Source organism: Gopherus flavomarginatus, chromosome 20, assembly GCF_025201925.1.
Source record: "Gopherus flavomarginatus isolate rGopFla2 chromosome 20, rGopFla2.mat.asm, whole genome shotgun sequence".
Taxonomy (NCBI): domain Eukaryota; kingdom Metazoa; phylum Chordata; order Testudines; family Testudinidae; genus Gopherus; species Gopherus flavomarginatus.
Window position 1 is genome coordinate 818812 of NC_066636.1, and position 68961 is coordinate 887772.

General features: G+C 64.3%; 3 protein-coding genes across 4 annotated transcripts in view; all 3 read right to left on the reverse strand.

Moving 5' to 3' along the window:
- GRIK5 (glutamate ionotropic receptor kainate type subunit 5) overlaps window positions 1-607 on the reverse strand; it is a 30922-nt gene extending 30315 nt beyond the window's left edge. For both annotated transcript variants that reach the window (XM_050930465.1, XM_050930464.1), the window contains exons 1-2: window positions 484-607; window positions 24-188 (exon numbers count right to left, since the gene is read on the reverse strand). In XM_050930465.1, the coding sequence (XP_050786422.1) occupies window positions 24-188; window positions 484-568 (250 nt within the window). In that variant the 5' untranslated portion in view covers window positions 569-607. The remainder of the gene's footprint in view (window positions 1-23; window positions 189-483) is intronic.
- Window positions 608-17311: 16704 nt separating this feature from the next.
- ZNF574 (zinc finger protein 574) lies at window positions 17312-20809 on the reverse strand. Its single transcript, XM_050930467.1, has one exon. It carries the CDS (start codon window positions 20607-20609, stop codon window positions 18063-18065), a length of 2547 nt encoding a protein of 848 aa, XP_050786424.1. The 5' UTR covers window positions 20610-20809; the 3' UTR covers window positions 17312-18062.
- Window positions 20810-31009: 10200 nt separating this feature from the next.
- On the reverse strand, window positions 31010-59754 carry POU2F2 (POU class 2 homeobox 2). The gene is given in 17 exon segments (XM_050930469.1): window positions 31010-34634; window positions 36289-36362; window positions 36634-36708; window positions 36710-36806; window positions 37422-37494; window positions 45356-45532; window positions 47899-48047; window positions 48608-48749; window positions 49323-49484; window positions 50609-50700; window positions 53814-53919; window positions 55025-55222; window positions 55521-55634; window positions 56511-56567; window positions 56855-56889; window positions 57112-57177; window positions 59724-59754. Coding segments are annotated over 17 exon segments (1983 nt in total). The 5' UTR covers window positions 59752-59754; the 3' UTR covers window positions 31010-34296.
- Between the last annotated feature and the right edge of the window lie 9207 nt (window positions 59755-68961).

A 68961-nucleotide genomic window follows, 5' to 3' on the forward strand; every position in this document is an offset into this window, starting at 1 on the left:
CGCACGGCCCCTCGCACACGTACTGGTGTCAGTGGTCTCGTACTGGCTGTCGCGCTGCAGTTCGAAGATTTCGACCTCCACGCGGGCCTTAGCCGGCACCTCGATGATGCTGTTGATCTGCTCCCGGGCCAGGGCCAGGGCCAGCCGCTCCCCGCGCCCACATACCGTCTGATCGTCCAGGATCGCAGCTGGGGGGCACAGAGCCGGGGGGCACATGGGTCCAGAGACACCACCCACACCCCTCCCCCACCACTGAGCTCCCCCCATCCTCAGCCACCTTCCATGGCCCCCCACGCATCCACGGCCCCTCACTCCCGACCCGCAGCCCCTACCCCCCAGCCCTGGGCTTCCGCCCCTCGCTCTGCTGGTGCCCCTCACTCCTGACCTTCAGTCCCTGCCCCCCAGCCCTGGACTTCCCCCCCACTGGCTCTGCTGGTGCCCCTCACTCCCGACCCGCAGCCCCGGCACCCTGGGCTGCCTCACCCATGCGCAGTGACGACAGCACCTGCAGGCTCAGGTGGGCGAAGCCGACGATCAGCAGCAGCAGCAGCGCGGGCGACGTCGGCATCTTCCACCCTCCTCATGGGGAACGTCGCCGCGGCCCCGCTGCCACCTGCGGGGGGGGGGAGAGCCCAGGGGCGGGGCCTGGGGCAGTCACATGGCAGAGCTCCCCCCAGTGCCCCCCCACAGCGCCCCTCGTGACCCCCCACTGACCCCCCCACGGCGCCCCCCACTGACCACGCCCACAGCGCCCCCCACTGACCCCCCACAGCTCCCCCCACTGACCCCGCCCACAGCGCCCCCCACTGACCCCATCCATAGTGCCACAGTGCCCCTCCACTGACTCCCAGCCCACAGTGCCCCTCGTGACCCCCCCACGGCGCCCCAGTGCCCCCCCACAGTGCCCCACTGACCCCGCCACAGTGCCCCCAGTGACCCCCCAAATCCCCGTCTACTGACCCCCCACAGCGCCCCAGTGCCCCCCCACAGCGCCCCACTGACCTCCCCACAGCTCCCTTTACTGACCCCCCACAACGCCCCCCAGTGCCGCCCACAGCGCCCCCCACTGACTCCCAGCCCCACAGCGCCCACTAACCCCCACAGCGCCCCCACTGACCCCGCCCACAGTGCCCCTCGTGACCCCCCCACGGCGCCACAGTGACCCCCCACAGCGCCCCACTGACTCCCGGCCCCACAGCGCCCCACTGACCCCCCACAGCGCCCTAGTGACCTCCGCCCCTAGTGACCTCCCACAGTGCCCCAATGACCTCCCCACAGCTCCCTTTACTGACCTCATCCATAGTGCCCCAGTGACCCCCCCACAGTGCCCCACTGACCCACCCACAGTGCCCCTCGTGACCCCCCCACAGTGCCCCCCACTGACCCCCCACAGCGCCCCTAGTGACCCCCCACAGCGCCCCTAGTGACCCCCCACAGCTCCCTTTACTGACCCCATCCATAGTGCCACAGTGACCTCCCAACAGTGCCCCCCACTGACTCCCAGCCCCACAGCGCCCCACTGACCCCGCCCACAGTGCCCCCACTGACCCCCCACAGCGCCCCCCACTGACCCCCTCTACTGACCCCACCCACAGCGCCCCTAGTGACCCCCCCACATCCCCTTCTACTGACCCCACCCACAGTGCCCCTCATGACCCCCCACAGCGCTTCAGTGACCCCCCCACATCCCCCTCTACTGACCCCACCCACAGCGCCCCTAGTGACCCCCACAGCACCTCTAGTGACCTCCCACCGTCCCCTCTACTGATCCCACACACAGCGCCCCAGTGACCCCCACAGCACCCCTAGTGACCCCCACAGCGCCCTCTACTGACCCCATCCACAGCACCCCCTAGTGACCCCCATAGCACCCCTAGTGACCCCCCACAGTGCCCCAGTGACCCCCCACAGCCCCCTCTACTGACCCCATCCACAGCGCCCCTAGTGACCCCCCACAGCACCTCTAGTGACCCCCCACAGCCCCCTCTATTGACCCTACCCACAACGCCCCCTAGTGACCCCCCACAGTGCCCCAGTGACCCCCCACAGCCCTCTTTACTGACCCCACCCACAGCGCCCCTAGTGCCCCCCCACCATCCCCTTTACTGACCTCATCCACAGCGCCCCCAGTGACCCCCACAGCCCCCTCTATTGACCCAACTCACAACGCCCCCTAGTGACCCCCCACAGTGCCCCAGTGACCCCCCCACAGCCCCCTTTACTGATCCCATCCATAGTACCCCCTGTGACCCCCCCACAGCCCCCTTTACTGACTCCATCCACAGTGCCCCCTAGTGACCCCCCACAGTGCCCCAGTGACCCCCCCACAGCCCCCTTTACTGACCCCATCCACAGCGCCCCTAGTGACCCCCCCACAGCCCTCTTTACTGACCCCACCCACAGCACCCCTAGTGACCCCCCACAGCCCCCTCTACTGACCCCACCCACAGTGCCCCCTAGTGACCCCCCACAGTGCCCCAGTGACCCCCCCACAGCCCCCTTTACTGACCCCATCCACAGCGCCCCTAGTGACCCCCCACAGCCCCCTCTACTGACCCCACCCACAGCGCCCCCTAGTGACCCCCCGCCCCAGAGTGCCCCTAGGGACCGCACCCCTACTGACCCCCCGCCCCACAGCCCCCTCTACTGACCTGCCCACAGCACCCCCTAGTGACCCCATCCACGGCACCCCCTAGTGACCCCCCAGCCTCCTCTACTGACCCAGCTCAGAGCACCCCAGTGACCCCCCCACAGCACCCCCTAGTGAGCCCCCACATCCCCCTCTACTGACCCCGCCCACAGTGCCCCTTAGTGACCCCCTGCCCCCATTGACACTGCCTCACAGCCCCTCCAGTGACCCTCCTGCCCCACAGGGCCCCTAGTGACTCCTCCTCTGAATACTGGGGGGGGGCTCAGTTTCTGGCCGACCCTCTGTCTCCTGGCAACTAGTGGGCAGGCCCTTCCCCCTGCCACGGGATGCTAAAGGTGGGGGAGAACAAAGGGGTCAGGTGACCTCCTGGCCCGGGAAAGAGACACAGTCCAGAGAGGAGGGGCTGGAGGGGGTGGTTAGTCTGGAGCTGGCTGGGGTCGAGGAGTGAGGGCAGACGTGGGGGGTCTGGCTCACTGCCCCCCCAGAATGGACGCGGCCGAGGGGTCTGGTTCGCTGTATCTACAAGCTCTGTGTTAGACCCTGTTCCTGTCATCGAATAAACCTCTGTGTTACTGGCTGGGTGAGAGTCACGTCTGACTGCAAAGTGGGGGTGCAGGACCCTGTGGCCCCCCCAGGACCCCGCTGGGGTGGGCTCGCTGGGGGAAGCGCACGGAGGGGCAGAGGATGCTGAATGCTCCAAGGAGAGACCCAGGAGGTGAAGCCGTGGGAGCGTCTTGCCCTGCAGACAGTCTGCTCCAAGGGAGAGGAGGCTCCCCAAAGTCCTGACTGGCTTGTGGGGAGCAGTTCCAGAGCATCGCCCAGGGACTCTGTGACACTCTGCCCCACAAACTGCTCTACTGACTCCCCGCCCCACAACACCCCCTACTGACCCTGCCCCACAACACCCCCTACTGACCCCCTGACCCACAGTGCCCTCTACTGACCCCACCCCAGTGATCCCCCAACCCACAGTGCCCCCAGTGACCCCATCCACAGCCCTCTCTACTGACCCCATCCCACAGCACCCCCTACTGACCCTCTGCCCACAGCACCCCCTACTGACCCCACCCCAGTGATCCCCCAATCCACAGTGCCCCCTAGTGACTCCACCCATAGTCCCCTCTACTGACCCCACCCCACAGCATGCCCTAGTGACCCTCTGCCCCTATTGACCCCAACAGCACCCCCAGTGACCCTGCCCCACAGCACCCCTTAGTGACCCCCTGCCTCACAGAGCCCTCTACGGACCCACCCCAGTGACCCCCCCAACCCACAGTGCCCCCTAGTGACCCCACCCACAGCCCCCTCCACTGACCCCACACCACAGCGTGCCCTAGTGACTCTCTGCCCCACAGCACCCCCTACTGACCGACTGCCCCACAGCGCCTCCTAGTGACCCCCCTGCCCCATAGAGACCTCTATTGACTGCACCCCAATGACCCCCAACCCACAGTGCCCCCTAGTGACCCTCTTCCCCACAGCACCCCTTGTTTGCATGCAGGGGGGTGGGACTCAGTGTCCCCGGGTGTTACTGGTTAACGAGGGGAGGGGAGAGGGAGTTTGTTGGGACACAGGACCAGAGAGGGAACTCGGGACCCCGGCCGCTGGCCTGGAGGATGGAGACCCCAGCGCCTGGTGACCTGGTGACCCGGAGACCCGGCTCAGGAGTCACAGCCGGTTCTGGCCAGTGGGGACAATGGGCTGCGGGGAGAGGACCCCGGTGACCTGACCAGCCGGCTCCAGCCAGAGGGCCAGAGGGGGGCTGAGAGGAGAGGAGACCCAGGGGACCCAGTTTATGACCCTGTTTCCCTGGAGAGAAGCCAGTGGACAGAGGGGGCTTGGGGCCGGGATATCGGAGGCCCAGCTGGGAAGCAGGGGGGCTCAGGGCTGGAGGGGGAGCAGGCAGAGCCCCCCTGGCTGCAGGGGGACTGGGATGTGCTGGGCTGAGGGAGGCCAGGCCTGAGGCTGGAGAGTTTCCTGTGCTGGGTTCAACCCTCAATAAACCTCCTGTGTTATGCTGGGGGAGAGTCACCCCAGGCTAGAGAACAGGGCCGGAGGTGGGGGGGATCGTCCCCTTCGGGGGCGAGGAGGCCCCGGGGCCCAGAGCGAGGGGACTCCCTGGGGGGGCCCATGGCAGAGACAGACGTGCTAAGGCTCAGAGAGGTGCGACTCCCGGAGGTGGAGGGGCCTGACCCCGAGAGAGAGTGGCCCCCCGAGAGGGGCTGTCGCACTGAAAGGGGCACCCCCCACGGACAGCACGGGGCCACGAGTGGGAATGACCTGGGAGTTCGTGACACGCCTCTTACTGACCCCCTGCCCCACAGCACCCCCTGCTCACCTTCTTGCCCCACAGCGCCCCCTACTGAGCCTTCTGCCCTGCTTCCTGCCCCACAGCACCCCCCAGTGACCCTGCCCCACAGCACCCCCTACTCACCCGCCTTGCCCCAGAGTGCCCCCTAGTGACCCTGCCCCACAGCGCCCCCTACTGAGCCTCCTGCCCCACTGTGCCCCTGGCCAAGGTGACTCCTGGTGGCAGTGTGGGGGAGGGGTCTCACAGCATCTGGCATCACTCCCCCCCCAACACCGCTCCCCGTTTGTGCCGAGTCAGCAGCTCGCAGCGTCCTCACCTTGAGCAGCGACATGGCTTCCTGCAGCCAGGCTGGGCACTGCTGGAGGGAAGCTCGCAGCACCAGGGGCCCCAGGGAGGGGGCATCTCAGTGCCATGGGAGGGGGCAGCTGGGATATAGCCAGTTCCATGGGGATGAGGCCATGTCCAGTGCTGGGGTTCCCAGGGGGATCTGGGGGAGACGGGGCAGTGTCCAGTGCTGGGTTCCCAGGGGGATTGGGAGGGTGGGGACGTTTCTCAGTGTTGGGGTTCCTGGGGGGGGGATTTGGGGGGGAAGGGGCCATGTCCAGTGCTGGGGTCCCCAGGGGGGGATTCGGGGGGGACAGGGCCATATCTTGGTGCTGGGAATTTGGGGGGGACAGGGCCATGTCCAGTGCTGGGGTCCCCGGGGGTGGGGTTCGGGGGGGACAGGGCCATGTCTTGGTGCTGGGAATTCGGGGGGGACAGGGCCATGTCCAGTGCTGGGGTCCCCGGAGGGGATTCGGGGGGGACAGGGCCATGTCCAGTGCTGGGAATTTGGGGGGGACGGGGCTGTGTCTTGGTGCCAGGGTTCCTAGGGGAAATTTGGGGGACAGGATCGTGTCTGGGTGCTGGGGTTCCCGGGGGGGATTTGAGGGGCTGGGGCGATGGGATGGAGCCAATCACCCATCCGTCCATGGTCCAGGAAGGGGTGGGGGAATGGGAATCCAAGGCAGTCACGTGACCCTTGAAGCCCCACCAGCTGCATGGGGGAGGGGAGGGAGAAGGGGGCGGGGTCTCAGATAGCGTTGCCTGGAGACACTAGCTTCCTTCCTAGCCGTGTCCTGTTGCCCAGCAACAGCTACCGGCTGCCACAAAAGAGTATCTACATCTGAGCAGGGAGACGGGGCTGTGAGCTTCCCCACAGCAGTGCCCCGAGCCAAGCCCCTGGTGCTGTGAGCTTCCCCACAGCAGTGCCCCGAGCCAGGCCCCCTGGTGCTGTGAGCTTCCCCACAGCAGTGCCCCGAGCCAGGCCCCTGGTGCTGTGAGCTTCCCCACAGCAGTGCCCCCAGCCGGGCCCCTGGTGCTGTGAGCTTCCCCACAGCAGTGCCCCCAGCCGGGCCCCTGGTGCTGTGAGCTTCCCCACAGCAGTGCCCCCAGCCGGGCCCCTGGTGCTGTGAGCTTCCCCACAGCAGTGCCCTGAGCCAGGCCCCTGGTGCTGTGAGCTTCCCCACAGCAGTGCCCCCAGACCAGGACCCTGGTGCTGTGAGCTTCCCCACAGCAGTGCCCCCAGCCAGGACCCTGGTGCTGTGAGCTTCCCCACAGCAGTGCCCCCAGCCGGGACCCTGGTGCTGTGAGCTTCCCCACAGCAGTGCCCCCAGCCGGGCCCCTGGTGCTGTGAGCTTCCCCACAGCAGTGACCCCAGCCGGGCCCCTGGTGCTGTGAGCTTCCCCACAGCAGTGCCCCCAGCCGGGCCCCTGGTGCTGTGAGCTTCCCCACAGCAGTGCCCCCAGCCGGGCCCCTGGTGCTGTGAGCTTCCCCACAGCAGTGCCCTGAGCCAGGGCCACTGGTGCTGTGAGCTTCCCCACAGCATTGCCCTGAGCCAGGCCCCTGGTGCTGTGAGCTTCCCCACAGAAGTGCCCCCAGACCAGGACCCTGGTGCTGTGAGCTTCCCCACAGCAGTGTCCTGAGCCAGGCCCCTGGTGCTGTGAGCTTCCCCACAGCAGTGCCCCCAGCCAGGACCCTGGTGCTGTGAGCTTCCCCACAGCAGTGCCCTGAGCCAGGGCCCCTGGTGCTGTGAGCTTCCCCACAGCAGTGCCCTGAGCCAGGGCCCCTGGTGCTGTGAGCTTCCCCACAGCAGTGCCCTGAGCCAGGGCCCCTGGTGCTGTGAGCTTCCCCACAGCAGTGCCCTCAGTCGGGACCCTGGTGCTGTGAGCTTCCCCACAGAAGTGCCCCCAGACCAGGACCCTGGTGCTGTGAGCTTCCCCACAGCAGTGTCCTGAGCCAGGCCCCTGGTGCTGTGAGCTTCCCCACAGCAGTGTCCCAAGCTAGGACCCTGGTGCTGTCAGCTTCCCCCAGCAGTGCCCTCACTTTGGGATCCTGGTGCTGCAAACTTCCACCAGCAGTGCCCCCAGCCAGGGCCCCTGGTGCTGTGAGCTTCCCCTCAGCAACGCCCCCAGACCAGGACCCTGGCACCATGAGCTTCCCCACAGCAGTGCCCCCAGATGGGGACTCTGATGCTGTGAGCTTCACCCCAGCAGTGCCCTCAGCAGTTAACTCACCCCTTGGACCCTCAGCACTGAGACATGGCCCCTGCTATAAGGCAGCCCCAAGGAACTGCCACTCTGGAGAGACAGTCCCTGTCCCCCCTCACACACTGCATCCCAGCCCCCCCCCCCCAAAATCCAGCAACCAGACAGGGCCGCCCAGAGGATTCTGGGGGCCTGGGGCCCTCGGTGGCAGGTGGCTCTGTTGGACCTCCCACCGGAGCCGCGGGACCAGCAAGCGGCAGGGCGCCCCCCTGCGGCAAAACGTCTAGAGCCGGCCCTGTTCGGCGGTGGGGGGGCCCTTCCGTTCTGGGACCCGCCGCCAAAGTGCCCCAAAGACCCGCGGCGGGGGCCCCCCACCAGCGAATTACCGCTGAAGAGGGACCTGCCGCCGAAGTGCAGCCCGCTCTTCGGCGGTAATTCGGCGGCGTGGTCCTCAGGGCACTTCGGCGGTGGGTCCCGGAACGGAAGGGCCCCCTGCCGCCGAATTACCGCTGAAGACCGGGTTGCACTTCGGCGGCAGGTCCCGCTTCGGCGGTAATTCGCTGGCGGGGGGTCCTTCTGCCGCGAAGACCGGGAGCAGAAGCAGCTCCGGGGCCCGGCCCCGCAAGAGTTTTCCGGGCCCGCCAGAGCGAGTGAAGGACCCCGCTACAGGGGCCCGAAAAACTCTAGTGGGGGCCCCTGCGGAGCCTGGGGCAAATTGCCCCTCTTCCTCCCCCCCCCGGGCGGCCCTGCACCTGGACCCGGACCCGGCCATGCCCCTCCCCTGCAGAGGCCAGCTCCTGGGTTGGCAGGAGCCCCAGGCCCCAGCCCGGCCTGGCCAGCGACTCAGCGCCGAGTCCTCCTGCCCAGGCCGCGCCAGGGAGCCGGGGGGGGGGCACCTCGGTGCTCCCTGCAGCTGCGGGTGAGCGGCCTCGAACTCAGGGCTCGGAGGCGGGGGGCTGCCAGGGGCCTGGGGCGGTGAATGTGGAGAGGGGCCCTCTGGGAGGAGGGTTTGAGCGCTGGGAGCTGCTGAGAGGGGGGAGGCCCTAGGAGAGAGGGGGGCTGTGGGATGGGGGACCCGGGGTGGTTGGTCCCAGAGCGGGGCAGGGTGAGCATACAGACACCCCCTCCCCCCCATGACCCCCCCAGTCCCAGTGGCCGAGGGGGGCCGGCTAGAGCCTGGGGGGGGATGCTGCTGAGACCCGGCAAACTCGATTCACACAAGGACCCACTGAACAGCTAGAGCGTCACAGAGCTCACCCCCCCCAGCGGGGACAGGCCCCGTGTCCCCCCACCTGCTTCGTGTGCTCAGCCCTGGGTTTGGGGCTAACGGGGGGCACCGGGGGTCCCCCCAGCGGAAGGGGGCGATGCAGACAGGCCGGGGGAGGGGTCAGGCCGAGCTGGAGGCGCCGAGGACGGAGCAGAGAGAAAAGGGGGCGCCGGGGGGGGCTGCAGGGTGTTGGGGGGGGGCGCAGGATACAGCCAGGGCCAGACGGGCCCAGCCTCGCGGTCTCTGACCCTTGTCTCCCGCCCCCCATCCCCGCCAGAGGCCAGACAGGGTTCCCCTCCCCCAGCTCCCCCGCACCCCAATCCCCCCATTCCGCCCCCGGCCTCACATACGCGTGCGCAGAGCTTCGGCACAGGCCACGCCAAAGTGCGGGGAGGGGCACGGAGCTGCCCCCCCGGCGCCCCCAAACAGGCAGGAAAGTAGCGAGACTTACGGAATCCGTGATCGGCGCGGGCGCCCCCAGCTCTGGCTACCTGCGGCCCCCCCGGCTCGGGGTGGGGCCCCCCTGCCCGCTCGGGGCCCCCCAAGTCCGCAATCCGGGCAGCGGCGAGACGTGCGGGGGGCGCAGTGAGGGGGGCTCAGGCGTCAGCGCCCCTCATTTTGCGGAGGGGGTGAGAACTGCCGGTAGAAGAGAAAACGCCCCATGTCCGTCCGTCTGTCTGTCCGGGGGGGCCGCCCCAAATCTCCCTCGACCGCAGCCCCAGCTCGCCCTCCTGGGGGGGGGCCGGACCCCCCCGGATCGCAGCCCTGGCCTTGATCTCCGGGAGGGGAGGGTTCAAATCCCGATTTTCCGCCGGGGGGGCGATGCAGAAGATGCGGGGGGAGCGGGGGGGCGCTTCAGGAGCCCTCAATCAGCCGAGGCCGGCGCATCGCGGCGACGGTGGGTGGGGCGGAGATGGAGGGGGGCGGGGAAAGGGGAGGGGGAGGGGATGGAGAAAAGGGGGGATGGGGGCGGCCGGACCCTCCGTCGGGGGCGGGGTCTTACGGCCTGGTGGGGGATGAGGGGGTGGAGAGACCCCCCCCTTTGCATGGGGTCAGGGAGCGGCTGGGGTCTGGGGGGGCTCAGGGAGGGCTCTAAGGGGCGGCTGGCGGCGGGGGGTCTCTGGGGGGGGGTCTCCTCATTGAGATTCGCTGCGGCGCTCGCAGACGCGAGCTGAATCCTGATGAGGCCCCTCAGCGACCCGACCCGACCCGACCCGGGGCGGCCCAGCGGGGGTGGGGGGTTCTCTGGGTGCCGCTGAAGACTTGACGGGGGAGGGGCGGGAAATGGCTTCAATCACCACTAGCTCCCCTCAGGCAGGCAGGACAAAGGGAAATAGGGGCACTGCTGGGGGAAGCTCGCAGCACCAGGGGCCCCGGCTGGGCACTGCTGGGGGGAAGCTCGCAGCGTCAGGGGCCTGGCTGGGGGCACTGCTGGGGGAAGCTCGCAGCACCAGGGCACTGCTGGGGGAAGCTCGCAGCACCAGGGGCCCCGGCTGGGCACTGCTGGGGGAAGCTCGCAGCACCTAGGGCCCCAGCTGGGCACTGCCATGGGGAAGCTCGCAGCACCTGTGGCCCCAGCTGGGCACTGCTGTGGGGAAGCTCGCAGCACCAGGGCACTGCTGGGGGAAGCTCGCAGCACCAGGGGCCCCGGCTGGACACTGCTGGGGGAAGCTCGCAGCACCTGGGGCCCCGGCTGGGCACTGCTGTGGGGAAGCTTGCAGCACCAGGGCACTGCTGGGAGGAAGCTCGCAGTGCCAGGTCCTGGCTGGGCATTGCTGTGGGGAAGCTTGCAGCACCAGGGCACTGCTGTGGGGAAGCTCGCAGCACCTGGGGCCCCAGGTGAGCACTGCTGTGGGGAAGCTTGCAGCACCAGGGCACTGCTGTGGGGAAGCTCGCAGCGCCTGGGGCCCCGGGTGGGCACTGCTGTGGGGAAGCTCACAGCGCCTGGGGCCCCGGCTGGGCACTGCTGTGGGGAAGCTCACAGCGCCAGGACACTGCTGGGAGGAAGCTCGCAGCGCCTGGGGCCCCGGCTGCACACTGCTGGGGGAAGCTCAATACATTGAGATCCAAGACCAGCAGCAGGAATGTGGGACGACGGCCTTGGGGTGCAGCTCCCGTGGGGGGTTGGGGGGGGGACTGTTCTTGCTCAGAGCCACCCAGACAGACAGGGACGGACAGACGTGCCCGAGACCAACTGGATAGGGACAGGGAGTGGGGGCTGGTGGGTTAGAGCTGGTAGGGGGCCTGGGAGCCAGGACTCCTGGGTTCTCTCCTCAGCTCTGCGAGGGGAGTAGGGGCTGGGAACCAGGATTCCTGGGTTCTTTCTGGGGGGTCTGGCCCATTCTCCCCAGGGCACAGCTAGAGCTGGCAATGGGGGATCCACCGCCTGCCTCCTTTCTAGCCCAGGCTCCACCAGGCCTGCACCCAACAGCTCTTTGGCAAATGCGCAAGAGAAGTGGAGGGCAAAATGTGAGGATGCAGCCACCTCTGGGGCGGGGCGCAGGGGCTGGTTATACAGGGACCCTTCACTTGGCACTGGGATGCAGCCACCTCTGGGGTGGGACACAGGGGCTGTTTAGTACCCAGCCCATGCAGCAGTTGGGGACAAGAAGTGAGGGGGACTCAGTCCCCTGCTGGAGTCTGGTCGTGAGTGAGGGGGGTAGATGGAAAGACCAGGGGGGGACCAGGCCTGGGTGCCAGGTCAGCTCCCGACTCTGGGGCTCAGGAGCCTGGTTTGGGGGCTCCTCCGACACACTGGGGGGATGGTCAGTGGGTGAGACCTGGGAGCTCTCATGTGGGGGGCACTCGCACAAGAGCCCCCAGCAACTCCAGGGGCTGGCAACGGGGGCCCCAAGCAGGGGCAGGGAGGGGTGTCAGGGAGTGTGGGGGAGTCAGGGCCCTGCACCCCGGGGCTCCCCAGGTCTCTCAGCCAGCCGGGAAAGCAGAAGGTTTATTCAGACGACAGGAACACAGGCCAGGACGGGTCTTGCAGGCACAGACAACAGGATCCTCCCCAATTGGGTCCAGCTTGGGGTCCCAGGGGCACCACAGCCCCCTTGGGGGGTCAGAGCCCTGTCTGGGCTCCCTCCATTCCCCAGCCAGCTCCTGAAACCCCCTCCCCCCCAGCGTCTCCTCCCCCCCCACTTTGTCCAGCTTCCCGGGCAGAGGTGTCCCCTGGCCTCTCCCCCTCCCTGGGTTCTCACGTTACCTGCTCAGGTCCCCTCCCTCCGGCCAGTCTCCCCTCCCCAATGCAGCTCGTCCTCCCAGGCCAACCCCCCCCCACTCAGCATTCAGAGCCCCCAGTAAGAACAGGCCCAGTTCCTCACAAGGGGATCTCCCCTCTGGGCTCGGCCTGGGGTGGGCCCTGTGCTCCCTGTGCCCCCCACGCCCAGAGCTGGGCCCCAAACTCCCCACGCCCCCTATGCCCGGAGCTGGGCCCCGCACTCCCCCGCTCCCCCTGCCCCCCACGCCCAGAGCTGGGCCCCGCGCTCCCCGCCAGCTGGTGATATGCTGGGGTGGGGCCAGAGCACAGCCCCATGGACCATTCGAGGGTTCAGAGCCCTGCCCCAGGGCTGCCAGGAGCTCTCACCTCTCAGTGGGGCCAGGGAGGGTCGGGGGCACTCGGCCCCGGGGTCGGGGGCTCTCTGCTCCAGCAGCGAAAGGCCGGATGCGTCCCCGGCCAGGAGAGGGAGCGGGACCCAGTTGGCCGGGGCACTGGGGGGAGAATGGCCCCTTGGAGCCGCAGGCCCCCATCCCTGACTGTGTGATCTGCTCCGGGGGCCAGAGCCTGTCTGGGCGACCACACGAGATGTTCCCGGGGGGCAGGGGGGGCTCCGGCCCGGGCAACCGGACGAGATGTTCTCAGGCGGGGGGGCTCCGGACAAGATGTTCCGGGGGGGAGAGGGGCGGCTCCAGCCCGGGCGACCAGACGAGATGTTTGGGGTGGAGGGGGGGGGCCTCCAGCCTGGGACCTGGAACCCAGCATCTGACTGTTCAGTTCAATGGCCGAACAGAGAGATCTGGGAAACCAGCCAGAGCAGGAATTTCAGGGTTTCCCCAGAACCCAGAGAGAAGATTCCCTGGGTCCAGACCAGACAGTTCAAATGGACATTGCCAGGGGGGAGGGGGAGAGACTCTTTTCCAGCCGACGTCATTTGCCAAAATCCCCCCAAAGGTGCAAATAGTCTTAGGGCCCAAAAAATGCATTTAGGTGAATTTACTATAAATGTTCTGCTCCCGTTATAACCCGAGTGTGTGCCAGGGCGTGTGCACATCTCAATCCCCCCCCAACCCCAGCATGTCAGGGCATCAGGGCATGTGCATGTCTCCCCCCATGGGCATTCCTGGCGGGGGGGGCCCTGTCACGGACTCATAGATCAGGCCCACGCATGGCCCCGTGCGGTCCGTGGGGGGGGAGTGCCCCTTTCAGTGCAACAGCCCTCTCGGGGGGCCACTCTCTCCCAGGGTCAGGCCCCTCCACCTCCTGGAGCCGCACCTCTCTGAGCCTTAGCACGTCTGTCTCTGCCGTGGGCCCCCCCAGGGAGTCCCCTCGCTCTGGGCCCCCGGGGCCTCCTCACCCCCGAAGGGGACGATCCCCCCCACCACTTGCCCTGTTCTCTAGCCCGGAGCGACTCTCCCCCAGCGTAACACAGGAGGTTTATTGAGAGTTGAACCCAGCATAGGAAACTCTCAGGGCCTCAGGCCTGGCCTCCCCCAGCCCAGCACATCCCAGTCCCCCTGCAGCCAGGGGGGCTCTGCCTGCTCCCCCTCCAGCCGAGCCCCCCTGCTTCCCAGCTGGGCCTCCGATACCCCCGGCCCCAAGCCCCCTCTGCCCATTGGCTTCTCTCCAGGGAAACAGGGTCATAAACCAGGTCCCCATGGCCTCCTCTGGCCGGAGCCGGCTGGTCAGGTCACCGGGGTCCTCTTCCCACAGCCCATTGTCCCCACTGGCCAGAAACGGCTGTGACTCCTGAGCTGGGTCTCTGGGTCACCAGGTCACCAGTCACTGGGGTCTCCATCCTCCAGGCCATCGGGCCGGGGTCCAAAGTTCCCTCTCTGGTCCTGTGTCCCAACAAACTCCCTCTCCCCTCCCCTCGTTAACCAGTAACACCCGGGGACACTGAGTCCCACCCCCTGCATGCACCCCCTGGAAAACACAGAAACCCCAAGAAACCCCCCACTTGGTCACAGCCCCCTCCATGCAGGAGCCGCTGGGGCAAATGTCTCTGTTCCAGCCCAGACATGGCTGCCCCCTGCCCTGCCCCCATCTGGTGCCCCTTCAGCTAGAAAAATGGGGTGTCACTGTATTAAGGTCCCCCCAGTTATGACCCATTGGCTTAGGAGCCTCGTGCAAATCCTTATGTGAGCCCCATGCTATGGAGAGGGCTAGGTTGTATTGTGTGTGCACATTGCATTAGCACATTTGCTAGGGGATTGTGCATTGCACTAGTGTGTGCACAAAGGGTGAGGATGTGTTGTGCACAGGAGTCACAGTAGCATGTTTGCAGCAGTCAGAGGTTGTGTATGTTGCACTAGTATGTGTCCAGCAGGCTGTAGGTGTGCAGTGCACAAATGTGTGTGCAGCAGGCTGAGTATGCACACATTGCACTAGCATGTGCAGCAGGCCAGGTCTGTATGCATTGCACCAGCAAGTGTGCAGCAGACTGACGTTGTGCAATTGCACAAGTGCATGTGCAATGGGCTGGGGTGTGCACATGTGGGTGTGTAATGCACTAGCAGATGTGCAGCTGGCAGGGGAAGGGGGCAGCTATCAGTGAACAGGAGAGGTGGGGATATAGGTAAGCGTGTAAGAGCAGGCACAATGCTGGCACACAGGTGTGCCCCACCACTAGCCGTGCAGGTGAGCATGTGGCTGGGTGGCAAGGGGGCACATGGAGCCAGGCGGGGGGCACTGCAGAGCCATGCCCCTGAACTAACACAGGCAGAGCTGGAGCAGGTCCCTCCCCCCAGCCACCCCTTGGCCAGCAGCTATGCTGGTGAATCCCCCACACCCACACCTCAGCCCCAGTCAGAGTGTGGCGAGCAGCCCTGGGAGCGTCAGACCTTCGGGTGTTCCCCCACCAAGCCCTCGGCCCCCTGGTTCGGTGCCCACACGGGCAGAGGGAGCCTGGGGAAGGCCCGGGGGGCAGGAGAGATGTTGCTGGGTGGCAGGTGTTGTATCTCCGAGGGTTGTGTCACCACGTGAGATGGTTAGTGACAGCTGGGCACCAGGTGTTGTGTCACCGTGGGGTGTGTTAGCAGCAGTGTGATGCGGCAGTGGCTGAGAGTGTCAGGGTGTCATGTCACTGCAGGGTGTGTTAGTGGGAAAGACAGTGACAGCTGGGCACTGCGTGTTGTATCTCTGAGGGTTGTGTCACCACGTGAGATGGTTAGTGACAGCTGGGTGGCGAGTGTTGTCAATGTGGGGTATGTTAAATGTCCACTGACATCACACTGCTGCTGAATGAGGATGTTGTGTCACCGCTGGTTGCATCAGTGTGCACATGGTTAGTGACAGCTGGGTGGCGGGTGTTGTCACCGCGGGGGGTGTTAGCTGCAGTGTGATGCATCGGTGGATATCGCAGAGCGTTAGGGTGTTGTGTCACCATGGGTTGTCAGCCTGTGAGATAGTGACAGGTGGGCGGTGGGTGTTGTCACCGCAGGGGGTGTTAGCGGCAGCGTGATGCATCAGTGGATATCGCAGAGCGTCAGGGTGTTGTGTCACCGCGGGTTGTCAGCCTGTGAGATGGTGACAGCTGGGTGGCGGGTGTTGTCACTGCAGGGGGTGTTAGCGGCAGCGTGATGCATCAGTGGATATTGCAGAGCGTCAGGGTGTTGCGTCACCGCGGGTTGTCAGCCTGTGAGATGGTGACAGCTGGGCGGCGGGTGTTGTCACCGCGGGTTGTCAGCCTGTGAGAGGTGACTGCTGGGCCGCGGGTGTTGTCACCGCGGGGGGTGTTAGCAGCAGCGTGATGCATCAGTGGATATCGCAGAGCGTCAGGGTGTTGTGTCACCGCGGGTTGTCAGCCTGTGAGATGGTGACAGCTGGGCGGCGGGTGTTGTCACCGCGGGTTGTCAGCCTGTGAGAGGTGACTGCTGGGCCGCGGGTGTTGTCACCGCGGGGGGTGTTAGCAGCAGCGTGATGCATCAGTGGATATCGCAGAGCGTCAGGGTGTTGTGTCACCGCGGGTTGTCAGCCTGTGAGATGGTGACCGGTGGGTGTTGTGTCATCACAGGAGGCGTGTGCAGCGCAGGGGGCGTGGGGGGAGCTCCACTGTACAAGATCCCTCTCAGGCCTGGGAAACGGCCCCCTGCCAGGACACTCACCTCCCCCCCATACTCCTGTCCAGGTGGGGAAAGGGGGAGGGACACAGCACAGGTGGGGGCAGGGAAGCAGGTAGGGAATGAACTAGTGCCCCCCACTCCCTCCTCCTGCCCCCTCCAGGCCAGCGTGGAACAGCCCCACCCGGTGGCCACAGGAGGGACAGCGTGGGGGGACAGGCAGACACGGGGAGACTGCCGGGGTCTAGCTGGTACAGAGGGGCTGGGGCCCGTTGTTCCGGCCAAGGCCGTGGGTCGTGCGTCTCTGCGGCTGGGGGGGACCCGTGCCTGATCAGCAGCAGGGGAGCTGGGAACAAGGGTGTTACAAAGCTGTAAGGGGCTGTGGGTGCATCATGGGGGGGGGGGATTGCTCAGCTCTGGGACTCAGGAAACTCCCCCCCCGGACAGGTCTGGACTAGAGTTTGCCAGGCACCTCGGCCGAGGGTCTGGAACGGGGACAGCGGCATCGCGTTGGCCTCTCTCCTCCCGCCTGCGCTGGACACAACAGGGGCCGCGGAGCCTGGGCCCCGGCTGAAGGGGGAACTGGCCCATCCAGCGGGGTGAGAAACCGGCTCCATCCAAATCCTGCCCAGGGTGAGAAGGGATCAGATTGCGACCGGTCGCTGGCTTTGGGAACCGCCTGTGACCCTCTGTGCCGAGCACCCCCCTTTCTGTGGGGAATGAACCTGCTGGTGGCACCTGGCTGAAGGCCTGGGGGAAGCTGAGCGCGGGTTACAAAGATGGGGCGTCTCCTCGCCCCAGCGAGGGTCAGGGGCTGACAGCTCAGGGGTGCCCCCCCCGTCTCTGGGGGATTTGGGAGTGGCTTGTGGGGGGCTGCGCCGGCTGACGGCCGAGTGGTCACAGTGCCCGGAGGGGTTTGCTGCGTGGGAGCGTTACGCGGGCCCAGTCGTACCCCCATTACAGGCTATACCTCAGGAATCCCGTCACACACGATACATCTGTCCCCTCCCAAGCCCCCTCACAGGAAGACATCCTCCCCACCTTCTCCTGCCCCCCAGCAGTGGGGGAGGGGTTTCAGTACAACAGGACAGGGCCTTGCTAATGGACCCCCCCACCCGTCTCACGGCCCCAGAGAGCCCCTAACCCAACACACACCCCTACCTGCCCTTGGGTTGCTCCTGCTCCAGCCCCCCAGGACACGCCCCCAGCTCCAGCCCCCCAGTTCAGCAACATGGAGTGTTTTCTAGTCCATCCTCCCCCAGGACCAGTCACTCCACATTGTTTACTCATGTTTAATTGTAACACAGATACCAAAATGCCCCCCCAGGGAGGGGTCCAGTTAGCAAAAGTAGGGGGGGCTGTTATTTACGTGGGGAGGATGGCTGGCTGGGGGGGGGGGTCAATAGAAAAAGTGAGCTACTTGGGGTCAGGGGGCAGCTGCCACAGCCTGGCATGGGGGATGGGGCCGGGTTGTGGGGCGGGGGGTGTTCCTGGAGCTGCAGCCACATGGCAGCGAGGACACGGCCCCGGGTGGCAGCCAGAGAAGCAAATGGAACTGCCCTGGTGATAAGTGTGGCCACGAAGGGGAGCTGGGGGGGAGCGGGGAGGCAGCGCCGTGGCCAGGATCCACTTGGCCCCGGGCACAGGGACGTGGCCACGAGAGGGAGCCAGAGGGGGCAGCGCCGTGGCCCCAAGGAGCCACGTGGCCCCAGGCACACGGACGTGGCCACGAGGGGAAGCCAGAGGGGGCAGCGCCGTGGCCAGAGGGAGCCGCGTGGCCTCAGGCACAGCGCTGTGACTAGGAGGAACCATGTGGCCCTGGAACGTGGCCACGAGGGGGAACCAGAGGGGGCAGCGCCGTGGCCCCAAGGAGCCACGTGGCCGCAAGGGGGAGCTGGAGAAGCAGTTGTCGCCACGTATGACCCAGCCATGGCTAGAACAGAAGCCGTGTGGCCACCAGCCAAGAGCTTCAGCATGAGCTGGGTGGGGTGGGGAGGCTCTGTCCGCGCCGTGGCCCCTTCTCCCGGCTCAGACCCCTCCCAGCTGAACATTCTCCAGGCGGCCTCCCGGGGCGCCCTCGGGCTCGGTGGCCACAGCGGGGTAGATCTCAATCGTCTCCATGATGGTCAGGGTGTTGCCGTAGTCCGGGGCGGTGGCGGCTGCCATGGCGGCCGCGGCAGCGGCTTCGGCCAGGGCCTCCTGCTCGTTCTGCAGGCGTTGCTGCTGGTGCAGCTTGCGGTGTTTCCACAGGTTGGAGAAGGAGCGATAGGCTTTGCCGCAGTCGGCGCAGTGGTAGGGGCGCTCGCCGGTGTGGATGCGCCGGTGCTCGGCCAGCCGCACGGCGATGGTGAAGGCCTTGCCGCACTCCTCGCATTTGAAGGGCTTCTCGCCGGTGTGCAGCCGCCGGTGGTCCTTGAGGTGGGTGGACTGGCGGAAGGCCTTGCCGCAGTCCGGGCAGGGGTAGGGCCGCTCCCCGGTGTGGATGCGCCGGTGAACCTGCAGCGAGGTCTCAGTGCTGAACAGCTTCTTGCAGTCGGCGCATTCGAAGCTCTTGGGGCAGGTGGCGCGGCGGGGCGGGGGGGGCGGCGGGGGCGGGGCGGGGGCCGCCTCCTCTGGGGAGGCCACAGCCCCCCCATCGTGGAGCAGCTCATGGGCGCGGAGCCGGGCGGCCGAGCTGACCTTCTTCCCGCAGGTGGGGCACTCGAAGCGCCGGCTCACCTTGCCGCACTTGTGCTCGCGGAGCTGCAGGGCCGTGACGAAGGCAGCGCCGCAGCCGGCGCAGACCTGGGGCTCCCGCCCGGCGTGGCTCAGCTGGTGCACGTCCAGCAGGCGCCGGAGCAGGAAGGAGCGCCCGCACTCCTGGCACTTGTAGGGGTACTCGCCTGTGTGGTGGTAGCGGTGCATGAGCAGGCGGTAGGGCCGGTGGAAGTTGATGCCGCACTCCTGGCACTTGTAGGGGTAGTGGCGGCTGTGCACGAAGAGGTGCTGCTGCAGGGTGGAGGACTGGGTGAAGGCCTTCTGGCAGATCTCGCAGCGGTAGGGGCGCTCGCCCGTGTGGGTCAGCCGGTGGCGCAGCAGGTTGGCCTGAGAGTTGAAGCTCTTGCCGCACTCCTTGCAGTGGAAGGGGCGCTCGCCCGTGTGGGTCAGCAGGTGGTTGCGGACGTGCGATTTCTTCTTGAACATTTTGCCGCAGGTCTGGCACTTGTGGCGCCGCTCCAGCTTGTGCACAAAGCGCTGGTGCCGCACCAGCTGCAGGTGCTTGGAGAAGACCTTGCTGCACATCAGGCAGCGGAAGCTGGGCCCGTTGGCCTCCGCGTTCTCCACCGAGTAGATGATGGCCAGCGGCACAACGTCGTCCGGCTTCTTGGGCGCCGGCGGGGCGGGTGGGGGCTCCGGCGGGGCAGGCAGGGGCGGCTCCGGCGGGGGGGCCGGCAGGGGGCCGTGGGAGCGGCGGTGGTAGAGGAACTTGGTCATGTTGAGGAAGGCCTTGCCGCAGGCGCAGCGGTGCAGGGGGTTGGGGGAGTGCCCGCGCCGGTGGGCCAGCAGCACGGCCTCGGTGTCGAAGGCCAGGCCACAGTCCAAGCACAGGTAGTGCGACTCGCCGCTGTGCTCGCTCTGGTGCTGCCGCAGGGCCAGCGGGGTGGGCAGCACCTTGCTGCAGAGCGGGCACTGGAAGGCGCCCTGGCGGTGGCACTGCAGGTGCAGCTGGAGCTGGTGTGCCGAGGGGAAGAGCTGCTGGCACTCGGCGCACCACGGCTTGGGCCGGCGCGGCGCGGCCGCCGCCTCCTCAGGCCCGTTCTTCAGCTCGTAGCTGTGGTCGCTGGCGGTGATGCTGGGCTCCGAGGGGGCGGGCGCGGCTCCGTTCAGCACGCCCACCGGCGCCGGTTGCGGGGGCTCCGCTGGGCAGGCGGGTGGCTCTGCCAGCTCCCCGGCGGGCGCAGCGCCCAGGTGCGTGGCCTGGTGCTCCAGGAAGTCCTTGGGCGTCTGGAAGAGCTGCAAGCACTCGCCGCATTCGTAGAGCAGCAGCTGCACAGCGCAGCCGTCCCCCCCCGCCGCTGCCCCCGCCTCCTCCGGCTTGCGGTAGGAGTGCTCCAGGTCCACCAGCGCCTGGCTCTGGCCGGCGGGTCCCGCCTCGGGGGCGGGGGGCTCCGGGGGGGCGCGGTGGGCCTGCCGGTGAGCCAGCCACAGCTCCTGGCTGAGGAACAGGGCCTTGCACTCCACGCACTCGTAGTGGATCTGGCTGGAGGCCGGCAGCTTGGCAGGCGCCTCCGGCTCCTGGCTGAGGCGCTTCAGGTGCAGCTCCTGGTGCTCCAGGAGCTCGCCCGGGGAGAGCAGCAGCTGCCCGCACTCCAGGCACTGGTACTGGCTGCTCTCCTGCACAGCCAGCGCCTGGTACAGCCCGGCCTCGGCCTCGGCCTCGCCCGCCAGCCCCACCACCTCGTAGTGCTGCTCCGGGCCCAGGTGGCTCTGCTGGTGCAGCAGCGCCTCCTCCAGGGAGCCGTAGAGCTGGCTGCACTCCGAGCACACGTAGCGATGCTCCACGAACAGCAGCGTCTCCTCCGCCGGCTCCGCCATGCCGGGGCGGGGGGCCTCACCTGCCGGGGGGGAGAGACGGGGTCAGAGATGGGAGGTCCGTGTGGGGGGGGGTGACACAAGGGGGGACCAGGGCGTTTGGGGGAGGATGACACACAGGGGGTCCCAGGGAGGGGGTGACACACGGGGGTGCTCCATGGAGGGGGTCCATAGGGGGTGACACAGGGAGGCCAGGGGGGTGACACACAGGGGATGGGGGGGCTCCATGGGGAAGTGACACACAGGGGGCGGGGGGCGGTCCGGGGGGGTGACACACGGGGGGGTCCCTGGGGAAGTGTCACATGAGGGTGCGAAGGGTCCATGGGGGGGTGACACAGAGGGTCCCGAGGAAGCTCGGTGAGGGGACAACACAGGGGGCTCCGTGGGGGGTGACACGCGGGGGATCCCGGGAGGTGACATGGGGGGGCCGGGGGCTCCGTGGGGGGGTGACACGTGGGGGGTCCCAGGAGGTGACACGCGGGGGGGCCGGGGGCTCCGTGGGGGGGTGACACGCGGGGGGGCCGGGGGCTCCGTGGGGGGGGTGACACGCGGGGGGGCCCGGGAGGTGACACGCGGGGGCCGGGGGCTCCGTGGGGGGGGTGACACGCGGGGGGGCCCGGGAGGTGACACGCGGGGGCCGGGGGCTCCGTGGGGGGGGGTGACACGCGGGGGGGTTCCGTGGGGGGGTGACACGCGGGGGCCGGGGGCTCCGTGGGGAGGTGACACGCAGGGGGTCCCGGGAGGTGACACGCGGGGGGCCAGGGGCTCCGTGGGGGGTGACACGGGGGGGCCGGGGGGGTGACACACGGGAGGGCCGGGGGCTCCGTGGGGGGTGACACGGGGGGGCTCCCGGGAGGTGACACGGGGGGGCCGGGGGCTCCGTGGGGGGGTAACACGCGGGGGCTCCGTGGGAGGGGTGACCCGGGGGGGCCGGGGGCTCCGTGGGGGGGTGACGCGGGGGGCTCCGTGGGGGGGTGACACGCGGGGGGGCCGGGGGGCTCCGTGGGGGGGGTGACACGCGGGGGGGCCGGGGGGCTCCGTGGGGGGGGTGACACGCGGGGGGGCCGGGGGGTGACACGCGGGGGGGCCAGGGGGCTCCGTGGGGGGGGACACGCGGGGGGGCCGGGGGGCTCCGGGGGGGGGGACACGCGGGGGGGCCGGGGGGCTCCGGGGGGGGGGACACGCGGGGGGGCCGGGGGGCTCCGTGGGGGGGGACACGCGGGGGGTGACACGCGGGGGGGCCGGGGGGCTCCGTGGGGGGGTGACACGCGGGGGGGCCGGGGGGCTCCGTGGGGGGGTGACACGCGGGGGGGCCGGGGGGCTCCGTGGGGGGTGACACGCGGGGGGGCCGGGGGGCTCCGTGGGGGGGGTGACACGCGGGGGGGCCGGGGGGGTGACACGCGGGGGGGGCCGGGGGGCTCCGTGGGGGGGTGACACGCGGGGGGGCCGGGGGGCTCCGTGGGGGGGTGACACGCGGGGGGGTCCCGCGCTGCGGATCCCCCCGAGGCTCCTGTCCCGTCTCACGCTCACGGGGGGGGAATCTGCCCCCCACGGTCCCGCCCCCACGCGGGGGCTCCGGCTCCACGCGGGGGGGGCCGCGGTCACGCGCTGCCCCTCCCCCCGCGGCCCCGTCTCACCTCCTTGCAGGCCCCGCTCGCTCTCGCTCACTCGCTGTCAGCCCCGGAACAAGCCGCCTGTCCATTGGCCCAGCGCTGTCGGCCAATCGCGAGGCGCGTTACTTATCGTCCGGCCAATCAACGCGCTCGGCCCGCAGGCACCGCCCCTTCCCGCGGGGAGCCGCGTAGGGAGGTTTCGCAATGACGTTAGGCCCGAGTCAAAACGAGGCTGCTCCGCCATGTTGGCAAGAGAGAGAGTGTGAGCGCTTGGGTCAAACCAATGTGAAGGGGCAGAGGGGGATTGGATCGAACCAATGAGGGCTGTGGGGGCTGGTGGGTTAGAGCGGGGTGGCAACCCCCGGGTCTCGGAGGGGAGTGGGGGCTGGTGGTCAGAGCAGGGGGGGCTGGGAGCCAGGACTCCTGGGTTCTCTCCCCGGCTCTGGGAGGGGAATCGGGGCTGGTGGTTAGAGCAGGGGGGGCTGGGAGCCAGGACTCCTGGGTTCTCTCCCCGGCTCTGGGAGGGGAGTGGGGGCTGGTGGTCAGAGCAAGGGGGTCTGGGAGCCAGGACTCCTGGGTTCTCTTCCCCGCTCTGGGAGGGGAGTGGGGGCTGGTGGTCAGAGCAGGGTGGGGCTGGGAGCCAGGACTCCTGGGTTCTCTTCCCCGCTCTGGGAGGGGAGTGGGGGTGGTGGTCAGAGCAGGGGGGGCTGGAAGCCCGGACTGCTGGGTACCCTCCCCAGCTGGGGAAGTGCTGCTGGTGTGCTTTGAAGCCCCCTGGGGCTGGTCCATACGTGCCCCTCCCGCCCCTCAGCCAGGGGAGGGGGCGGAGCTTGTCCCTAGGCAGTGGGCGTGGCTCCTAGAGACCTGCTCAAGCCCTGCCCCCAGGAACCCACAGCGATGTCGGGCCCCAGGCAGACGGGCATAGGCAGGGAGTGGGGGTGAAAGAAGACAGAGACCTGGGGGAGGGGACGGTACCTGCATAGATACCTGTAACCTTGGGGCAGGAGTTGTGGGGGTGGAGCTCAGGGGCGTGGCCTGGGGTGGTGCCAGACAGACACCTGGGCTCGGGGGCGTGGCCTGGGGTGGTGCAAGACACCTGGGCTCGGGGGCGTGGCCGGGGTGTAGACAGACAGCTGGGCTCGCGGGCGTGGCCTGGGGTGGTGCCAGACAGCTGGGCTCGGGGGCGTGGCCTGGGGTGTAGACAGACAGCTGGGCTCAGGGGCGTGGCCTGGGGTGGTGCCAGACACCTGGGCTCAGGGGCGTAGCCTGGGGTGCAGACAGACACCTGGGCTCGGGGGCGTGGCCTGGGGTGCAGACAGACACCTGGGCTCGGGGGCGTGGCCTGGGGTGGTGCCAGACACCTGTTCTCAGGGGCGTGGCCTGGGGTGGTGCAAGACACCTGGGCTCGGGGGCGTGGCCGGGGTGTAGACAGACAGCTGGGCTCGGGGGCGTGGCCTGGGGTGCAGACAGACAGTTGGGCTCGGGGGCGTGGCCTGGGGTGGTGCCAGACACCTGTTCTCAGGGGCGTGGCCTGGGGTGGTGCCAGACACCTGGGCTCGGGGGCGTGGCCTGGGGTGCAGACAGACACCTGGGCTCGGGGGCGTGGCCTGGGGTGGTGCCAGACACCTGTTCTCAGGGGCGTGGCCTGGGGTGCAGCCAGACAGAACCCCCTTGCAAAGGCATGGATGCACCCGGGCTCTGTAAAGAGCTGTATTTCCAGCGGGCAGGAGGCGCACACAGACAGGCGGACAGCAGCCAGGCTCTGTACATTTCTTTATTTCCCCGTGGGCAACACACTCAGTTACAAAAATGTCATTAAAAGAAGCAAAAAACCCACGAACAACAAACGAGCTGGGAGATCAACTCACACAGACAGCACCCCACTACCCCCGAAAGGGAAGGCGCAGGGGAGCGGGAACACCAGGGGGCAGAAGGTTGTGGGGATCTGGCAGGGAAGGGACTAGGACGAGCACAAGAGGAAAGCTAGGTCCTGGGGGTCGGAGGCAGAAGGAGCTGCGGGGGGGAGCTGCAGGACGGGGAGACCAAGGAGGTGGAAGTGGGGGGCAAAGGGAAGCAGGGACCCATGGAGATGGGGGAGGGGCGGGAGGATAGGGGGCTGGGGTGAGCAGGACAGAGACATTAGGGGAATGGAGGGAGATAGAGAACCTCATTCTGGACTGGGGGGTTCAGCAGAGGATGCTACGACGTGGCCTCTGTCCCAAGGCTCCAGCCTCCCCCACCGGTGCTGGAAGGGGTGAGAAGCCAGACTCATCTCACTGCGATCCCTGCAACTGCTCTAGATACACCCTGAGCAAACCCCGTGGCAGAAGCAGAGCCTCCTACCACACAGGGTGGGACAGAACCCAGGAGTCCTGGTTCCCAGCCCCCAGCTCTAACCACTACACCCCACTCCCCTCCCAGAGCCAGTGAGAGAACCAGGGAATCCTGGCTCCCAGCCCCCTGCTCTAACCACTACTTCCCACTCCCCTCTCAGAGCCAGGGGGAGAACCCAGGAGTTTTGCCTCCCAGCCCCTCTCCACATGTCAACCAGGGACCATGGCTTCCTGATGTAAGGCCTTGGGCTGGGGGGAGCCCTATTCTCTGGGAAGGGGCAGAGTACAGGGGCAAAGGGCCCTTGGGCAGGAGTTGGAGAAGAGAGTGAGATTGTGAGACAGGAAGGGCTGGCAGAGCAGAGGGAAGGGGCAAGAACAGAGGGGGTGGGGGAGGGAGAGTGGGGGGAGGAAGAGAAGGGGCCAGGGCAGACAGTTGTGAGGTGGGGGAGGGACAAGGGAAGCCAGGAGAGGGGGCCCTGGGTCCCAGAGATGAGGAAGGTGGCAGAGGAAGGAGGGGACGAGGGAGCCCCGTCACCTGCCAGCGCCCACCCTTCCCACCCCAACGTAAGCCGGAGTAGTTGAGGAGGGGGCGAGAGACAGACGGACAGACCCACAGAGGTACCCGGCACTCACTCCCACGCTCAGCCCTCCCCCGGCCAGGAGAAGAGACGCTCACATCCCCCCAAGAGGTCTCGTCACCATCATCCTCCCGCTTTGGATTTGGCGGGGGTGGAGAGGGGCCAGGGCCGCGCGCAGCGAGTTACTGGGGACGCCTGGGAGTTTTTAAGTAATTTTGTTTATTTTTTTTATTTTTTTTTTTTAGCATTTTTGTCATTATTTTTATGCATCCCGACTACGATTCTTTCCCCGTCTCTTAGGAAAAGGGAGCAGGGCTGCGTGTGGTGAACGGAACATCTTTGGTTTTTACTTCTCCTAACTTCTACCCTGACAAAGCGATTCCTCATTACTCAGGTTCCCGCGTTTGGCCTTTGGGTTCAAGCAGCGTTTAGGACTTTGCGGTTTTTTCTTTCGTTCTCTAGTCAAAGCTGAGCTGAAGCTCTGCCCCTCCGGGAGGCAAGGGGTTAAATCTACACCAAGATTGGAAAAGCAGTTTGGGTCCTGGCCTCAGTCACACACCAGCAGCTTCGCTGCTCTCGCCACTGGGACATTTTCAAAAGCCCCTAAGTCTCCTAGGAAGCTAACTCTGTCGCAGCTCCCACGCTAGGTCAATTCAGGAGCGACTGATCCACTCCAGAGCAAACCCAGTTCCCAACAAGGGAGTTCCTCCAAGTGAAGTACATTGATTTCGAAACTCCTGTCGGCATTTCCAGAGTGAATTCCACTAAACTGAATTAAGTCCACTTTCACTCTGAATAGCAGCATCCACACGAGAATTTGAACTAATCCGCTTTAAATTCACACCTTTAGTTAATTTGGATTAATTTGCCTGGACGTCCCCATGTAGACAAGCTAAATCCATATAAATGTGAGGGGTTTGCATTGTTCTCCTGAAGCCAGTTAAATGCACGCTTTCCACTGGCTACAAAACCTGCTGCGTGGGAAATGCACTGATTTACCAAAGTGGATTTCTAAAGCAAACTAGTTAAATGAGAACACCTCTCTTCTTTGGAGTTAAACCTGCCTGAAACAGCTTCATCTTAAATCAGCACCAAACCAGATGAACTCAGTACCAAGCCAGGTGAATTCAGTATCAAACAGGGTGAACTCAGTACCAAACTGGGCAAATTCAGTGCCAAACTGGGCAAATTCAGTACCAAACCGGGTGAATTCGGTACTAAACCCAGTGAATTCAGTACCAAATCCAGTGAATTCAGTACTAAACCAAGCAAATTCAGTGCCAAACCAGGTAAATTCAGCACCCAGCCGGGTGAATTCAGTGCCAAACTGGGCAAATTCAGTACCAAACCAGCTGAACTCAGTGCCATATCAACCCCAAGGCCTTATCCCCAGGGGGAAAATGTTTCCCTGCGACTTCAGTGTTTTCAGCACGAATGTCTCAGCCCCCCAACACAACAGAGCTCTTTCTGCTCCTCCAGTGACAAGCCAGCTACTTTGGAAGCCGGCCAGGGTTGAACTTGTCTACATGGGGAATCTGAGCCAAACAGCTACAGCACTGCAGCTCCCTGTTCGTGTCTTTTTCCAGGTTTAACTGAACCCACTTTCAAAGGGATACAGCTGCCCCTGGAAAGAGGGAAATTTACCCAAGTCTTCACACATGGAGCTAATCCGGAATAGCGTGAGCGCCTCCCATTCACACCCTACCTTAGTCCAGACTAGCTCCCCAGCCACACGCCTTCCATAGTGCCAGTTGTTCGAACTGGGCACTGTCCTGAGTGGATACCTGGAAATGGGCTTAAATCCATGTTACGTCAGAGTTTCTGGGTTAAGATAAATGGAGCTGCAAATCGATCTAAGAGTTTGACTAGGGGTTTGTCTACATGGGAACCCTCAGTGGTAATCTGAATGAATTTTGAAAGGGGATCAGCTGAAGTCCATTAAACCCCTTGTGCGACGCTCTCATTCCAAATATAAGTGGACTTCATTTGGTTTAGTTTAATTCACTTCCAAAATTAATGCACGTTACATGGCTTAATTTGCTTCTAAAATTAATGCACTTCAGCTAATCCATTTTACATTCACACCTTTTGTTATTCAGATTAACTTTCCTGGGTATCCCCATGTAGACAGACCCTAATTTGCTGTGAACCTCCCTAGTTTTGGCTAACCCGGAGCAATCTGTGTGAGGACTAAGCCTTGGGGTAAATGGAAATACGGCTTGTGTCTCTTTCTTCCTCTGGTCGGGGGCCTGGCCCTGACCAATGACTCGACTTGCACGGGACTCACGTTTATGTGAGTTAAGCTAAATCGGGCCTTGGCACTTGCAGGGGACGGGACCCAAGCCCCTGCTGAGACAGGGGCCCCCCAGGCAGCTCTTACACCGTCACCGAGGTCAGCAGTGCCTGAGCCCTTGGCATTTTGTCTAAAAACAAGCAGTCGAGGAGGGAGGTTATTACTCAGGGACCTTTTAAATTGCCATCAATTGCGGGGAGTGGGGTGGGGTGGGTGGAAGTCGCCTCACCCCGCCGGGCAGAAAAGCCCCCCACACCGTGCAGCTTCAGGGGGAGGAACTGGGGGGGAGGGAAACACTCCCCCCCCCCCGCCAACATCCAGGAGGCTGCTCTGGTATAAGACTTTGGTATCTCTTCTTCTGCCAGAGAACAGCAAAGAGGAAGTGCTATCTTGGAGGGGACGAGAAGTCCCGCCTCGACACAAAGAGGAAGTCCTGCCCTGACGCAAGGAAGTGCTACCCTGTATGGAAAAGGAAGTTCTGCCCTGCTGTCAATATTCTCCGCTACGGTGAATGGGACGTCCTTGCCGTTGTGGAACAGGAAGCCCTAGCATGCAAAGAAATCTCAGTTTCTGTGCCAAGGAGGAAGTCCCACCCTGCCACCTCTGCTTTGCTCTTACCCTCTCCCACCTGGTTCTCAATCATGTTGCTCAGAGGCACCTTCACCCTGCCCCAGGAACTCCTTTCCCCCCACACAACGAGCGCTGGTGGCTGCCATGCTCACACAAGCCATTTTCTCCAGCACCCCCCTTGGACGCAAGCCCCTCGGACAACCACCTCCACAGTCCAGCCCCATATCCAGGGTGAACTGGAGAGTGCAGGTTTACAACCATTAGAACTAAAGCTAGAACAATCTGCACAGCAAGCTGGGAGAGCTAGGCCAGCCAGGAGAACTCCTTGTTACCTACATCCAGGAGGAATTGGAGCAGCTTGGGAAAACGCCGAGGCCTCGGTGTTACCTGGAGGGCAACCTGGAATGGCAACAGTCACGTAGAACCATCCAGCTTTTCTTGGAACATCTGATGTGACTCATAGGTTCTGTTAGTACTTGGAGACTCGAGCATAACCTAGGATGATGAGTCACCTAGAATGCCCAAACTGAGACACAATACTAAGTTTGACCTGAAGAGCTCAGAACTGCTTAAAGAATCAAGAGTAATACAGAACACTAAGCATCACCTAGAACATTTAGCACATAGCCAAGAACAGCTCGATATGTTAGAGCGCTACTTAAAGAATCAAGTGTCATCTAGAACACTCCCAGTGGTTTTGAACAGCTGGAGTAACATATACCCTGCAGTTCTGCTTGGAGAACTCAGGTCCTATCTGGAATATCAAGTGTCACCTAGAATGCCCAACATGACCCAGAACAGCTGGAGTGATCTAGAGTCTCCAATAAAACACAGAAACCTTATGAGTAACTTGGAGCACCAAGAGTCACCTAGAACATCCAATGCATGGCCCAGAACAGCTAGCATGACCTGGAGATTTCAGAGTTGCTTAGAGAATCAAGAATGACCAAGAAAATCAAGTGTCACCTAGAACAGCCAGCACGTGTGCTAGTTCATGCCAGAAGCCCAGGACATGGCACATCACGGAGCAACCTAGAATTCCTAAGTGTAGGAGGCATCTTGGATCAGCAAACACTCAGTGATTCAAAGTCCATTATGGCTCCATTGACCCAGTTCTAGCATGAGAATTGTACAAGGGCCAAAAATTTTCCCTCCCTTCTTTCCTCATCACACAGAAACCATGGGAGAGTTTGAGGGGGAAGAGTTGTATTTCTGGCGGGGGGCTTTGGCACTATGAATACAGTTCCCCTTCTTCCCCCCACACCTGCTGACAGGGTCCCGATCCCCTTTAACTCGTCTTTGGTTGCAAGATTTTTTTTTAATTAAAAACTATTTTTTTAAAAATGACGACAGGAAAAACAACCCCCCTCACAGAACAGAATATAAAAAAGTCACTCAGAATATCTGTTACATTATTATTATTAATCTTTCAAGTCACTTCTAAGTCCCACAGTTACAAATAAATTAACAAGACAGGATCAGACCCTGGAAGATTAAAACTTAAAATGTTTAAACACTAGGAACTGACTACCTTTGGCAAAGTCATCGCGATTTTCCACCCCTCCTGGGTCAGTTACTGTCAGAGGGCGGCAGCAGGGAAGGGTTCGGATGCTGGCACTGCCCTCTCATAGTGTCCGGAATGGGCATCGCCCTGGCTCACAGACCAGTGGCAGATGTTTCCCCCAGTCCACGTGGGGAGGGGGGTGCAGCGAAGCACCATCATCCTGGGGTGTTACTCGAGATCCCCCACCTGACGTGGCTGAGTCTGGACAGGGGATGTCTAGGTTGGGGGATGGACTGGTGGCCTTGGTGGAATCCTCCCTCCCCTGTCAAGATTCCTCCAGCCCTGCGCCCGCACCACCACCACCCCCAAACAAAAAGGAAAACCCACGAAGGAAAGGAAATGGAGGGTCGCTGCTGGGGGCTCCGCGGGACGATGGGAGAGGTCGCTGCTCCCCTCCCCTGTCCGGCACACACCCTAATAAAGCATTTCTATTTGGTTTATCTTTAAAGTAGATGAGGTATATGGCAGGCTATCTCCAGAGAACTTTGTGGTGGGTCCCACGGCACTGTGGGGGGGAGGGGATCCCCAGCCCAGCCCCTCCCTGCCACCCCCCCAGTCCTGACTGGCTTGCCAGCACGGAGGTGTGTACATCAATATTTGGTTTCACAGCTATAGTTTAAAGCTTGTTTGGATACTTATTCTCAACACCCTCTCTGGGGAGCAGCAATGGGGGGCTGGCTCAGGAGAAGTAGCGGGGCCATGGATGCATTTCATAGGGATTCATGAGCCTCCCATCACAGCCTCTCTGGCAAGAGGTTCAGTTATGAAACTGATGGGAACCATCATCTCGCAGGGAGATAGTGGGAGAGCTGGGGAGAGAACCCAGGAGTCCTGGCTCCCAGTCCCCCTGCTCTAATGCACCAGACCCTGCTCCCCACCCAGAGCCAGGGAGAGAACCCAGGAGGTCTGGCTCCCAGCTCCCCTGCTCTAACCACCAGACCCCACTCCCCTCCCAGAGCCAGGGAGAGAACCCAGGAGTCCTGGCTCCCAGCCCCCCCTGCTCTGACCACCAGCCCCCGCTCCCCTCCCAGAGCCGGGGAGAGAACCCAGGAGTCCTGGCTCCCAGCCCCCCCTGCTCTAACCACCAGCCCCCGCTCCCCTCCCAGAGCCGGGGAGAGAACCCAGGAGTCCTGGCTCCCAGCCCCCCTGCTCTAACCACCAGACCCCCTATGAAATGCAGTCCCAGTGGAAGGGATACCCCATGGCTCAGGTTAGCCATGGACAGACTCACAGACACCATAGAAATCCCATGGCCCCCTGCTCCTCCCATGACAACCATCCCACTTGCCCTCTTTCTCTCCTCTTCCCCGTTAGGTTTTGGGGTCGCCCCCCGCCAATGCCGAGTACCCAACACTCCCTGTTCCGCTCCTGGAGATAGGGTCATTTTTGGTCTAAAATCCTTTTTTTTTTAAACAATTTTTGGTTTTTTGGGTTTTTTTTGTCATCTCAAACTTTTTGCGTTTGGGTTTTTTTGTTTGTTTTTGTTTTTGTTTTTTTTTCATTTTTGTCGTTTTTTCTATATACAGTAAGAAGCAATAAAGCAGAACATAGAATTTCTCTCTATAAAAAAAGGGCAGAGTTCCCTCTCCCTCTCCCCCCCACCCCAAACCAAAAATAGTCCCAAAAGAAAGAAAGAAGAGAGTTCACTAAAACAGTTACATTCCACCTAGAAAACTCGTTCAGGCAGCACGTCCGGGAGAGACCAGCCACCCCAAACGCTGTTCCTCTCCCATTGAGATGAGAACTGCAACTCTGGGGGCTGGCTCCCTTCCCTCACGCACCTTACAGGGTGAAAAACAGCAGTTTCAAGTCTGGGTTTTTGGTTCATTCTTGTTGGGGTTTTTTTGGTATTTTCTGTGTTTAAACCCAGGTGTTTCGGTCCGTTTCTTTGTAAAGCAAAGTTTCACAGTATGTTCATTTTGTGTTGTCTCAAACCCACCTGAACTCTATGACCAAAGCTAAAAGCAGGAGCTAAAATGAGGTCAAGATTCTTTTTTTTCCTTTAAAGAAAGGTTTGTTTGTTTTCAATGTTTTTTTTAAAACTTTTCCATTCTGTTCTTTAGTTGCCAGATGGCATTTTCTCATGGCTAACTTCCTTCTCTGAAAGGAGCAAGACTTTGGTTCGCAGGCGTTGAAAAAACAAAACAAAACAATCACACACGAAAATTAATCCAACTAAAAAAGGAACAACCCAAAGAAAAAGTTGTCTTTGTGTTTTAAAAAAATCAAACAATATCTCAGCGTTTCGAGAAGCCGTTTTTTAAAGCTTTTCCGACCGTGGGGAGGGGCGCTCAGAACTCTCCGGAGCCCAATCCCATTCTGGCGATTTGGTTTATTTGGAACTGGTTTTTTGTCACATAAACCAGGGCTTCTCAACGCAATGTCCATGAGGTATTTTTTTTAAGACAGAGAAAGAGCGTTAGGCCATCAGTCTAGTCAGAAAAAGTCAACATGCCCCTTTAGGTCCATTGTTTAAAATCGTTTCTTCTTCAATTCAAGGGTTTTATTTGAGTTTTCTTGGGTCACTTCGTTATGAATTTTTTTGGTTCAAGGTTTTTTCTCGCATCCCGAGTTGCTGCGGTGAGAGCAAACGTCTTCATGCCGCTGTTCTTCTGTATATAGATCCAGCGATTTTTTTGGTTTCTTTTGGAAAATGTAAAGAAAGCTGAAATTCCCGGTTTTCTGGGTTTGTCTTTTTTTTTTGTCAGGCACTGGAATCTGATTTTTTTTTTCAGAACATAGATATAAAAATAAGAATAAACCATTATATGTCCTTCCCCTGCTTCAGAAAAATAACCCCAGAGATACCCACGCTGAACGGAAAACCGAACAAACGGAATGGAAAACGACTGGTAGAAAAAATTAAATTAGCAAACCTCTCTGCTCCAGTGCTGCCTGCCCTGGGAGGGTTAAAGGCTCAGGTCCCAATCCTGCAAAGTGCTGAGCACGGGAGTTGCCTGCAGCACTTTGAGTAGCCCCGTTGACAGCACCGGACCTACACAAAGCGTGGAAGTGTCCCCACCCGCCAGAGTCTTTGCGAAGTCGGGAGCCGGAGGGGGTTGCATGAAGACTGTGCAGCGGTTTAAGCAGAGGGGTGACTTTAAAGCGATGTAGCCAGATGGCTGCAAAGCCCTGTCGGATGAGCTGATTCCAGGCTAAATCAGGCTTATTTGGGTTTCGCTAGATTCAGAGCAGCTTGAAGCTGCACTGCAGACACATGGCAGGGTCACGCTAGGACTCCCGCTAAGCTACCCTGGGTCGTGGATTCCCTCGGCTCCGAGAGCTGCCCAGCTGGAGGCTTGTTACAGATCTCTCAGAAAGGCACCCAGGCTGGATCCACCATGGCGCAGCCCCCACCGCCCAGGGGTGCGCACCCCAATGGTTAATACCTCGCACTGCTAATCACTGCGCCTTCCTGGAATTTCTCCAGCGTTAATTTGGTTCTTGCTCTGCCTTTCTCTGCCAGATTAAAGGTTTTCTCCCCGTGAAAGTACGTAGATGCTGTGATCACGTCACCTGCCTGGCTCCTTTCGGAGAAGCCCCTGAAGTCTCTCACTACCAGGGTTTTCACCAGCCTGCGGCTCCCTGTTTGATTTGGAAAAGCAGAACCCTGCCGGTAAGTCTGTGCAGCTGGGGTGGTTTGGTTAAACTGAAGCACAGCGTCCTCATGCAGGCCCGGCTCTGATAAATGCGGCAGGCAGATCTGAAAACCCCTTTGGAAACATCTTCCCGAGTGCTACAGAAAAGCCACCTTCCCGCCCAGTTAGTTCTTTACAAAAATAAAAGCAAATTGAAAAAATAGAGATTTATCAAATCGAAAGCAAAAGCGAGTTTGTTAAGAGCGTGACTCTGACGTGAAAAGAGCCTCCCACCCATCTCCCACTACCCCCTTCCCAGATGGCAAATAAAAATAAATTCATAATAAATAAAAGGTTTCAAAAGACATTCGACCGGACACAGAGGTTAGAAAAGTTTGTAAAAAGCCTTTGGGCGAAGCTAGGACTGGTCATGGGTTGGGGTTTTTTGGTGTGAGATTTTTTTTTTTCGTATTATTTCCCCTATTTCTTCATTCTGTGCAATCAAAAAAACCCACCTATTTTTTCTTACGTTTCCCTCCAAAAAATGTCCAAGAAACACTCCGAGAAAAATCAAATAAAAGGAATTGCAAAAACCAAACCCGCTGGCTGAAGAGCGACTCAAGTCGCCCGTCTGGCCAGCCCCCCACTTTCAACCAACGGTAAATCAAAGGCAAGATTGCCATTGAGAATCACGAGATTTCAAAAGAAACGAAACAAAACTAAACACCGCAATCCAATCTGGGTTCTTTGCCTTCTGCTTTCGGCACCTTCGGGGGCACGACCGCAAGATTTTCTCCAGGCCCATCAGAGCTGGAGATTCAATTTTCCTCTCCTTGCTTCCTTGAGGAAAGCTCCAGTGCTGCTCCAGCGTCGTGCCCCCAGGAGCTGGGGCTCTGGGGAAAGCAGCAGATCCCACGCCAGACTGCGGCTGGGCCTGTTTCTTGGGCGTGTCGGAGGGAATAAGACATTCCAAGCACGTCCACGAATTGCCAATGCCGGGGGAATTCGGTTTGGGTTTCTCCATCTCGTCCCTTGGTTCGGCTGCTCTGGGTTATTTTTGGTTGATTTCTTCATTTGGCTGCTGCTGACAGTTTTGCTTGCACTCGTTTCTTGCTGCCTCCCCTCCTTGCGCGGCACCGGCGGGCAGCGTCCTGCCGCCCCTCACGCCGTCTTGCCGTCTGGCTCGGAGGCTGCTGGCCCGGTGTGGCCCGGGGGCGGCCCGGCCGCCTCGCTGGAGGAGCTGCAAGAGGAGCAGGTAGAGGAGGAGGAGGAGGAGGAGGTGAGGCTGGGGGACTTGCTGGACAGGGAGGCGGCCACGGCGGCCGAGACCAGCCCCACCCCCCCTGGGGTGGCGCTCAGCAGGGGCAGCCCCGCGTGGTTCAGGAAGAGCGGCGAGGTGACAATGCTCTGGCTCCCCGGGGTGCTGGCCGTGGTGCCCAGGACCAAGTTACCGCTGGCGTCAAGACTGGTAATGGGCAGGGTTCCACCACTGGCCAACGCTGCGGAGAGATTAGCGGATTAGCTGGAGAGGTCACCCCTCATTCGTTGCCCCCCAGCCAGCCAGTTCCTGCCCTGGGGCTGGGTGGGAGCCAGCGCCCCCTAGAGGGGATGGGCCCCGTGCCCCATTCGCTGCCCCCCAGCCAGCCAGTCCCTGCCCTGGGGCTGGGTGGGAGCCAGCGCCCCCTAGAGGGGATGGGCCTCGTGCCCCATTCGCTGCCCCCCAGCCAGCCAGTCCCTGCCCTGGGGCTGGGTGGGAGCCAGCGCCCCCTAGAGGGGATGGGCCCCTGCCCCATATGCTGCCCCCGAGCCAGCCAGTCCCTGGGGCCAGGTGGAAGACGGCGCCCCCTAGAGGGGAAAAGCCCCTGCCCCATTCATTGCCCCCCTGAACCAGCCAGTCCACCCTGGGGCCAGGTGGGAGCCAGCGCCCCCTAGAGGGGATGGGCCCCGTGCCCCATTCGCTGCCCCCCTGAGCCAGCCAGTCCCCACCCTGAGGCTGGGTGGGAGCCAGCGACCCCTAGAGGGGATGGGCCCCCCCACCCCATTCCTTGCCCTGCCCAACCAGCCACCCCTCCTGCCCTGGGGTTGGCACCTCTTAGAGGGGAAAGGCCCCGTGCCCCATGTTCTGCCCTCCTGAACCAGCCAGTCCCTGGGGCCGGATGAGAGACGGCGCCCCCCCAGAGGGGAAAGACTCTGCATCACATTCCTCACCCTGCCCCACAACCAGTGAGTCCCTGGCGGCCCCACGGCCGGGGGGGAAGCGTGTATGACACAGGACACAGTGTGCGAGGGGCGGTTAGTGAGTGGATGAGATGGATGGTTACTGGTGACTACGGTGCCGGCGACAGGCCATGGATGGGATGAGGGGGACCCAGACTGAATGAGCAGGCAGGAGTGTCTGGGGTGCCGCCGGCCGGCCTCGCACACTCCTTGCACACTCAACTGCCAGGACGACACACGCACCTGGCCCCACAGGCACACTCCCCGCATGCGCACCCCCGATCCTCACACACACAAGGATCTCTGCACACTCCCAATCCTCACACACACACACAGATCTCTGGACACGTCCGCCCTCCTTGCATGCACACTCCCAATCCCCCCCTCCCACATGGATCTCTGCACACGTCCGTCCTCCTCACACGCACACTCACAATCCTCACACACACATGGATCTCTGCACACGTCCACCCTGCTCGCACACACATGGATCTCTTCATGTCTGCCCTCCTCGCATGCACACTCCCGATCCTCACACACACACAGATCTTTGCACACGTCTGCCCTCTTTGCACGCACACTCCCAATCCTCACACACACTCACAGATCTCTGCACACATCCGCCATCCTCACGTGCACCCACCCGATCCTCACACACACACATGGATCTCTGCAAACACCCACGCTCCCCGCACGCACACTCCTGATACACACACCTTCCAGATCTCTGCTCTCTCAGGATTCCTTGCACATTCACACCCGGCCTGTCCCTCTTGTGCCCCTGCACACTCTAACCCTCCGTTCCTCCCAGACAGACCTGGCTCCAGATATGCTCCTGAGCCCTCACACTCACACCCCTCCCTCACACACACCCAGGCACGTCCGCTCTGGCCGGCCGGCAGAGCAAATGGCAACATGCCTGCTCGTGCCACAAACCTTGGATGGTGGCCAGCGGGTTGGTGGCCATTAGCGCCGGGTTTAACCCTGCGTTCACCCCTAGCACTGTGCTTCTGAAATCAAACCAGATGCAGGAGGTTAGGCCAGGGAATCCCCCAACACTCTCCCCATGGCACTGGCCCTCCGTGGCCAGGGGGCACGAGCACCCCACATCACTGGTTAGAGGCCACACGCCCTGGCTCCAGGCCCCTCGGCAAGGGTGCCACCCCCCCACCCATGGCACAGGAAGCACCTGCCCCCTTGGGGGGGAGTTACTGTGCCAAAGTGGAGCAGTGTCGTCCCTCCCACCCCCTTCAGTCCCTGTCACAGCCCTCCACCACTTACCCCGTGCTGGGATTCAGGCCCGACAGGCCAATGGCCGAGTGGCTGCTGCTCTGGGGGCTGGGGTTGGCGCTGTTGGGGGGGGGGCGGCGTGGCGGAATTGATGGTGGGCGGCCCCCCACCCATCCCCGTCCGGCTGGGGGTCAGGGAGCCAACTGCTGAGGATAAGGTAGTCACTGCAAGAGAGAAGTGGGGGCGGACGGGGGGGGGATCAGGAGAGGGAGCGGCTCATCCCCACGGGTCTTTGTTTGTATAGGCCCTATGGAAACACAGCGCCTTGGTCTGCCCACACCCCCCATCTGAGTTTAGGTAGGAACCATGTAAACACTGGCCTTCAAGTGCTCATTCAATCTACTCCCTGTTGGCCAGGTAGTTTGTGCAGCTCCCAGGTAAACACACTGCCCTGTTGGCTCAGTCTCCTCCCATTTCTCTAGGCCCTTCTTAAATAAAGGGCTTCAATCTCACTCTGCTGACTGAACAAGGTCCTGTTTGTGCAGGTCCTACGTAAATACAATGCCTCAGAGCACCCCCCCTCCCTCCCCAGCAGGGTCCTGTTTGTGCAGGTCCTATGTAAATACAATGCCTCAGCCTGTCCCCCCTTCCTCCCCCCCCCAGGGGTCCTGTTTGTGCAGGTCCTACGTAAATACAATGCCTCAGAGCACCCCCCCTCCCTCCCCAGCAGGGTCCTGTTTGTGCAGGTCCTACGTAAATACAATGCCTCAGCCCCCGCCCCACTCCCCAGCAGGGTCCTGTTTGTGCAGGTCCTACGTAAACAAGGGGGAAGGCCACACCTGTTGTGCTCAGACTGCTGGAAGCCTGGGAGAGCGGGAGACTCACGCCGGGGCCGGGGCCTGGACTCGTCACCTGGGCAGAGAGACAGCGCGTCAGGGTCACGAGGCGCCCACCTCTGGGGTGAGCTGTAGGGAACTCCCCACGGGCAGGGTCGGTGCGTACCATGTCGGGGCTGTGTGGGGTGGTTCGTACCATGTGGGGGCTGCACAGAGAGGGTAGTTCATACCATGTGGGAATAGTACCATGGGGGGGGGTACATACTATATGGGGACTGTAGGCGGGTACGTACCATGTGGGGGCTGTGCGGGGTACATACCGGAGGGGGTCACACCATGTGGGGGCTGCACAGAGAGGGTAGTTCATACCATGTGGGAATAGTACCATGGGGGGGGTACATACTATATGGGGACTGTAGGCGGGTACGTACCATGTGGGGGCTGTGCGGGGTACATACCGGAGGGGGTCACACCATGTGGGGGCTGCACAGAGAGGGTAGTTCATACCATGTGGGAATAGTACCATGGGGGGGGTACATACTATATGGGGACTGTAGGCGGGTACGTACCATGTGGGGGCTGTGCGGGGTACATACCGGAGGGGGTCACACCATGTGGGGGCTGCACAGAGAGGGTAGTTCATACCATGTGGGAATAGTACCATGGGGGGGGTACATACTATATGGGGACTGTAGGCGGGTACGTACCATGTGGGGGCTGTGCGGGGTGGTTCGTACCATGTGGGGGCTGCACAGAGAGGGTAGTTCATACCATGTGGGGATAGTACCATGGGGGGGGTACCTACTATATGGGGACTGTAGGCGGGTATGTACCATGTGGGGGCTGTGTGGGGTGGTTCGTACCATGTGGGGGCTGCACAGAGAGGGTAGTTCATACCATGTGGGAATAGTACCATGGGGGGGGTACATACTATATGGGGACTGTAGGCGGGTATGTACCATGTGGGGGCTGTGCGGGGTGGTTCGTACCATGTGGGGGCTGCACAGAGAGGGTAGTTCATACCATGTGGGAATAGTACCATGGGGGGGTACATACTATATGGGGACTGTAGGCGGGTACGTACCATGTGGGGGCTGTGCGGGGTGGTTCGTACCATGTGGGGGCTGCACAGAGAGGGTAGTTCATACCATGTGGGGATAGTACCATGGGGGGGTACCTACTATATGGGGACTGTAGGCGGGTATGTACCATGTGGGGGCTGTGTGGGGTGGTTCGTACCATGTGGGGGCTGCACAGAGAGGGTAGTTCATACCACGTGGGGATAGTACCATGGGGGGGTACATACTATATGGGGACGGTAGGCGGGTACGTACCATGTGGGGGCTGTGTGGGGTGGTTCGTACCATGTGGGGGCTGCACAGAGAGGGTAGTTCATACCATGTGGGGATAGTACCATGGGGGGGTACATACTATATGGGGACTGTAGGCGGGTACGTACCATGTGGGGCCCATAGCGGGGAGGGTCAGTACGTACAGTGTGAGGGCCATATCTGGGGTGGTAGGAGCCATACCTCGAGGGGGACTCGGTACATACCACGTGGGGACGATAAGGGGAGGGGTCCATACATACAATCTGGGGAAGGCCCTACTGTGGAGGTCAGTATGTACCATGTAACAGCCATACGGGGGGAAGGTGTCGGTACATACCATATGGGGGCCATTCCCAGGGTGGGGGGGTTGGTAGGTACCATGTGGGAGGCTGTGCCCAGGGTGTTGGTATGTACCATGCAAGGGCAGTACCTGGGGGGAACACTCAGTACCTACCATGAGGGGGACATACCTAGGGGGTTGGTGTGTATCTTGTGGGGCCATACCCGGGTTCAGTATGTACCACGTGTGGGCCATACACGGAGGAGTCAGTTGGTACCATGTGGGGGCCGTAACCAGGGGGGAGTTGGTACGTACCATGTGGGAGCCATACCCAGAGGGTCAGTACATACCATGTGGGGGGCCGTACCCGGGGTGTCAGTACGTACCATGTGGGGGCCGTAGCCGGGGTGTCGGTAAGTACCATGTGGGGGGCTATACGAGGGGAGTCGGTACATACCATGTGGGAGCCTGTACCAGGGGAGTGGGTACGTACCATGTGGGGGGCTGTACCAGATACCCAGGGTGTCGGTACTTACCATGTGGGGGGCCGTACTGGGGGTGTCAGTACATACCATGTGGGGGCCTGTACCAGGGGAGTCGGTACGTACCGTGTGGGGGGCTGTACCCAGGGTGTCGGTACGTACCATGTGGGGGGCTGTATGAGGGGAGTCAGTACGTACCATGTGGGGGGCTGTACCAGGGGAGTCGGTACTTACCATGTGGAGGGCTGTACCCGGGGTGTCAGTATGTACCATGTGGGGGCCATAACCGGGGTGTCAGTACGTACCATGTGGAGGCCGTACCTGGGATATCGGTACGTACCATGTGGGGGGCTGTACGCGGGGTGTCGGTACGTACCATGTGCGGGGCCATAGCTGGGGTGTCGGTACGTACCATGTGGGGGCCGTACCTGCTGTGTCGGTACGTCACATGTAGGGGGCCGCACCCGGGGTGTCGGAACGTACCATGTGGGGGCCGTACCCTGGGTGTTGGCATGTGCCATGTGGGGGGCCGTACCCGGGGTGTCGGCACGTGCCATGTGGGGGGCATACCCGGGGTGCCGGTACATACCATGTGAGGGCCGAACCAGGGGAGTCGGTACATACCATGTGGGGGGGCCGTACCCGGGGTGTCGGTGCATACCATGTGGGGGCCTGTACCAGGGGAGTCGGTACGTACCATGTGGGGGGCTGTACCAGATACCCAGGGTGTCGGTACTTACCATGTGGGGGGCCGTACTGCGGGTGTCGGTATGTAACATGTAGGGGGGCCGTACCTGGGGTGTCGGCATGTGCCATGTGGGGGGCCGTACCCGGTGTGTCGGCACGTGCCATGTGGGGGGCGTACCCGGGGTGCCGGTACGTACCATGTGGGGGGCTGTACTGGGGGTGTCGGTACGTACCATGTGGGGGGCTGTACCCAGGGTGTCGGTACATACCATGTGGGGGGCCATACGAGGGGAGTCGGTACGTACCATGTGGGGGGCCGTACCAGGGGAGTCGGTACTTACCATGTGTGGGGCCGTACCCGGGGTGTCGGTATGTACCATGTGGGGGGCCGTACCCAGGGTGTCAGTGTGACGAACTGGGAATGTTCTTAATGTTTTCTCTGAATACTGTGTTGGTGCCTCAGTGTCCCCATGGCAGTTCTTAAGTATCTGGCAGAGAAAAGGGCCAGTGCACCTAAATGCCTGACACTCTGTCTCCTAGCAACTGATGGCCTGGGCCCCCCCTCTGCAAAGGTGCCAGCCGAAGGTGTTGAAAACAAAAGGATCAGGTGACCTCCTGGCCTGGGAAAGGGGCTGAGCAGAAAGAAGGGGGGGGGGTTGTTAGTCTGGAGCTGGCTGGGGTCAAGGGTGGAGGGCAGACCTGGGGGTCTGGCTCACTGCCCCCCAGAATGGACCCAGCCGAGGGGTCCAGTTCGCTGTATCTACAAGCTCTGTGTTAGACCCTGTTCCTGTCATCGAATAAACCTCTGTTTTACTGGCTGGCTGAGAGTCACGTCTGACTGCAAAGTGGGGGTGCAGGACCCTGTGGCTTCCCCAGGACGCCGCTGGGGTGGACTCGCTGTGGGAAGCGCACGGAGGGGCAGAGGATGCTGAATGCTCCAAGGAGAGACCCAGGAGGTGAAGCCGTGGGAGCTTCTTGCCCTGAACAAGTCTGCTCCAAGGGAGAGGAGGCTCCCCAAAGTCCTGCCTGGCTTTGTGGGGAGCAGTTCCAGAGCATCGCCCGGTGACTCCGTGACAACTGGTGGCAGAGGTGGGATATACTGCACCCCGTGAATGGCGCTGCTTGCAGTAAGTGACTGGGGAGCAGTAAAACAAAGGAGGGATAATGAGGACCAGGCGTGCTGAAGGCTCAGAGTGGGACGGTTTCAGGGGGTGGTTAACCTCTGGGAGTGTGTGACCAGCGAGAAGGACTGTTGGAGTAACAGGGTCCCCCTGAGAACTGCAGCGAGCAGTCTCAGGGGCGGAGGAGCTTGCCACTCGACCCTGGGAGAGAGAAGAATTTTTGCAGTAGCAGGGTTCCCCGGGGGATTGCAGGAGCAGTCCCAGGGGCGGAGGAGGCTGCAGCTCGACCCTGGCAAAGAGGTGGTGACCACGAGAAGGGCTGGCACACCAGGGGTTCTTCCTGGAAACCATGGGGGAGCCAAGAGCACACAGGCCTGTGAGTCCAGAGCCACTTGGGAACGGTGAAGTGATGGCCTATCACCATCTCCTTGAGAAGGACATTGTGATCCTGTGCACAAAGAGAGGGTTACGCATGGGGAAATTCAACAAGGCACAGTTAATCATGCAGTTGGAGGAGAAGGACCGCTCTGAGGAGCAGATTCCTGACCCCGATGGGGCTACAAGAGGATCTGAGAGCAGCTGGAGCATCAGCCAGGCATCCCCGAGAGTCTGGTCCCCAATCAGACGAGGGTCTTCACGATTGGGTTCCCCATCAGGAGATCGGAGACAGATGGGATGGGAGCAGAGCCCGAGAGAGCGAGAGGACCGTGAGAGAGAGCAAGAGCCCGAGGAAAAGCTGCAGGAGAAGCAGCAGCAGCGTGGACTGGTGATGGTGGAGCAGAGAGACATAGGGGGCTGCCCAGGGGTCAGTGGGGAAACACGCCTGTGGGGGCGAGACCCTGGGACAGAGAGAACTGTGGTGGTGCAGCCCCAGATGCTGAGGGACTGTGGGACCTGGGTGAAGTTCCCTGGGGTGAAGCCCCTCGCCCTGCCTATGGCCCAGATCCCTGTGCAGACCCAGGAGGGGTCGGGCTGGCTGGTAGTTGGGGTTCTCCAGGATATCGGCTGGGAGGCCCTGTTGGGGGGGTGACTGTCTCCCCATGGGACAGGATCCAGGCTCCGCTCCTGTAACGGCCGAGGGTTTGAATTCAAATCCAGGGAACCAATTGGCTAGGATTGAAATGATCAGTGAAAATGCAAATAACCTGGCTGGCAGGGGGGAGGGGCTGCTGGGCTCAGGATACCTGCCTACCTATAACCAGCCTCCTGGGGCTGAGTGGGAGGGAGAGATGCTCCTCGCCTCCCTGCACACCGGAGAGGGGGCTCACGCTGGCTCTGATGCTGTGACCAGAGCAGAGAGCTCGCTGCCTGCCCCCACTGGGACTGCAAGGGCAGTGCTGAGCATGGGGGGAGCTGAGACCCCAGCTGAGTGGGGGGACACCCAGGCAGGGCAGGTCAGCTGCCAAACAGGTTTGCCTGGTCCAGACGTGCTGCTGGGAAGTGATTACACAGCAGGGAAGGTGCTACCAGGGACAAGGCTCAGGGGGGCTGTGACCCCAGGCCCAGCCAGGGAGAGGGAGCAGGTCCCACTCCCTGCCCCAGCAGCTGAATCCCAGACCGAGCTGCAGAGGGATCCCTCCTTGGAGAAGCTGAGGGAACTTGCTGGCCACAGTGCTGCAAACCCCCTTGGGGAAGGCTGCAGGGACAGAGTCCTGCAGGAGAAGGGATTCCTGTACCGGGAATGGGCTCCCCAAGGGGAAGTAGAATTAGGGGGAATCGGGAGGCAGCTGGTGGTGCCCCAGGAATCCACAGGGTTCTTCCCGTTCGAGCTGCTGGATGGGAGGAGAGTGAGGGGACCCCTGGACCTGAAGAGGGAGGATTGGATGGAGAAGGGGGAAGACCCCCGGGGGGATCTCTTCCCTGAGGTGGGAGACAATCTCCCCATCAGGTGTTCCCCGTTCAGAGTCACTGGGAAAGCAGCCCAGAACCTGGAGAGAGAGGTCAGGGACATGCTGGCTTTAGATGGGATCCAGCCGTTTTACAGCCCATGGGCCTCACCCGTGGGGCTGATCCCCAAGCGAGACAGGATGATCTGGTTTTATGGGGGCTATCAGAAGCTTAAAGCCATCACAGTGTCTGATGCCGACCCCATGCCTAGGCCTGGGGAGATTCTAGAGAAGCAAAGGGCGATGGAGAACTTGGCCCGGGCAGACACTGATAACATGTGCACCTTTAGCCAGACCTGGGAGGAACAGGTGTCCCAGGTGAAGAGGGGGCTGGGCTGCCTCAAGGAGGTGGGACTGACGGTAAAAGCTGGAAAGTGTAAGTTGGGGATGGTAGAGGTGTTGTATCTGGGCCACAAAGTGGGAAGCGGCTGCCCAAGCCCAGAGCTGGCCAAGGCCAAGATGGGGGCTCTTAACCAAGAGAGCCTGAATTGCAGCCCAGAGCTGGAAGAAGACCCCGGCCCAGTTTGAACCCCAGGGGTATTGGGGTAGCAAAAGGGTTCAAGCCGCATAAACCTTCCCACATGCGGCCTGCAAGTGCCATCAAGCACACCCGACCTCAGGGAGGGCCTGAGACTGGACTGTCCTGGTGTAACTCACACCAAGGGATGGGAGAGATGCTGGGGCATCCATGGGAACGTTGGTGGGTTCAAACTTCCCCAGGTCACTGGCTGGAGTGACCTCACTCAGTTTGGTCTCGAAGGGGGGAGAGATGTGACGAACTGGGAATGTTCTTAATGTTTTCTCTGAATACTGTGTTGGTGCCTCAGTGTCCCCATGGCAGTTCTTAAGTATCTGGCAGAGCAAAGGGCCAGTGCACCTAAATGCCTGACACTGTCTCCTGGCAACTGATGGCCTGGGCCCCCCCTCTGCAAAGGTGCCAGCCGAAGGTGTTGAAAACAAAAGGATCAGGTGACCTCCTGGCCTGGGAAAGGGGCTGAGCAGAAAGAAGTGGGGGGGTTGTTAGTCTGGAGCTGGCTGGGGTCAAGGGTGGAGGGCAGACCTGGGGGTCTGGCTCACTGCCCCCCAGAATGGACGCGGCCGAGAGATCTGGTTCGCTGTACCTACAAGCTCTGTGTTAGACCCTGTTCCTGTCATCGAATAAACCTCTGTGTTACTGGCTGGGTGAGAGTCACGTCTGACTGCGAAGTGGGGGTGCAGGACCCTGTGGCTTCCCCAGGACCCCGCTGGGGGGGGCTCGCTGTGGGAAACGCACGGAGGGGCAGAGGATGCTGAATGCTCCAAGGAGAGACCCAGGAGGTGAAGCCGTGGGAGCTTCTTTCCCTGAACAAGTCTGCTCCAAGGGAGAGGAGGCTCCCCAAAGTCCTGCCTGGCTTGGTGGGGAGCAGTTCCAGAGCATCGCCCGGTGACTCCGTGACAGTCAGTATGTACCATGTGGGGGGCCGTACCCAGGGTATCGGTATGTACCATGTGGGTGGCTGTACCAGATACCCAGGGTGTCGGTACATACCATGTGGGGGGCCGTACCAGGGGTGTCGATACGTACCATGTGGGGGGCCGTACCCGGGGTGTCAGTACGTACCATGTGGGGGCCGTACCCGGGGTGTCGGTACGTACCATGTGGGGGCCTGTACCAGGGGAGTCAGTATGTACCATGTGGGGGGCCGTACCCAGGGTGTCGGTATGTACCATGTGGGGGGCTGTACCAGATACCCAGGGTGTCAGTACATACCATGTGGGGGGCCGTACCAGGGGTGTCGGTACGTACCATGTGCAGGGCCGTACCAGGGGTGTCGATACGTACCATGTGGGGGGCCGTACCCGGGGTGTCGGTACGTACCATGTGGGGGCCGTACCCGGGGTGTCGGTACGTACCATGTGGGGGGTGTACCAGATACCCAGGGTGTCGGTACATACCATGTGGGGGGCTGTACCCAGGGTGTCGGTATGTACCATGTGGGGCCTGTACCAGGGGAGTCGGTACGTACCATGTGGGGGGCCGTACCCGGGGTGTCGGTACGTACCATGTTGGGGGCTACACCTGGGGTGTCGGTACGCACCATGTGGGGGTCTGTACCAGGGGAGTCGGTACGTACCATGTGGGGGGCCTTACCCGGGGTGTCGGTACGTACCATGTGCGGGCCGTACCCAGGGGGCTTGCCCTGGGCGGGCAGCATGGGGGTGCTGCTGCAGGGGTTGATGCGTTTCTCCTTCTGGCGCCGGTTGCAGAACCAGACACGTATCACCTCCTTCTCCATGTTCAGCTGCTCTGCGATCAGCAGGATCTCCTCTGAGGTAGGCTTCTGGTTCTGGGCACAGTGACAGAAGAAGATAAGAGCGGCCAGACGGCGTCAGACCCAGGGTCCATCTAGCCCAGTGTCCTGTCTGCCAGCGTGGCCAATGCCAGGTGCCCCAGAGGGAGTGAACAGAGCAGGGAACCATCAAGTGATCCATCCCCCATCACCCATTCCCAGCTTCCGGCAGAGGCTTGGGACACCATCCCCGCCCAGCCTGGCTAGTAGCCACTGATGGACCTGTCCTCCAGGAACTTCTCTAGTTCTTTTTTTAGCCCTGTCATAGTCTTCACCTTCACAACACCCTCTGGCAGGGAGTTCCACAGGTTGACGGTGTGTTGTGGGAAGAAATACGTCCTTGTGTTCGTTTTAAACCTGCTGCCTGTTAATTTCATTGGGTGGCCCTCTAGTTCTTGGGTTACGCGAAGGGGTAAACAACAGTCTCTTGTTTACTCTCTCCCCACCAGTCAGGATTTTATAGCCCTCTCTCATATCCCCCCTTAGCCGTCTCTTTTCCAGGCTGAAAAGCCCCAGTTTTATTAATCTCTCCTCATTCGGAAGCCGTCTCATCCCCCTCATCATTTTTGTTGCCGTTTTCTGAATCTTTTCCAATTCCAGTAGACCTTTTTGGAGCTGGGGTGACCACGTCTGCCCGCAGTATTCAAGCTGTGGGTGTCCCATGGATTTATATGGAGGCACCATGATATTTTCTGTCTCATTATCTCTCCCTTTCCTAACGATGCCCAACACCCTGTTCACATTTGTGGCTGCCACTGCACATTGCGTGGATGTTTTCAGAGAACTATCCACAATGGCTCCAAGATCTTTCTGGAGTGGGAACAGCTCATTTAGACCCCATCTTATATGTGTAGTTGAGATTATGTTTCCAATGTGCATCACTTTGCACTAATGAACAGTGAATTTCATCTGCCATTTTGTTGCCCAGTCACCCAGTTTTGTGAGATCCTTTTGTAGCTCTTTGCAGGCTGCCTGGGACTTAACCAGCTTGAGTAGTTTTGTATCATCTGCAAAATTTGCCACCTCCCTGTGTGACGAAGTAGGAGATTTTCTTAATAGTTTGCATGAACACTGTGTGTGTCTCAGTTTCCCTGTGTGCTGCACAGGACCAGGTGTGACCTCACCTAGAAGCAGGGACCCCAGACACCAGCCTGGAGATTGGGGACCCAGCGACTGGGGACCGGGGACCCAGCCCAGCTCAGGGCCAGTGGGGGACCAATGGGCTGAGGAGAGAGGGGCCTGGGGACCTGCTCACCTGGGATGAAAGAGAAAGGACAGAGGAGGGACTTGTGGAGGAGGGGATTTAGGGGGCTCAGCTGGAAGGAGGGGGCTGGATGGGGACAAGGAGCAGCCAGAGCCATGGGGCCGGGACAGGCCTAGCTGGACGGGACTCAGACTGGCCGGGCCGAGGACCCTGAGACCTGCCTGGGCTGGGTCCAGATGCTCAATAAACCTCCTGTGTGATGCTGGCAGAGTCATTGCAGCTAGAGATCGGGGGTGTTGCTCCCTCTCAGGGTGGGGGTCCCAGGGGCCCAGATCGAGGGACTCCCCGAGGGGCCCCAGGCTGCTGGGGGCTCAGGGGTGTGGTCCCAGGAGGCAGCGAGGCCAGAGGGCCTAACCCCAGAGAAAGCGTGAACCCCAGGAAGGGCTGCCAGACTGGGGGGCTCCTCCTAGGGGCCACAGGGAGCTGAGCGAGCGCGGGGGTCTGGGAGCCCATAACACACTGTTTACCCCTTTTTCCAGATCACTTGTGAATGTGTTGAACAGCACGGGGCCCAGTACAGAGCCCTGGGGGACCCTGCTATTTACCTCTCTCTCGACCATTTCTTCCTCCACTTTGTTCCCTGTCTTTGAACCAGTTACCGACTCATGAGAGGAACCTGCCCTCTTAGCCCGTGGCAGCTTCCCTTGCTTAAGAGCCTTTGGGGAGGGCCCCTGTCCAAGGCTTTCTGAAAGTCCACGTATGCGATAGCCGCTGGCTCTCCCTTGGCCACGTACTTGTTGACCCCTCACAGAATTCTAGTAGATTGGGGAGGGCGATTTCCCGTCACAAAAGCTGAGTTGACTCTTCCCCAACAAATCGTGTTCATCCCTGTGTCTGACAATTCTGTTCTTTACTAGAGTTTCAACCAGTCTGGCCGGCACTGACGTCAGGCTCACCGGCCTGGAATTGCCGGGATCGCCTCTGAAGCCTTTTTACTAATTGGCGTCACATTAGCTACCCTCCAGTCAGCTGGGGCAGAGGCTGATTGAAGCAATAGGTGACATACCACTACTACAAGTGGGGTCCCTCGCAAAGCAGCAGGAGCACCATGGGAGGTGGGGGGGTCTCTCCCCAGGGACCCCGGGGACGGGGGTCTCACCGCAAGAAAGCTCTTCTCCAGGGCGAAGCGCACATTGGTCTCAATGCTGGTCCGTTTCTTGCGGCGCCGGCCTGGCAGCCCGTCAAAGCCCAGGCTGGGGCTGCTCAGCTGGTTGGGGCTGGGGAGGGTCGAGTCCACCGACATGGTCTCTGGGGGGAGCACAGACCGTTCACTCGGGCCCCCCACTGTCCTGCCCCCAGCTGGCGCCATCCCGGTCCCAACCCACCCAAAGCACTCCCCTCCCAGGGCCAGGAGAGAACCCAGGAGTCCTGGCTCCCAGCCCCCCTCCCCCTGACCACTACACCCACTCCCCTCCCAGAGCCAGGAGAGAACCCAGGAGTCCTGGTGCCCAGCTCCCCTCCCCCCGACCACTACACCCACTCCCCTCCCAGAGCCAGGGAGAGAACCCAGGAGTCCTGGCTCCCAGCCCCCCTCCCCCTGACCACTACACCCACTCCCCTCCCAGAGCCAGGAGAGAACCCAGGAGTCCTGACTCCCAGCCCCGTTCCCACCCACCCCCTGGGCCCCAAAGCCCATAGACCTGGCACACAGACCCCCTCCCCAGCAGCCCCCCAGACCAAAGCCTGGTCCCCCGCTCCCCACATAGCCTGCTACACCTGCCCCTGTGCTGCCCACCCACAAAGTCCCAGTCATGACCCTCTGGGCCCCCCAGGCCTCCCTCCCACCTGCCCCACCCCCCACAACTCACCTGCGTCATTCAGCCACTTCTCCAGCAGCGGCTTGAGTTTGCACATGTTCTTGAAGCTGAGGTTAAGGGCCTCGAAGCGGGAGATGGTCGTCTGGCTGAAGTCGTTGCCATAGAGTTTTCCCATGGCCAGCCCTACATCGCCCTGGGGTGGGGGTGGGGGGGTCACACTTAGCAGCAGGGCAAGAGAGAACCCAAGAGTCCTGGCTCCCAGCCCCCCCATTCTAACCACTAGGCCCCACCACCCTCCCAGAGCACGGAGAGAACCCAGGAGTCCTGGCTCCCAGCCCCCCCATTCTAACCACTAGGCCACACCACCCTCCCAGAGCAGGGAGAGAACGCAGGAGTCCTGGCTCCCAGCCCTCTGCTCTAACCACTAGGCCCCACTCCCCACCCAGAGCCGGGAGAGAACCCAGGAGTCCTGGCTCCCAGCCCCCCCATTCTAACCACTAGGCCCCACCGCCCTCCCAGAGCAGGGTGAGAACCCAGGAGTCCTGGCTCCCAGCCCTTCTGCTCTAATCACTAGGTCCCACTGCCCTCCCAGAGCAGCGAGAGAACCCAGGAGTCCTGGTTCCCAGACCCCCCATTCTAACCACTAGGCCCCACCGTCCTCCCAGAGCAGGGAGAGAACCCAGAAGTCCTGGCTCACAGCCCTTCTGCTCTGACCACTAGGCCCCTGTCCCAGAGCCAGGTGAGGACCCAGGTGTCCCAGCAGTACCTGTGTGAAGCCCAGCTTGATGCGTCGCTGTTTGAAGGTGCGGGCGAACTGCTCCAGTTCCTCCAGGTCGCTGGGCTCCTCGGGGTGTGCCGGCGGCTCCAGGCATTTTGGGGGCTGAGGGTGCGCAAGGTGGGACTCGGGGAGGCCCGGCCGAGTCACTGGCTGGGGGGGACAGGGGGTCACTGGGGGGCACAGGAGACAGGGGGATCCATGCACCCCAGCAGCCAGCACAGATCTTGTGCGCCCTGCTGGAAGAGGGGATGGACAGACAGACGGATGGTGCAGGAGATGGATGGATGGACAGATGGATGGGTAGGGGGTTAGGGGGATGTATGGACAGACGGATTGGTGGGGTGGGGGGTTGGGGGGATGGATGGACAGACGGATGGGGGTGATGGATGGATGGACAAGTTGGGGAGGGTGATAAAGTGGGAATATTGCATAATATTTTGAATGACTATTGTGTGTGCCTCAGTTTCCCCACGTGGTGCCTGGTTACTAGGTGTGTGGGGGTGGTTCTCTGCACAGACCCAGAGACGGATGTCTGGGGCTAAAGGTCTCTGAGGTCCCAGTGAGGCAGGGCTGTCCCTGGGGGTGCCAGGGGTGAGGGCTTTCCCGGGGGTGCCAGGGGTGGGGGTCTGGCCCCACGCCTTGGTGGGTCCCAGAAGACAATGGCCCAGACACTTGGTACCAGGGCCGAACCTCCGCAGGATGCCGGGCAGGGTGAGTAGCTGGAGGACAAAGAGCTGGGGGGGCTGATAAGGGGGTGGCTGGAAGTGGGGTCTCATGGGGGGGTTGGGCCGCCCCAGCTGGACTGTGCTGTAATTTCCTTTCTCCGGGGTCACTCAGGGTGCCCGGACCCCCAAGAACCTGCCTGGGTCACTGCAGCCTCGGGGGCGGGGTCACCTCCAGTGTCCCCCCCAGGGGGGCTCGCTGCAGGGGGCTCCCGGCCCCAGTGACAGTGACCCCCAGGGGGGTGGCTCAGGGAAGGGGTCCCCCAGGGACGGTCCCAGAGCAGGGCCAGATGGACAAACAGTTGGAGATGTGGCAGGGGTGGATGGACAGACAGACGGATGTGGGTGTGGGGAGGAGAGATGGATGGTAATGGGGGGCATGGACAGATAGAGCAATGGGGGTGGGGAGGATGGACAGACAGAGCAATGGGGGGGATGTACAGACGGACGGGGTGGAGGGGACAGACAGACAGAGCAATGAGGCTGGGGGGGATGGATGGACAGACGGAGGGGAGGTGGATACCGACCCCTCTGAGCCCCCGGCTGGCTCACCTGTGCAGGCAGCCCGGCGCGGGGGGGGGCTGGCAGGAGCCCCCCCGGGCTTTGCTGAGGTAGCTGAAAGAGATTTGGTGTCGGGAGCAGCCCTGCAGGAGAGGAGAGAGAGTGAGCCTGGGCGCCCAGCCCCTGCGATGCGCCTGCCTCTGGGGGGTGTGGGGTGCAGGACAGGTTATACTGAGACCCCTCGCCCGGGCGCCCAGCCCCCGCGATGCGCCTGCCTCTGGGGGGTGTGGGGTGCAGGACAGGTTATACTGAGACCCCTCGCCCGGGCGTCCAGCCCCCGCGATGCGCCTGCCTCTGGGGGGTGTGGGGTGCAGGACAGGTAATACTGAGACCCCTCGCTGGGCACCCAACCCCTGCGATGCACCTGCCTCTGGGAGGTCGAGGGTGCAGGACAGGTTATACTGAGACCCCTCGGCTGGGCGCCCAGCCCCCACGATGCACCTGTCTCTGGGGGGTGTGGGGTGCAGGACAGGTAATACTGAGACCCCTCGCTGGGCACCCAGCCCCCGCGATGCGCCTGCCTCTGGGAGGTCGAGGGTGCAGGACAGGTTATACTGAGACCCCTCGCTGGGCACCCAGCCCCCGCAATGCGCCTGCCTCTGGGAGGTCGAGGGTGCAGGACAGGTTATACTGAGACCCCTCGCCTGGGCGCCCAGCCCCCGCGATGCGCCTGCCTCTGGGGGGTGTGGGGTGCAGGACAGGTTATACTGAGACCCCTCGCCTGGGCGCCCAGACCCCGCGATGCGCCTGCCTCTGGGGGGTGTGGGGTGCAGGACAGGTTATACTGAGACCCCTCGCCTGGGCGCCCAGCCCCCGCGATGTGCCTGCCTCTGGGGGGTGTGGGGTGCAGGACAGGTTATACTGAGACCCCTCGCCCGGGCGCCCAGCCCCCGCAATGCGCCTGCCTCTTGGGGGTGTGGGGTGCAGGACAGGTTATACTGAGACCCCTCGCCTGGGCGCCCAGCCCCCGCGATGCGCCTGCCTCTGGGGGGTGGGGGGTGCAAGACAGGTTATACTGAGACCCCTCGCCCGGGCGCCCAACCCCCACGATATGCCTGCCTCTGGGGGGCTGGGCATACAGGGACCCTTGCCCAGGCAGAGATGCTGCCCCTCTGGGGTGGTGCGTGGCAGCCGATGCTAGAGGGCTCCCTGGCCGAATGCTGGAGTGCCTGGTGGAGAGAGGCCAGCTGCGGGGGGGAGGGCGCTGGGGGGCTGGGGAGGAGCTGGGGGCAGGGTGCTGGGGCACTGGGGAGGAGCTTGGAGGGCAGGGTGCTGGGAGGGAGCTGGGTGCAGGGTGCTGGGGGGCTGGGGAGGAGCTGGGGGCAGGGCACTGGGGCGGAGCTTGGGGGGCAGGGTGCTGGGAGGCTGGGGGAGCTGGAGGGCAGGGCGCTGGGGGGGATAGGGAGGAGCTGGGGGGCAGGATGCTGGGAGTCTGGGGGAGCTGGAGGGCAGGGCGCTGGGGGAGCTGGGGAGGAGCTGGGGGCAGGGTGCTGGGGGACTGGGGAGGAGCTGGGGGCAGGGCACTGGGGCGCTGGGGAGGAGCTGGGTGCAGGGCACTGGGGGGCTGGGGAGGAGCTGGGGGGCAGGGCGCTGGGGAGGAGCTGGGGGGCAGGACCCTGGGAGGCTGGGGGAGCTGGGGGACAGGGCGCTGGGGCGCTGGGGAGGAGCTGGAGGCAGGGCGCTGGGGCGCTGGGGAGGAGCTTGGGGCAGGGTGCTGGGGGGCTGGGGAGGAGCTTGGGGCAGGGCGCTGGGGGGCTGGGGAGGACCTGGGGGGCAGGGTGCTGGGGAGGAGCTGGGGGGCAGGATGCTGGGAGGCTGGGGGAGCTGGGGGGCAGGGCACTGGGGGGACTGGGGAGGAGCTGGGGGCAGGGCGCTGGGGAGGAGCCGGGGGCAGGGCGCTGGGGGGCTGGGGAGGAGCTGGGGGCAGGGCGCTGGGGAGGAGCTTGGGGCAGGGCGCTGGAGGGCTGGGGAGGAGCTGGGGGCAGAGTGCTGGGGGGCTGGGGAGGAGCTTGGGGCAGGGCGCTGGGAGGCTGGGGAGGAGCTGGGGGCAGGGTGCTGGGGAGGAGCTGGGGGGCAGAGGGCTGGGGCGCTGGGGAGGAGCTGGGGGGCAGAGTGCTGGGGGGCTGGGGAGGAGCTGGGGGCAGGACGCTGGGGCGCTGGGGGGAGGGCGCTGGGGCGCTGGGGAGGAGCTGGGGGTAAGGCGCTGGGGGGCTGGGGAGGAGCCGGGGGCAGGGCGCTGGGGCGCTGGGGAGGAGCCGGGGGGCAGAGTGCTGGGGGGCTGGGGCGCTGGGGGGAGGGCGCTGGGGCGCTGGGGAGGAGCTGGGGGTAAGGCGCTGGGGCGCTGGGGAGGAGCCGGGGGGCAGAGTGCTGGGGGGCTGGGGAGGAGCTGGGGGCAGGACGCTGGGGGGCTGGGGAGGAGCTGGGGGCAGGGCGCTGGGGGGCTGGGGAGGAGCCGGGGGCAGGGCGCTGGGGCGCTGGGGAGGAGCTGGGGGGCAGAGTGCTGGGGGGCTGGGGAGGAGCCGGGGACAGGGCGCTGGGGCGCTGGGGGGAGGGCGCTGGGGCGCTGGGGAGGAGCTGGAGGTGAGGTGCTGGGGCGCTGGGGAGGAGCCGGGGGGCAGAGTGCTGGGGGGCTGGGGAGGAGCTGGGGGCAGGGCGCTGGGGTGCTGGGGGGAGGGCGCTGGGGCGCTGGGGAGGAGCTGGGGGTAAGGCGCTGGGGGGCTGGGGAGGAGCCGGGGGGCAGAGTGCTGGGGCGCTGGGGAGGAGCCGGGGGGCAGAGTGCTGGGGGGCTGGGGAGGAGCTGGGGGCAGGGCGCTGGGGCGCTGGGGGGAGGGCGCTGGGGCGCTGGGGAGGAGCCGAGGGGCAGAGGGCTGGGGCGCTGGGGGGAGGGCGCTGGGGCGCTCGGGAGGAGCTGGGGGTAGGGCGCTGGGGCGCTGGGGGGAGGGCGCTGGGGCGCTGGGGAGGAGCTGGGGGTAAGGCGCTGGGGGGCTGGGGAGGAGCCGGGGGGCAGAGTGCTGGGGGGCTGGGGAGGAGCTGGGGGCAGGGCGCTGGGGAGGAGCTGGGGGGAGGGCGCTGGGGCGCTGGGGAGGAGCCGAGGGGCAGAGGGCTGGGGCGCTGGGGGGAGGGCGCTGGGGCGCTGGGGAGGAGCCGAGGGGCAGAGGGCTGGGGCGCTGGGGGGAGGGCACTGCCAGGGCTGTACCTTGCTGTCCTTGCTGGGCCTGTGGCAGCAGGAACTGGGCGGGCGGCTGGAGGTGGTGCCCAGGGACAAGCACCAGCTGCTGGAGCTGAAGGAGCTGCTGGATGTCCTGGGGGACAGAGAGAGGGTCAGGGGGGATATGGGGGGCTGGGCCTGGCGCCGTGTGGGGCTCAGAGCCTCAGCGGCCCTGGTGCACGGCAAGTGACACTCTCCCCACCTATGTTGCGCAGCGAGACGCAGAGACACACACATCCCCACAATACCCGGTGCAGTGCAGTGCCCCCTCTCCCGCAGTGCCTGGAGCAGTGCAGTGACACCCCATGCAGTGCCCAGCAGGATGCGATGACCCCCCACACACACACCATCCAGCATGATGCAGCGGCCACCTACAATGCCAAGCCCAGTGAAGTGACGCCCTGTGGTGTCCGTTGCAATGCAGTGACCCCCCCTGCAGTGCCAGTGCAATGCAGTGCCAGCCTGCAATGCCAAGCCTAGTGAAGTGATGCCCGATTCTGCCCAGTGCGATGCAGCAACCCCCACCATGTCCAGAGCGATGCAGTGACCCCCCCTGCCGTGCCCAGTGCGATGCAGCGACTCCGCCATGTCCAGAGCGATGCAGCGACCCTGCCGTGTCCAGAGCGATGCAGCGACCCCCCTGCAGTGCCCAGTGTGATGCAGCCACCCCCTGCAGTGCCCAGAGCGATGCAGCGACCCCCCACCATGCCCAGAGTGATGCATTGACCCCCCCACAGTGCCTAGTGTGATGCAGTGACCCCCCTACCATGCCTAGAGCGATGCGCTGATCCCCCCGTCATGTCCAGAGTGATGCAGTGACCCCTGCAGTGCCCAGTGTGAAGCAGTAACCCCCTACACCGTGCCCAGAGCGATGCAGTGACCCCCCGCAGTGCCAGTGCGATGCAGTGATCCCCTTGTCATGCCCAGAGCGATGCAGTGACCCACAGTATCCAGTGTGATGCAGTGACCCCCTTGTCATGCCCAGAGTGATGCAGTGACCCCTGCAGTGCCCAGTGTGATGCAGCAACCCCCTGCTGTGCCCAGTGTGATGCAGTGACCCCTGCAGTGCCCAGTGTGATGCAGCGACACCCCTGCCGTGGCCAGAGTGATGCAGTGACCCCTGCAGTGCCCAGTGTGATGCAGTGACCTCCCCGCTGTGCCCAGAGTGCTGCAGCACCACCCACGGGGGCGTCCCTTACCTGCGCGGTGAGCTGGATGGGTTGCGACAGAGCCAGCTGGGGTGTTTGCGGCTGGCTCTGGGGCGCCTCGCCCCCCGGCGGCTGGCTGGCGGCGTTGGCTGCAGCGGCCGCGTTGGATTGCTGCACGGCCGCCGCCAGGAGCTGTGCCTGCGCCTGCTGCAGGAGGAGCTGCTGCTGGGCGGGCATCAGGGCCGTCAGCTGGGGGCCAGGCAAGCCGGGGTGCAGGGGGTGCGGGCGGGGGAGGGGGACAGAGAGGGGAAGCAGCAGGTTAGTCCCAGCGCGTCCCCCCCGGAAGCGCCAGCGAGCGGCAAAGCAGCCCCCACCCCTCTTAGCACAAGAGCACCAGCCGGGGACCCCCCTCAGCCCACACTGGGGCCAGCTGGGAGCCAGCGCCCCCTGCGGGGGAAAGGCCCCGTGCTGTTTCCTGCCCCCAAGCCAGCCCCCACCCCCCACCCCAGGGCGATCACCCCCCTCGCCACCGGGGGCCCCCACTCACCCCGGCCAGCTGGCTGCCGGCTAACATGAGCTGGGCCTGGGGCAGGTGCGGCTGCTGGGCCGGGGGGGCCGGTGCTGGAGCTGGAGGCAGGGCCGAGGGGTCCTCTGCCTTGATCTGGGGGAGAGGAGAGACAGGTCAGGGGGGCAGGGCAGAGCGGGGCAATGGCAGGGGGTCAAGGGTCACAACTGAGGCCTGGTGGGGGGGGCCAAAGAGGCCTGGTGAAGGGGTCAGAGGGGGGTCACAGGGAGGCCTGGTGGGGGGTCGGGGGGGTCAGAAGTCAGGGGGGCTGGAGCAGAGGGGTCGGGGGTCAGAGGAGGGCCTGGCAGGGGGGCAAGTTTTTGGCCCCAGCCCAGGCTGGGCTGTTCTCAGGCTGATCTTTCCCTCCCTCAATGGAGCCAGACTCCCCCCCCGGAAACTCTGAGGTGCTGGGCGGGGAGATCCCCTCCCCCGGCCCCGCCGGCATGGGGGGCCATATGGGGGGGCAGGGCTGGGGAGCTGCGAGGGGGGACAGGACCAGGGTTACCTGACAATGTTCCCAGGGGGGTTCAGCTCCCCAGCTTGTGGAGGGGGGCTGGTGGGGGGGTGGGGCGCTCGCTCATGCGCTCTCCCGTCCCCCCACCCGCCCGCTGAGCCGCTTCCTGTTTTGCTGCCGCCCCGGGGGCCCCGGGATTTCCCCCCACCCCCACCCCCCTGAGTCATCGCCCGCAACCAGCCAACCGAGCGAAAACAGGAACGGGGGGGGGGTAGAAACCCCTGCCAGGCATGGCCCCCCACCGGCCCCCCAGCAAGGTGCATCCCCCCGGCACAGCCCCCCCAGCCCCCCAGCAAGGTGCACCCCCCCAGCACAGCTCCCCCCAGCCCCCCAGCAAGGTGCACCCCCCCAGCACAGCCCCCCCGGTCCCCCAGTGAGGTACAGCTCCCCCCCCCGCCAGGCCTGGCTCCCCACCGGCCCCCCAGCAAGGTGCAGCCCCCCCCCGGCACAGTTCTTACCTTGGAGCTGGGGCCAGTGGGGGCCGGGGAGAACGGGGCTGGCTTGCTCTGCTGGGTCTGCGACAGATGGGGGGACCCCGAGTCAGTGGGGGGATGAGGACCCTCCTGTGCCTCCATTCCCCCCACAACCCCACTGTGCTCCCCCCACCTGCACCACGCTCTCCAGGACCCCAGTGCACTCCCCGCACCGTGATCCCCCCAGCCCTGCATGGTCCCTGTACCCCCCAACCCTACTGCTTCCCCGTCCTGCCCTCCCCCAGCCCCCCACACCTCTCTGGACCCTGCCACACTCCCCCCACACCAGGCTCTCCCTCGGCCCCCCTGAACTCTCCCTTCTCACTCACCTGGTGGTTTGTGTCGGGACCGTTTCGTTCAGTGTCTGGAAGAAGAGAGAAAATGAACCTTCGTCTCTTGCCTCCCCCAGCAGGATCAAACCCTCACAACTCCCCCACCCCAGGGCCCTGCCCCCCAACACTGCCCCCCCAAACCAGGGCACCCACAGGGCCTACTAAGGTCCTCGTTCCAACCCCCTTCGCTGGCTCCGCTGGGGGGGAGAGACTGGTGGGCGGAGGGGCAGCCCCCAGCAGGGTTTCGGGGGTACCTGTGTGCTCCCCATGTGGCTCCACTCGTGCCTTCTCCAGCTCCAGTGGCTTAGACATTCTTATTTCTAGAGAGAGAGAGAGACGGGGAGCGATGAATAACCGGGCCTGGGACCCAGGCGTCCTGGCTCCCCCCTCCCCGCTCTAACCACTAGGCCCTACTCGCCTCCCAGAGCCAGGAGAGAACCCAGGAGTCCTGGCTCCCAGCCTGCCCTCCTTTGTGACCCTGTTGGCTGCTCAGTGACTGTGTCCGGATGAGGGGCAGGGTGGGGGGCCGGCTAGGTGGGGCACAGAACTGGCCCTGATCCAGCCCTGGGGGGGAATGGGACATGGGCCCTTTCCCCTCCCCCTCTCAGTGCTCTCAGGCTGGGGCTGCCCCCTCCTGAAGCCTAGCCTAACCCTCACCATCAGATTTCCTCCCCAGCCCCCCCCCACGACCCAGCCAACTCCCCCCTGCCCAACCCCAATCTACCCCCCCCAGGAATTACCTGCGGGATGAGAATTTAACCCCTGCCTGTCCACGTCGCCTGCTCGCCCTCCGGCCAGCCCCAGGGGGTCCCTGCCCCCAAGGCCGCAGACACAGCCCCCCAGCTCCTGCCTGCTCGGCTGGCTCTGCGCCCCCGGGACCAAGTGGCCCGGAGCCCGGGGCTGCCAAGAGCCGCCTGCTGCCTCATTTGCATAAGGGACTGAGTCACCGGCACAAACCCCGAAACAGGCAGGCGGGGGGCGGGGGCAGGCTCCGTGCTGGGGATCCTGGGGATGGGGGCACGGGGTAGGCCAAGGGGCTGGGGTAGGCTGGGGGCTGGGCTGTGTCCAGGTGCCGGGGGGTGGAGGTTCACCGGGGGGCTGGGGTATACCAGGGGGCAGGGTACGCCGGGGGGCAGGAGTAGGTCGGGGAGGCTGGGGTATGCTAGGGGGCAGGGTACACAAGGGGGCTGGATTATGCCGGGGGGCAGGAGTACACTGAGGGTGGGGTATGCTGGGGGGGCAGGATACACCAGGGGGCAGGAGTAGGCCGGGGGGCTGGGGTATGCTGAGGGGCAGAGTACACAGGGGGGCTGGGGTATGCCGGGGGACAGGGGTACACTGGGGGTGGGGAACGCCAGGGGGCTGGGGGTACACTGGAGGGCTGGAGTATACCAGGGAGCAGGGTACGCCGGGGGGGGGGGGTAGGCCGGGGGCTGGGGTATGCTGGGATGGGATACACCAGGGGGCTGGGGTAGGCCACGGGGCAGGGTACGCTGGGGGGTGGGATACACCAGGGGCAGGGTATGCTGGGGGGGGTACCCTGGAGGGTGGGGTACGCTGGGGGCTGGGGTACCCGGGGTGGCAGGGTATGCTGGGGGTGGCATAAAACGGGGGCTGGGGTATGCGGGGGGGCAGGGTACACTGGGGGTGGGGTACACTGGGGGGTGGGGTAGGCTGAGGGGGCAGGGTACACGGGGGGGCAGGGTACACTGGGGGTGGGGTAGGCGGGGGGGGCAGGGTAAGCTGGGGGGCCTGTCCCACAGGCCATGGCCTGACGTTCCCGAGCTGTGATGGCCTCTGCCCCCCCGGCCCCCGTCCCCCCGGCATCTCGCTCTCTGGGCCCCGTCAGCATCCTCCACTCCCTGGGGCCGCCTGGGGGTGAGGATCGTCCCCCCCCCAGCCCTGCATGGCCCCCCAGCCTGATTTCAGCCTTTGGACTCCAGGCCCGGCCTGAGCCCCCCCAGCCAGCCCCTCCCCCATTGAGGCAGGGACCAGCTGGGCCGATGGGGGCAATGGGGGAGTCCCTGTCTGCCCCTGCGGCCCTGGGCTGGGGGGCTGGGCCCTGCTGGGTGCGAACGCCCTGAGCCTGCCGGGGGGGCAGGGCCTGGCCAAGCCCCCCCCAGCACTTTCACTTCTCCTATTCGTTTCCCTTTCGCATTTTTAGCCGGTTTAAAAAAGCCTCAAATTTACTGAAACCCAGGCTAAAAATACCCCGCAGAACCGGCCGGACCCCCACGGCCGGCCTCCCAAGGGCAGGGCCCCCACCCCACAGGCCAGCCCCTCATGGCCAGCACCCTCACCCCATGGGCAGGCCCCCACGGCCAGCACCCCCACCCCACGGGTCAGCCCCCCACAGCCAGCACCCCCACCCCATGGGCAGGGTCCCCACCCCACGGGTCAGCCACCCATGGCCAGCACCCCCACTCCATGGGCAGGGCCCCCACTCCACGGGTCAGCCCCCCACATCCCACGGGCAGGGCCCTCATCCCATGGGCCAGCCCCTCACAGCCAGCATCCCCACCCCACAGCAAGTGCTCCGCATTGCCAGTGGCCCACCCAGCCAGCCCCCCATAACCTGCACTCCCACCCCACAGCCTGCACCCTCCCAGCCAGTCCCCATGGCCAGGCCCAACCAGCGCCCCACGGCCAGCACCCCCACAGCCAGTGCCTCCCACCCCATGGCCAGCACCCGACGCCCAGCACCCCCACCTCACAACCAGCCCTGCCCCGCTCCCCACAGCACCCCCTGCTGGGACCCCCCACCCCATGAACAGAGCCAGATGCAGAGAGAGTCCAGGCAGGAGGAACTGACCCACCCCCCCAGGTCTCCCCAGCCCGGCCCCCTGCTCCTATTCCCACCCCCTACCTGGCATCCACCTGGCGGGGTTCACCATGGCGGGGGGAGCTCGGCAGCGTGATGCCCGGCGGGGCGGGGAGGGGTGTGACGGAGGAGGGACAGAACAGGGGGGAGTTCCCACCCCCCAGCCCCTGGAGGAGAGAGGGAAGGAGCTGGGGGGGTGGGGGGGACGCGAGCAGCAGGAAGCAGCTGGGAGGAAACTGCAAGGGAGGTGAGGGGTGAGGAAAACCCCCGCGTGCGACAGGGCTCCTGGCACAGACACAGGCACGCTCAGCGTGCGACAGGGCCTGCAGCACAGACACACGTACACCCGCGTGCGACAGGGCTCCTGGCACAGACACAGGCACGCCCAGCATGCGACAGGGCCTGCAGCACAGACACACGTACACCCGCGTGCGACAGGGCTCCTGGCACAGACACAGGCACGCCCAGCGTGTGACAGGGCCTGCAGCACAGACACACGTACACTCGCGTGCGACAGGGCTCCTGGCACAGACACAGGCACGCCCAGCGTGCGACAGGGCCTGCAGCACAGACACACGTACACCCGCGTGCGACAGGGCTCCTGGCACAGACACAGGCACGCCCAGCGTGCGACAGGGCCTGCAGCACAGACACACGTACACCCGCGTGCGACAGGGCTCCTGGCACAGACACAGGCACGCCCAGCGTGCGACAGGGCCTGCAGCACAGACACACGTACACCCGCGTGCGACAGGGCTCCTGGCACAGACACAGGCACGCCCAGCGTGCGACAGGGCCTGCAGCACAGACACACGTACACCCGCGTGCGACAGGGCTCCTGGCACAGACACAGGCACGCCCCAGCGTGCGACAGGGCCTGCAGCACAGACACACGTACACTCGCGTGCGACAGGGCTCCTGGCACAGACACAGGCACGCCCAGCGTGCGACAGGGCCTGCAGCACAGACACACGTACACCCGCGTGCGACAGGGCTCCTGGCACAGACACAGGCACGCCCAGCGTGCGACAGGGCCTGCAGCACAGACACACGTACACCCGCGTGCGACAGGGCTCCTGGCACAGACACAAGCACGCCCAGCGTGCGACAGAGCCTGCAGCACAGACACACGTACACCCGCGTGTGACAGGGCTCCTGGCACAGACACAGGCACGCCCAGCGTGCGACAGGGCCTGCAGCACAGACACACGTACACCCGCGTGCGACAGGGCTCCTGGCACAGACACAAGCACGCCCAGCGTGCGACAGAGCCTGCAGCACAGACACACGTACACCCGCGTGCGACAGGGCTCCTGGCACAGACACAGGCACGCCCAGCGTGCGACAGGGCCTGCAGCACAGACACACGTACACCCGCGTGCTACAGGGCTCCTGGCACAGACACAGGCACGCCCAGCGTGCGACAGGGCCTGTAGCAGACACACGTACACCCACGTGTGAAAGAGCTCCTGGCACAGACACAGGCATGCCCAGCGTGCGACAGGGCCTGCAGCACAGACACACGTACACCCGCATGTGAAAGAGCTCCTGGTACAGACACACATACACCCACGTGCGACAGAACTCCTGGCACAGACACAGGCTCACTAGGTGTTCAACAGGGCTTGCAGCACACACACGTGCACACCTGCTGTGCAACAGGGCCCCTAGCACAAACACATGCACAACCAGCATGTGACAGAGCTCCTGGCACAGACACACAGACATGGTGTGCAACAGAACCTCTGACACAAATACATGCACACATAGTGTGCAACAGAGCTTCTGGCACAGACACACACACACCTTGCATGCGACAGGGCCCCTGACAGAGACACACATACACTTGGTGTGCGACAGGTCCCGTGGCACAGAAACACATACCAAACATGCGACAGGCCCCCTGAAAAGGACACATGCACATCCCCCGTGTGACAGGACCCTGACATGGACTCACGCCCACCCCTGTGCAACAGGGCCCCCAACAGAGACATAGGCCCACCTGCGTGCGACAGGGACCCCGACATGGACACCCACCCACTCACATGCGACAGGGCCCCTGACACGGACACACACCCACCCCCGTGCGACAGAGCCCCCGACATGGACACACGCTCATTCCCGTGCGACAGGGCCCCCGACACGGACACACACCCACTCCCATGCGACAGGGCCCCTGACACGGACACACGCCCACCCCTGTGCGACAGGTCCCTGACACAGACACACGTCCACCCCCGTGCGACAGGGCCCCCGACAAGGACACATGCCCACCCCCATGGGACAGGGCCCCCGACACGGACACACACTCACTCCTGTGCGATAGTGCGTCCGACACGGACACATGACCACCCCCGTGCGACAGGGCCCCTGACACGGACACACACTCACTCCTGTGTGACAGGGCCCCCGACACGGACACACGCCGACCCCCGTGCGACAGGGCCCCCGACACGGACACACGCCGACCCCCGTGCGACAGGGCCCCCGACACGGACAGACGCCCACCCCCGTGCGACAGGGCCCCCGACACGGACACACGCCGACCTCCGTGCGACAGGGCCCCCGACACGGACACACGCCGACCCCCGTGCGACAGGGCCCCCGACACGGACACACGCCGACCCCCGTGCGACAGGGCCCCCGACACGGACAGACGCCCACCCCCGTGCGACAGGGCCCCCGACACGGACACACGCCGACCCCCGTGCGACAGGGCCCCCGACACGGACACACGCCGACCCCCGTGCGACAGGGCCCCCGACACGGACAGACGCCCACCCCCGTGCGACAGGGCCCCCGACACGGACACACGCCCACACCCGTGCGACAGGGCCCCCGACACGGACACACGCCCACACCCGTGCGACAGGGCCCCCGACACGGACACACGCCGACCCCCGTGCGACAGGGCCCCCGACACGGACACACACTTACCCCCGTGCGACAGGGCCCCCGACACGGACAGACGCTCACCCCCGTGCGACAGGGCCCCCGACACGGAGACACGCCCACACCCGTGCGACAGGGCCCCCGACACGGACACACGCTCACCCCCGTGCGACAGGGCCCCCGACACGGACACATGCTCACTCCCGTGCGACAGGGCCCCCGACACGGACACGCTCACGCCCGTGCGACAGTGCCCCCGACACGGACACACGCCCACCCCCGTGCGACAGGGCCCCAGACACGGACACACGCTCACTCCCGTGCGACAGGGCCCCCGACACGGACACACGCTCACCCCCGTGCGACAGGGCCCCCGACACGGACACATGCCCACCCCCGTGCGACAGGGCCCCGACACGGACACAGGCCCACCCCTGTGCGACAGGGCCCCTGACACAGACACACGCTCACCTCCGTGCGACAGGGCCCCGACACGGACACACGCTCACCCCCGTGCGACAGGGCCCCCGACACGGACACACGCTCACCCCCGTGCGACAGGGCCCCGACACGGACACACGCTCACCCCCGTGCGACAGGGCCCCTGACACGGACACACGCTCACTCCTGTGCGACAGGGCCCCTGACACGGACACACGCCCATCCCCGTGCGACAGGGCCCCTGGCTCTGACACACACACACAGTCTGCCCCGGGTCTGACATTTCAGCAACCACTCAGGCAGCACCTGCGCCTCAGCCGCTGCCCGCCAGGGGGCAGCAGAACCGCGTGAACATTCACACCAGCCCCGCCCCTGCCCCCCCCGGCCCTGCAGAGACAGGGTCACTCCGGGGTGTGGGTCAGGGGTGTGGGGCACCTCAGACTCCCCTGTTCCCATCTCTCAGTGAGCCCCCAACCCCCCAGCCTCATCCCTCCCCTCCAGGGGTCAGCGGGCAGCTATCGGGGTGGGGGAGGCATTGTGAGGACAGAGGAGGCTGTGGGGCCCGTGGGCGCTATGGGGAGGCTGGGGGGCTGCAGGGTTGGGGGGTGAAGAGTCTGGGGAGCACTGACAAGGGCTGGCGGCGGGGGGAGTCTGAGGGGGGTGTTGATGGGGCTGTGCGGGACAAGAGGTGAGGGGGTGAGGACGCTCCCTAGGGCTGAGGGGGGGTGGAGGGGAGGGGGAGGGGCCGAGGGCGCTCCCTGGAGCTGGGGGGGTTGGGGGAACGGCCAGGGGACGCTCCCTGGGGCTGGGGGGGCAAGGGGAAGGGCTGGGGGACGCTGCCCAGGGATGGGGGGGGCCAGGGGCGAGGGGGAAGGGCTGGGGGACGCTCCCTGGGGCTGGGGGGGCAGAGGCAAGGGGGAAGGGCCGGGGGATGCTCCCCGGGGCTGGGAGCTGGGGAGAGGGGGAAGGGCCGGGGGCGCTGCCCGGGGGTTGGGGGAAGGGCAGGGGGATGCTCCTCGGGGCTGGGGGGTGAGGGGGAAGGGCCAGGGGATGCTCCCCGGGGCTGGGGGGGGCAGGGGGAAGGGCCGGGGGACGCTCCCCGGGGCTGGGAGCGGGGGAGAGGGGGAAGAGTCGGGGGACGCTCCCCGGGGCTGGGAGCGGGGGAGAGGGGGAAGGGCCGGGGGACGCTCCCCGGGGCTGGGAGCGGGGGAGAGGGGGAAGGGCCGGGGGTGCTCCCCGGGGCTGGGAGCGGGGGAGAGGGGGAAGGGCCGGGGGACGCTCCCCGGGGCTGGGAGCGGGGGAGAGGGGGAAGGGCCGGGGGACGCTACCCGGGGCTGGGAGTGGGGGAGAGGGGGAAAAGCCGGGGGACGCTCCCCGGGGCTGGGAGCGGGGGAGAGGGGGAAGGGCCGGGGGACGCTCCCCGGGGCTGGGAGCGGGGGAGAGGGGGAAGGGCCGGGGGACGCTCCCCGGGGCTGGGAGCGGGAGAGAGGGGGAAGGGCCGGGGGACGCTCCCCGGGGCTGGGAGCGGGGGAGAGGGGGAAGGGCCGGGGGACGCTACCCGGGGCTGGGAGTGGGGGAGAGGGGGAAAAGCCGGGGGACGCTACCCGGGGCTGGGAGCGGGGGAGAGGGGGAAGGGCCGGGGGACGCTCCCCGGGGCTGGGAGAGGGGGCTGGGGGGGGTTAGGGGGAAGGGCCGGGGGACGCTCCCCAGGGCTGGGAGTGGGGGAAAGGGGGAAGGGCCGGGGGTGCTCCCCGGAGCTGGGGGGGTGAGGGGGAAGGGCCAGGGGACGCTCCCCAGGGCTGGGAGGGTTAGGGGGAAGGGCCAGGGGACGCTCCCTGGGGCTGGGGGGGGTGAGGGGGAAGGGCCGGGGGTGCTCCCCAGGGCTAGGGGGGTTAGGGGGAAAGGCCGGGGGATGATCCCCGGGGCTGGGGGGGTTGGGGGAAGGGCCGGGGGACGCTCCCTGGGGCTAGGGGGGCTGAGGGGGAAGGGCCATGGGGGCGCTCTCCGGTGCTGGGGGGGGTGAGGGGGGAAAGGCCAGGGGAACTCCCCTGGGCTGGGGGGGTGAGGGGGAAGGGCCGGAGGGCGCTCCCCGAGGCTGGGGGGGGTGAGGGGGAAGGGCTGGGGGACGCTCTCCAGGGCTGGGGGGTGAGGGGGAAGGGCCGGAGGGCGCTCCCCGAGGCTGGGGGGGTGAGGGGGAAGGGCTGGGGGACGCTCTCCAGGGCTGGGGGGTGAGGGGGAAGGACCAGGGGGTGCTCCCTGGGGCTGGGGGGGGTGAGGGGGAAGGGCTGGAGGTGCTCCCTGGAGATCGGCGTAGGGGCAGGAGTGGGGGACTGGCAGGAGGTGGGGGTGCAGGCATGGGGGGGATCAGGCCCAGGCATGGGGCTGGGCCTAGGCGTGGGGAGTGGGTGAACCCAGGCCCTCTCCCAGCAGGGGGCACTGTTAGCAAGGGTGCGACCCGGCCCCCCGGCCTCTCCCCAAGCTGGGCCAGACCCAGTGAAGTGGCCTGGTGGGGGGCATCTTCCATGTGCATGTCTGTGTGTCCCCCAGCACCTGCACACTCGCCTGCCCCTTCCCCTGCCCTCGCACACTCACCTGCCCCTTCTCCTGCCCTTGCACACTGGTCTGCATTTTCCCCTGCCCTCACACACTCGCCTGCTCCTTCCCCTGCTGTCGCACACTCGCCTGCTCCTTCTCCTGCCCTTGCACACTCGCCTGCCCCTTCCCCTGCCCTCGCACATTGGTCTGCACTTTCCCCTGCCCTCACACACTCTCCTGCCCCTTCCCCTGCCCTTGCACACTCACCTGCACTTTTCCCAGACCTTGCACAGTCACCCACCCCTTCCCCTGACCTTGCACACCCACCTGCACTTTCCCCTGCCCTTGCACCTACCTCTTCCCCTACTCTCACACACTTGTGTGCACCTTCCTCTGACCTTGCACACTCACCTGCCTCTTCCCCTGATCTTGCACACTTGCCTTCACCTTCCTCTGACCTTGCACACTCATCTGCACTTTCCCCTGCCTTCACACACTTGCATGTACCTTCCTCTGCCCTTACCTGCCCCTTCCCCTGCCCTTGCACACTTGCCTGCCCCTTCCCCTGCCCTCACACACTTGCCTGCACCTTCCTCTGCCCTCACCTGCCCCTTCCCCTGCCCTTGCACACTTTCCTGCCCCTTCCCCTGCCCTCACACACTTGCCTGCACCTTCCTCTGTCCTCACTTGCAACCCCCACAGCCTTTTCTGTCCCCTGGGTCTTCCCTCCCACAGCCCTGCAGGGGGCACAGCGTGTGAGAGACCCAATATTGTAGGCCCCACAATAATTCTCTGCACAGAAAGGGAACCATGCGGACACTTGCATTTCCAGTGCAAATAATTCTCCCCAGTACGGCGGGGGGGTGCAAACTGACTGCAGGGGGAGGCAGGGATGGGAGCAGCGGGGAAAGGACGGGAAGATGGAGGGGGAGAGAAAACAGCAGGTGAATGATTGGCCGGGTGGAGGGGGCCGGGGGGGGGCTGTTCCTGGGGGGCATGTCCATCAGCCCCAGCTCCCCCAGCCCCCCGCCGGGGCTGCCGCGGGGAGTTTGTCTGACAATGGGAAATGGTTCAGTGTCTCGGCTGCCGATCGATGAGCCTCGGGGGGGCCGCAGGGGGGGCCGCCGGCTCTGACCAGCCAGCCCATTGCATGGTCCCCCCAGCGCCGTCTGCCTCCCTGAGCCCCCGCCCCGGCACCACAGGTCACCACTGCACAAGGCTCGGTGCTCAGCTGCCTGCTCCCCCCGCCCAGGGATCGAGGCCCAGAACTGGGGGGACTCACCCCCGCCCCTCCCCCGGTACAAGACGGGAGAGAATTAAACCAGCCCGAGAGGAGCAGATTCAGCACAGACCCGGACACGTGCTGCATGGGGGGAGATGCAGAAAAAGCAAAAGGAGCAGAATTGCCCAAGGTCACACACAAAGAGCCGGAGAGAACCCAGGAGTCCAGGCCCCTCCTGCTCTAACCACTAGACCCCACTCCCCTCCCAGAGCTGGGGAGAGACCCAGGCGTCCAGGCTCCCAGCCCCCCTGCGCTAACCACCAGCCCCCACTTCCCTCCCAGAGCCGGGGAGAGAACCCAGGAGTCCTGGCTCCCAGCCCCCTGCTCTAACCACCAGCCCCCACTGCTCTGCCAATCCCCTTCAATCCCGACCCTGGCAGGGCACCGCTGTGGGCAAGCTCAGAATGCCAAGGCCCCTGGCTCAGCTGGGGTGGGAGGGTAGCTGGGGATAAGGAGGCAGGGGCAAGGGCCACTCCCTCCCCCCCCACCATCCCCTTTCACCCCCACAACTGGGGTCTCCCCCCAGTCTCCGTGTGGATCCCGGCCCCCCTCCCCCTGCCCAATTTGGCCAATTGGCAGAGCTGTCCGTCAGCCCTGAGTCCCCGCTGCGAGACTGGACACTGTCCCCTCAGGGGGCTGGGAGTGGGGTCGGGGGGTCATGGGAGCCCCCCCCTTACTGACACAAGGCTACAGACATGAGGTGGGGCCACACAGCCTGGCCTGGTGCCTTTGGAGGCTGGGGGAATTTAGGGGAAACTCCTGCCCTGGGGATGTGGGGCTGAGTCCTGGTGAACCCACATCATGGGTGGGTCACTGAATGAGCCTCAGATGGGGCCGGATGGGAGCTGGCACCCCCCCACCCAGCCAGTCCCCACCCTGGGGCAGATCGGGGCCGGCGCCCCCTAGAGTGGAGAGGCCCCGTGCCCTGTTCCCTGCCCCCAGAGCTGGCTGGCCCATGGGGGAGGGTTTGGAGGCTGGGGGGGCGGGGGGCAGTGCAGGCAGGGCCTGTCCCAGCTGAGCTGACGCTAATTAAAACTCCATTAAACTTCACCAAGTGGCTCCACTTCCAACCTCATTAAATGCTGAGGAGAGAGACGTGCCCCTTGCTCTCTCTTGCCCACCCCACCCACCTGCCAGGCTGCTCTGAGCTCTGGGGCCCGGGCCGAGGACAGGCTGGGGGGCGCCACTGAGGGGCCGGACGATTGGCTGAGGAAGGGGATCCCCCAAAGTGCAAAGAGCTCAGCCCCGACCCTCCAGCCCGGAACCTTCCCACCCCCACAGTTCCAGCTCCGGAACCTTCCCACCCCCACTGTTCTAGTCATGGAACCTTCCAGCTCCAACGTTCCAGTCCCGAATCTTCGCACCCCAATGTTCCAGACCCAAGATACCACCTGGAACCTTCCAACCCCCAACGATCCAGTCCTGGAATCATCCTGCTCCCAAAGTTCCAGCTCCGGAACCTTCCCACCCCCAACGTTCCAGAACCAGAATCTTCCAACAGAAACGTTCCCGCCTCGGAACCTTCCACGGCCAACGTCCCAGCCCCGGAAATGTCCAGCCCCAGTGCTCCAGTCATGGCCCCTTCTCTCCATCTTGGGTCTGGTGCCTGCTCCATCCTGACCCCCCGACCCCCGGCCCCAGGGCCAGAACTCCCCTCACTCGCCCCAGTCCAGCCCCCCCTCCCATCCCCTCCTCCTGCATCTCAGCCCCCACCCGGCCTTTACACCCGCACGGCCCGGCGCTCCCTCTGCCCTCACTCTGCGGCCTTCCACACTCCCTCGTTCCCCCCACACTGGGTCCCCTCCTCCTCCTCCCTCCCTCGTCCTTCCACACTCCCTCCTTCCCCCCACACTGGGTCCCCTCCTCCTCCCTCCCTCGTCCTTCCACACTCCCTCGTTCCCCCCACACTGGGTCACTCCCCTCCCTCCCTCCCTCGTCCTTCCACACTCCCTCGTTCCCCCCACACTGGGTCACTCCCCTCCCTCCCTCTCTCTGCAGCCTTCCACACTCCCTCGTTCCCCCCACACTGGGTCACTCCCCTCCCTCCCTCCCTCTGCGGCCTTCCACACTCCCTCGTTCCCCCCACACTGGGTCCCCTCCTCCTCCTCCCTCCCTCGTCCTTCCACACTCCCT

What these genes read in the sequence shown, in the direction of transcription:
- ZNF574 (XM_050930467.1), bottom strand. Translation starts at nt 20,609, where the DNA reads ATGGCGGAGCCGGCGGAGGAGACGCTGCTGTTCGTGGAGCATCGCTAC.